At 49.2% G+C, this 71,295-nt stretch overlaps 2 protein-coding genes across 3 annotated transcripts; one reads left to right on the forward strand and one right to left on the reverse strand.

Moving 5' to 3' along the window:
- Positions 1–2,725: 2,725 nt before the first annotated feature.
- Positions 2,726–53,345, reverse strand: KCTD16 (potassium channel tetramerization domain containing 16; the record flags this gene model as incomplete). Its single annotated transcript, XM_080627014.1, has 2 exons — positions 2,726–3,177; positions 52,514–53,345. 2 exons carry the CDS (start codon positions 53,343–53,345, stop codon positions 2,726–2,728), a joined length of 1,284 nt encoding a protein of 427 aa, XP_080483140.1.
- A 7,446-nt stretch (positions 53,346–60,791) lies between these two features.
- On the forward strand, positions 60,792–67,034 carry YIPF5 (Yip1 domain family member 5). Of its 2 annotated transcripts, none has more exons than XM_080627072.1 (6): positions 60,792–60,894; positions 61,084–61,194; positions 62,688–62,860; positions 62,993–63,138; positions 64,400–64,581; positions 65,393–67,034. In XM_080627072.1, the coding sequence occupies exons 2-6, from the start codon at positions 61,094–61,096 to the stop codon at positions 65,481–65,483; spliced, it is 693 nt and encodes a 230-aa protein (XP_080483198.1). In that variant the 5' UTR covers positions 60,792–60,894; positions 61,084–61,093; the 3' UTR covers positions 65,484–67,034. The 2 variants fall into 2 exon arrangements, with proteins under 2 accessions (XP_080483198.1, XP_080483197.1); XM_080627071.1 differs by having other exon boundaries at positions 65,226–65,712.
- Positions 67,035–71,295: the final 4,261 nt, after the last annotated feature.

Below are 71,295 nucleotides of genomic sequence, written 5' to 3' on the forward strand. Positions count from 1 at the left end.
ACGTGTACTCCCATGCCCAGGCACCCGCTCTCCTCCAGCCCCATCCTGGTTGTGGCTCCTGGCAGGTTGGGCCTGCCTGTGATTACTGCAGTTTAAGACCTTTATTTCTGTAGCACTGGAGAGTAATAACCATTTCATCTAAAACTGAAGACATGAAGGCCACATAAATCAAGCCCATTCGGGCACGTTTCATTTGGTCTAATTTTTCTACAGTTATTCATCATGGCGCAATCCTGTGCGCCCTGAACGTCACTGGAACACACACACACACTCACACACAGTGCCTGCTCTTCCACTGTCACACATTTTAGAGCCCCAGCATTTGTGGTATTAAAAAGATAAGGGGATGATCTGGTGTGGTGGGAAGGACAAGGTTTTAGCTGCAGCCTGCTGCTGAGGGGTGACCCCTCCTGAACCACACACAGCTGGAAACTGAGGGAGAGCCCTGTCTGTCCCCCAGTTTTGTTTGCTCAGTGCCGGAGAGGGGAGGGCGAGATGTGGGAAATGTTGAGTAGGAAAAGAAAAATACTATAAACCAACCAACAAATAACCGAGAGCAGCCAAATACGTGGATCCTGTGCAAAGCGCTGGTTTCCATGCAAAAAGGAGCAGGTAAGCAGAGGGCTGCAGCACTTCCAGGCCTGAAATGGTTCTAGAGCCTGATCCCAAGAACTGTTGCATTTTCTCACCGAGCCCTGCACTTCCCAGGTCAGCCCGTGCTTCACAACCTCACTGTTACCAGTGCTGACTGCTCACTGCAAGAAACAGCACTCTCCTTGTGTGTAAGGCCACAGCACAGATGATGCCAAGCTGCCACATCCAAGCCCCACGCTCCAAAGGCTGGGAGATACACTGCTGGGGGGGGTTCCCCCTCCCCACAGCCAGCTCATGCCATGGATCCCTCTGGACAAGTATTGCTTCCTTTGCTGCTGGTAAAATCTGCATCTCACAATAAGCACGGCTGCAGCTGCGCGATGGGTATGAACTTCTGCCCGTGCAGACCCAACACCAGTGTCCCTGTAGCATCCCAGCCAGGCGTGCGGGCACAATGGAGGCCTGCAAGGGTGAAGACATCACCTTGCATGAAGAGAACAGAAATCATCTGTGCAGACTTCACCTCCCATAGCAGCTTCTGAAAGTTAAGAGGAGGGAAGCCCTGGAACCTGCAGGACACTAGAGAAGTTAGAGTCAAAGTGCTTTGTGTTACCAGCACTATCACTCTTCATACTTTTATGTATATATAAAATATCTCCTTCCTCCTTTAGAAAACAAACAATTTACCTCAAATACCACAGCTGCTTTGTACTCAGTTATGGACAAAGCAGGTAACTGCAGTAATTCCGTTTTCCATCACTCTCCATAGCTCGGCAGCCTGAGCTCACCCCCAGCCTGTACCTGCCCCGGGTTTCACCAACCCTGTGCTTGGACCACTCGCCAACACCCGGCACCCTCTGGCCCTTGCTCAGGCACTACCTGGCACTGACAGCCTGCTGAACCCCATCACCCCCATTCCCCCAGCTCTGCACCCCAGGGCTGTGGCTGCGGGATCTGATCCATGCAGGACCAGCCTTGCCCATGGCTCTGCAGCCATGCAGCTCATGGGACCGGCACAGACGGGGGTGTCTGCAGGGATGGGAACACGGGTACCTCCTCCTGGGGCTTGTGCTGCCTCCTGAGCGTGCATGACTCCCATCCAGCATCGAGGATCCCCTGCCAGTCACTGCACTGCACATGGCTCGTGTAATTCCTTGGAATGGCTTCTGTGCAGGAGCTGGGGCCAAGCATGCCTGGCACGCCTGCAGCACTCCACCATCCTCACCAGCACCAGCAGAATTCCTACAGCTTTCCAACTGGGATCAGCACGCATCCAACCCACTGGTACCGGAGAGCCTTGAGAAACACAACAAGAGGCGCAGGGAGGACACAGAGCGAACAAGATCATCAAAAACAAGTGGAATATTTTGCTGACAGCAACAAAGCCCCACACACTGCTCCCTGGTCTCCACTGAAATGCATTTACAGTGTCTCAGAGAAGGAGGGGAAGAGGGAGAGAGGAGAGGGCCCGTGGGATGGGTTTTCTACTGTTCAACCCTCAAAGACCTGAAGAAGAAACAGAACATCCACAGACTGCTAAAAAATGCTCTTTTCTGAGAAAGTGCAGTTATAAGGAGAGAGCCAAAAAATCTTTAAGCAATATATATTGATATATATATACATATATATATACACAGAGATATATATACACACATATATATATGCACATATATATACATACACATGCTTAAGGTAAACTGTCATGGCATAGCTTGTTTCTGTGAGCAGAGTACATCCCTCCAAACAAACTGTGCACTACAAGGAGAAGGGGGGAGGCAGCAGCCCCACACCAGGACTCTGCCTGCCCCTGGGCCACATCCACCAGCAGCAGCAGCCTCCCCTCCCCACTGAGCATCCCTTGCTGGCATGGATGTGCCCTTAAGGTATTCAGCTTGTGTAAGACTCAGAGTTTACAAAGAAAAGCGTTTGTCATTGTGCTTCCACGACTGGAAAAATCTCGTTGCCCTAGGACTAGAAATGTTAAGGTGAAAGAGGCAAATTAGGCAGTACAATAGAGATGAATTCTGTTTCATTTGTGACCTAACAAATAATTACTATTGGGAATTATTTTCGTATCACTTAGAACCTTGCTCTAAGGGTGAGCAGGTCGTGTGCTTCCCCTGCCCTGAGCCTATAGGTGGTACTTCCGCAGCAGTTCGGATTGCCAGGGATGTTTCCTCTCGGGAAACCTGTCTGGGATTTTGATTTTGAGGAAATCCTGGATGCATTTTTCCAGCTCCTCCTCAATGGAGAGCTTCTCCTTCACCGCTTTCTTCTTGCTGGAGTTGGACTCGCGGGAGCCGGAGGTGAGAGTCCGGAGCAGGTCGCTCTTCCTGCGGATCTCGGACTGCTGCAGCAGCTGCACCGGCCCCTTCTTGGCCGGCCGGTCCAGAGTCTGTATGTTGGGCTGGCGGGTGACGGGGCCGCAGATGACGGTCTCCTGTGGGGAGCTGGCCTCAGACTGGCTGTCGCAGCTTGACGTGGACAGCTCGTTGCAGGACGTGCCGCTCTCCCCCTCCTTGTCGCCTTTGCCGTTCTTGCAGCAGCAGTCGCAGTGGGATGAGGACCACCGGGAGGGCTCGCCTGCAAGAGGAACAGACCTGGGTTAGCGGCGGCTCTGGCACCCCGCTGTGCCCGAGGCAGGCTGCTCGCTCCCACCTCCCGGGGAGCTCTCCTCAATGTCCCCACAAACTGACCCAAAACCTCCACCCGGTCTCAGGTGGGAGCTGATCTCTGCTAACTTGGGAGCTCCTTCACCCGCTCCCCTGGCCTGTGTTGCTCAGCTCCCCTCAGGGTCATCTCCCCTCCTCGGCTTCCAGGAACTCAGAGAATCACAGAATAAATCCCAGCCTGGTTTGTGTTGAAGGGACCTTAAAGCTCCTCCAGCTCCAGCCCCTGCCACGGGCAGGGACCCCTTCCACTGGAGCAGCTTGCTCCAAGCCCCTGTGTCCAACCTGGCCTTGAGCACTGCCAGGGATGGGGCAGCCACAGCTTCTCTGGGCACCCTGTGCCAGCGCCTCAGCACCCTCATGTTCTGCACACATTTAGGTCACAGGCACCCCCCCAGCTGTAATTTCACAGCCATGGGGAAGAAGAGGGGGTGCAGCCCCTCATGCCATGCTGGAGGGCCAGATTCTGCTCAGGGGTGCTCTATGGGCCGGGGGACATCCCAGCTGCCACCAGGCATATCTAGAGTGTATACTTCATTACCCCAAAACAAGCGTTTCATAAGTTAATTAAGGCCTAATAGATGCTAATTTCACTTAATGAATATTCACCAAGGATGGGCCTACAGCGGGTGAGCAGGGAGGCAGAAATGCATCTATTCATGAGGTGGAACAGCGAAAACCAGGCGAGATCTGGGTGCTGGAGACAGTGGTGGGTTCAGGAGGTTCCTGGGATAACCTCAGTGCCACCGGTGGGAGATTTCATTGAGTTTGGGTCTGAGGCAGTGGAGAACCTTTATTCACCATGGGATGAATGGGAAGCCATCAGCTTCAATCCCCAGGGGACCTGCATCTCATGGGGATCCTCACAGTTCCCAGTGCAGGGCATGGGTCTCCTCATCCCGGCTCTGGGTGCTGTCAGGGGGACAGGCAGTGCCCTGTGTTTTGCAGTGAGGGGAAGCGCCTGCAGCAGCACCAACCCATGGAGCACCCACAGCTGAGCAGGATGGGTGCTGAGCCCCGGCACCAGCCACCATTCCCGCCCCAAACTGAACATCGCACTGATTTAACCACTGAATTCATTAATTAATGTCTAAATGCTTTGAGATTCTGAGATAAAAGGGCCTAATTAATTCTGGCCTGGCTTGCCTGGCTTTCTCCCTGATCTCAGCACGTTTGTCTCCCAGTGCCCTAATTATAATTATTATTATTAGAAGCTTCTGAAGAAGCAGCAAAGACTCTGATGTATAATTGACACACAAACCATCAGCCTTCCAGTTTTTCTCTTCCCCTCTCCCTCTTTCACAACAAACCCACTGCAAGCAGGGAACAGGAAATCCCTGTGCAGAGAGGCTGCTGGTGTGCAGCAAACCAGGGAGAGAATAGAGACAGAAAATAGAACTGGCACAGAACCTCCACACCGGAACCAGTGAAGTCTTTGTTGTGAGAAGAGGCGCACAGACCCTCACCCTGGCCATCACAGACAACCAGCTTGCTCCAAGCCCCTGTGTCCAACCTGGCCTTGAACACTGCCAGGGATGGGGCAGCCACAGCTTCTCTGGGCACCCTGTGCCAGTGCCTCAGCACCCTCACAGGGAAGAGCTTCTGCCTAAGAGCTCATCTCAGTCTCCCCTCTGGCAGGTTAAAGCCGTTCCCCTTGGCCTGTCCCTACAGGCCCTTGTCCAAAGCCCCTCTCCAGCCTTCTTGTCAGTCCCTTCAGGCACTGAAAGGCCACAACACAAGGGTTTCACATTAGCTCACCACAAAAAGGCTAACAGAAAACATAACACTATTCAAATTCAAATGCTCTCCATAAGGAACTCCCAACCAGGTGCTGTTTCATCATACGGCTGCATCCACTGCTGTGCCCAGCCCCAGCCTGTCCCATGGGAGCCCCCTCAGATTTAACTCCATTAGCATTTATTAATTAATTACTGCTGCACGGGGGCAAATCCTCACCCCCCACTCTCCAAGCCCCCTGGAAACACAGAGGGAGCACAAGCAAACATGTGAAACCTGGGGCAGACCCCAGGGAAAGGGCTGAACACTTCTTGGGCATCTTCTCACTGGTAAATGCTGTTGTACTGAAATGGCAGTCCTCAGAGCATGAGGATTCTGATGGCATCTGCCCTGGGGAAGTGCTCAGCTACATCACTGCAACACCTCCTTTCACCCTGACACCTATATTGTAATAGGAATTTTAATATCACACTACCTATAGTTGATTTCCTGTTACAGTGCTTCAGACCTATGAAAGTGTTGTGATATTTCAGAATGAACCAGAATTGAAATATTCAGAATGAACTCTGAAAATCACTGTTCTACAAGAAATCCCAGAAATCTGATCCTTTTTCTCCTGCTGAATTTAGGATGAGAGCCTGTGTTGATGTGTGAGAACACGCAGCAGGATGGAGCCCGCTTCCTCACACAGCTCTGACCTTACAGGCAGAAGAGCTCTTTGTTCTCAGCATTACAGGCCTTTTATTTAGGTCCTGCAGTTTTCACAGCCCTTTCCCTGAGGCCTGGGGTTGGTTTGGTCTGGGGTTACTTTTGGGTTGTTATTTTTCCCAGGGGAATAATCCTGTGTGAGCCTGGCACAGGATAACAAACAGCAGGTTTGTTGCTACAGGTACGGAGCTAGCAACAAACTGCTCATCAAGAGGTACTGAGATTTCTTACTCAAAGGGAACGGACAATGCAGGGCACAGAGGTTTGGCACCGAGTGCTCCTTGAGGCAGTGTCCAGACACTCCTTATCCCTACACGCACGGGCTGTACCAACCTTTGTCTGTGAGCATCCTAATTCGAGCCATTCTGTTTTACTGCTCTCAATTCAGTCTCATCCATTTCTGTTGTCCTTGTACTCGTCTTACTGCTTCTTTTGCTTTAGAGCCCTAAAGCTGTTAGCTTTAGGTTTCTATTTCTAGTTCCTAAGTTCCTATTCCCTTTCCTCTTCCTTGTCCCTCCACCTTTAACCTCTCAACTGTTCTCAGGCTTTGCTGATTTCTCCACACTTTATCTCTTCTGCTGGGGCTAATTGCAGCAAATGATCCCCACCTGAGCCGTACCAAACACCACAGCCAGGACTATTGGCAGGTGGGAATGGGTAGCTCCTGCTTTGAGCCAGGCAGCCTCTGGGCCAGCCTTGGCCAGCCCCCATCCCCTCCAGCCCATAGGGACCTATCCATGGAGCACCTGAGGGCCTGATGCCCTTGCCTCCATGCTTCCCTTTGTTTGCAACCTGGTGAAGCAAATATTTTCCCTTCCACACCAAAAACATTGAAGAGTTGAAGCTTTTAAAGATACTGCACATTATTCATATAGTAAATAAAAAATGGATTGCCTCTAGGTCTGAAGATAAGGTGATGGTGGCGAAGTGACAATTTGATTTAGATCACTCATTCATGCGTGCACAACGCCTCTAACAATTTTGGCATCCATGCATGAATTAAAGGTGTTGTGATTGATGAGAGACCAAGGTCTAATTGGTGTTTTAATAAATATATTCTGACTTGGTAATCGAGCCAGATTTATCAGCAGAAAATGCCCCTGTCTAAATAAAATTACCGAGGTAAAGCTTAGGAACAATGACAAATGCCATGCAAGTAATTGGCTCGGGGACGGGTGCTGGCAGCAGGACGGGCACGCGGCAGGTTTATTTGCATTTGGGATCAAGTATCTTCAGTCAAATTTCAGCAAGCAAACAAAGCCAGGGACGAACTTGACAGTAATGTTATTGCTTTGAACTCTCCCATATGTTCAAAGGCGGTAGCGAGAGAAAAGGAGGGGAACTGATGGAGCCAGGACGTAAGCTGCTCTCCTCAGATCCCAGCTTCCTTCCTAGCCCAGGCTACTCATTTAATTCTTCTATTTTAAAGGTTTTTCCATTTATATTTTCTTAATTTGCCAACCCAGTGCAAAAACCAGAATTATTTGCCCATGGCCTCTCTGTCTGCAGAGGTCTGCGCCTTGTGCAAGAGAACTTCACCCTGTCCCCAGCCAGCACATACACTTCTACCAGGAGGCTCTCTCCCAGCACTGTCATTTTACCAGAGCTCCTGTGATTTTCCCTAAAACACTCAAATCTGGAAATGAACTTAGGTAAGAGTATCAGATTTGTTTGAAAATAAAAATAAGTTCCCCAAATGGTGGAGAAAATATGAGACCTGGTGTTAACATACCAGAAGGCATATGAAATGAGCCAAAATATTTATATGTGGATCTTTCTCAAAGTAACATGTGATGAAGTTAAAATTCAGGGTGGGAAGGGAAGCACAAAGTGTGAGCAGCAGTATGGTAAGAAACAGAAAGCGTTTGGAGAAATTGCTCAACCGTGGCCATCGGCGTGGTCAGGCATTCCTGACCATCATGAAGTACCTCACAGCATGCAGGCTCCTCCTTGCACTGCATAGCAAAGCCTGTTTATCAGAGGAAAACCACTTCCATGGTCAATTTGTTCTTTTGGGCATCACTTTTCTATGCAATAAACACCCCTGACTTCACATTGAGAACAACCAGCCACTGGAATAATCTCCCCAAGGAAGTGGTGGACACCCCAACACAGGACACTGTTAAGATTTGGCTGGACAAGGTGCTAGCACATCTAGTCCAGGCTGTGTTTCGCCTAGAATGATTGGAGCAGATGATCCATAAGGTCCCTTCTCAGCTGGGACTCTCTGATTCTGCGATACTCAACAAACCCATCCCAGGAGGACCCTTCAGCTTCAGGCATCTCCCACCACAACAAGCTGTCGATAAGGGTGGCTGTCCTCACGGCAGGAGCAGCCTGGCCTGTCCCGTCAGCATCCTTCCCAGGATGGGGTGATACCTCAGCAAATGTCTCCGTCATTAACTCAGGTCATCTGTCAGCTTCTAATTATTTCTGATTTTGGTATCTTCAAATCAATCCTTTTTTGAAGCCTCTTTATGAGCCTAACCATAGCTGTCTGCTTCACCAAATCCTCCTCTGGAAGGACTGTAGACATCATTCAGGCTTATACAACCAGATTTATCTGCCTTTCCACCCTGTAGCTCTCATCCACTAAGGAAAACCTTTGGCTGTACAGAAGCAAGAGCATAGCTGAGCAAGACCCTTCCAATTCTCACCTGCATTCTTCATTGACAGTTTAACAAGCATTTAGCCCAAAGAAGAGAAGGGAAATGAATAGCCTGGTTTGTAGGCTGAAGAGGTCTGACTGTTCAGCACTCCCAGTATAAGAAGTAATTCAAGGATTAATCCAGTGCTGCTGGCCTCCTTGCTTTGTACTCCCCTTTCCAAACACTGCGATTAGAAACAATATTTGGCCATCAGGACCGTGGCATTTGTCTTCCCTTGGGAAAATGACACTGATATAAAAACGGAAGCAGAACTGTTCTCCTGCCCAGTGTTTGCTCTTTGCATCTCTCTGTCAAACATCTCCAGCTTGTTTAAGTTGGGTGCACAGAGAATTAAGAGCTGCCACTATCAGCATATTCCTCCTTCAAGTCCAGCCTTGGCCCCTCAAATGTAAGACTTTTCTGTATCTTTTTGAACTTACTATTGCTGTATTTACACCATATCTTAATACAATCATTCCTTGGACCTTCTGTTACTTTAAATTTACACCCAAGAACTTGGAAGTAGTATGACTGAATTAAGCCAGCCCTGGTTGAAGAGTGAGGGTTTTCCTCGTCTTCCCTGAGCAATCCCCTGGCATTACCATGTGGGGAGCTCAGATCTGTGCCACCTTCTCAGCAGGAAAAGACACAAACCCCCTTGGTAGGACATTGAATTGATACGAAACCCAGGGAGCAATGCAGGTGATTGGGGATTGACACCCCCCACCCCCAGCTGTTCTGCACTGATGTATTCCTGATGCTTATTAAGAAAGAAATTCCAATCACCCATTAATTGCAACACAGGTATAAACCAGATCAGCCGGAATCATCAGAAAACACGTCCCCTCCCAGTGCCCTAATTTTAGCATCACCCTCCTGAGCATTCCTGCAGGCTCCTCAGCAGCTAAAGCAGAGGAACACGGAATTAGATGAATGTCAATGAAGCATCAGTGCCTCAAGGCAAAGCCTGGGCAGCTTCCTCAGCTAGGGCAGGAGTGTTCACTGAGCTTTGGATCCACGACTCCACACAGCTCTGGTCTGGTAGGAAAAACCTCGAGATACACACATCTGTACATATTTGCATACCTATAGGTAAAAACCACAGTTTACATTCCCACTTGAGCCCTGGTTTGGACACCTCTTGTAGTTAGCCAAGCCAAAGTGTGTACTGCTCTTGCTTTGTGAAGATGCGCTCTGTAATGTGCTGACAGATGGTTATGGAAATATAGAGCCACCATGTTTGAAAATTAGAACTCATGAACTCGGAAATGCTCTGGAGATATGAAGCTATCATGTCAGCCTATGTTGTTCCAATTAATTGCCATCAATTGCTAATTGAGAGCTATTTTAAGACTTGCCATTACTCTGAGCATAATTTGTGTGCTCCACTTTGCCCCCACCACAAATGACTTTGGTGCAAAGAAATCTCAAGGAAGAGAGTGAAGAAGAGGACCAGGAGCCAGATTCCTGATTCTGTTCTGCCTTTTTGGCAGGTACAATGAAATTAGGAGCTGTAGATTTAAAAAACTAGAACTGAGACAAGGAATCACAGTCACCTTTTGGGGCTTCACCTCTAAAACCTTCCAAAAAGGCAGCTCTGATATTCCTGAGTTAATCCCTGGATTTACAGACAGTACTGAAGTCTCATTTGTTGAAACTAACATCTTCAAAGAACACTGCACCTCATGTTCAAGCTTGGATACAGGTTGGAAGGGGTTTGGAGCAACCTAGTCTAGTGGAAGGTGTCCCTGCCCATGGCAGGGGTTGGGACTGTGTGAGTTTTAAGGTCCCTTCCCACACAAACCAGTCTGGGATTCTATGAATAATGGTGAAAGTGTCAAAGGCAGAAGGCAAAGTAAAGCCCAGCCTGTATATTATAGTATGGGAAGGGGTTGTCCAAAAATGTGTCACAGGCACTGGAGAGGACTTGGAAAAACGTGGTTTTACAGGCAGGAAGAAGGCAAGCTTAAACTGCACCTGATTAACAGGTTTGCAATAGCATCACTTGTGCAGGAAGAGGAAAAGGAGAAGGAGAGGTGCTTGGCAGCAGGGACGCAGGCAGGAAGATCTGCACTCAAGCCTTGTGTTAGTATGTTCATGTTTTAAAAACAAGGGCACATCCTTAGGGAAAGGAGGAGCCAGTTGGGAGGGGTTCATGGGCACACAGCAGCTTGGGCTGTGTCTTCCCCTGGACTGGCTTTACAACAAAGGGCCCCAAATCCCAATAGTTATTATGACATAAAAATCCAATGCCCTAAATAACTGCACAGCATTCAGCAAGAGGCTGGGTGCTTCCTGCCAAAGCTGGTGGAGCAGGGAAATCCAACCGGGATAGAACTTGGAGGCAAGAGGCGTTTACAAGCAAGACCAGTGCACTGAGAGGCAGTGGGTCTGTCACTCAACAGCTACATTCAGACACGCACCAGCTTGACAAGCTATTTCATGATGTCAAGCAGAAAAATCCCCAGGCAAGGAGATAACTAATTCTTAAATGAGGAGTTTCTGCTAACGGTGCTGCTTTCAACCAACAAGTGAGATTGCATTTTAATCAACTTGCAGCTCTGCTGCCTTTTCATTGTATTTTACTATGGTTCCAGTCAGAGCAAACTCAGCTCCTCTTTTAAAAGACCCAAGTTAAACTTGTTCTTCCTGATTATTCAATCAGCTGTTCTCTTCCCTTTTATTTCCCACCTGGTCCTCATATATAAATATCTATCTCCTTGGATGCTGTCTGTGGACATTTACATTTGCCATCATCATAGGGATAAATTCACCCCCTTTCACCTCACATTTATTCTGTTCTTGCAGTCTCTGTTGCTCCAGTTTCTTCTCTCTCATCTCTTACTCTCTGTATCAAGTGATTTGCTATTCTTGGAGCATCCTCCCATTGTCTCTTTGTCTCTGCTCCAGTGCTGTTCCCAAAAGTCACCCTTCCCATGAACTCTTCTTCCAGGGCTTCTCACTCAGATCTTCCCCTGGACTCTGCTGTCCAGTTCTCCTTTTCCTTTGGGTTACCACCTTCTTGCCTCTTTTCTTTACTAGTATTTTTCCTTCACTTTACTCACTCATTGCATGGGGGTTTAGGATTCTATAAATTAGTTATCTGAGCTGTAACAATAGGCAGTGAACTGTTACAGCTCAGAACTGAAATCACTCAGTTGAATAACAGGTGACGATGGACCTAAACCCGATGTTGCTACAGGTTCGTTAACACACCCAAGCTGCTCATGCTTGCAGAGCTGAACCTCCTCCCCCGGAGAAGGGGAGCAGCCGCTGGCTCCTGCCATGCCCCAGGGAAGCTGCAGACTCTGAGCAAGATCTTACACCCATGTGGACACCATGCACAGGGTGGGAGGTGGAGGGAACCAGATCCTTAGTGCTCCTCAGTGCTCCTCAAGCCCCTGCCAATGGTACCGTGTGCCTGGCAGGGAGCTGGTACCACTGGGACAGGCTGAAGCTGCCTGTTGAGCACTGCTGAGCATCACCTGCACAGGAGACAGCAGCGGCAGCAGCACGGAGGGACCAACACACAAGAAGTTATTAGCCCAGTGGAGCCCCATTTGCCGGCGTTCCCCTGTGCACGGATGGCACTGGCAGAGCTGAGAGGAGCAGCTGCTGGCTGGGTGGTGAACAGTGACATGATGGATGTCATTATTATGGCGTGAAATGAACCATGGCTTGTGCACCTGGGCCAGGGGCAGCGGGAGGGGAGAGGAACAGCTCATACCAGAAATAGTTCTGCTGAGAGATCCAAGGGAAAAAGTTGCTTATTGAAAACAGGTACTTCGGAAATCACTTTCTTCTTCAATGCTTCAAGCTATCACTAATCTCCTAATTGCCATGAGATGGCTTTTGTCTTGCCTTTGGCTCATTTTAAACATCCTTCACTTACCACTCAGTGTTGTGTAAAACGTCCCTGCACACCCGTCGCAGGGACACCAGCGGAGCTTCCCAGTGGCCACAGCACCTTCTGACCACAGTGGCTTGGGCACCTTTCCTCCATCCTAAGGCTGCATCCCAAATGAAGCTGCAATTAAATCCGGAGTTACCAGGAATTAATGCTGCAACAGCATCACAGCCAAGTGCTGCACCTGACCGGTGGTGTTTGCAGCACAGTCCCTGCTTATTTACTGCCTAGGACAACAGTGGTATTGCACTCACACTAACAAATAACTCGTGTTCTTTGCTGTAGCAGCAATGACCCAAACCTCATTTTCCACAAACAGTGTCTTAAGAAGACCACTGCTTGGTGCTGGCAATCGAAAGCACAAGGTTTGGGTCTGAGCCCTCAGCCCAGGGCACGGATGGTACCGGTGCTCTGCATTTCTGGAAGTATCAGATATCCCTTTCCATAGGGGCAGATGCTTGTTTTTTGCGAGCTATTGAAGACACTCTCTCTGGAAGTTTTCTGTTATTATTTTTTTCCTGTCTGAACTTTATAAAACAGCCTTCTGCTCCATAGAGATAAATTTGATTTACGTGAGAGAAGCATCCCCAGCCACAGTGGGCTTTGCCTTAAATCCTGTATCTCTCTGTTCATTGTTGCTGCGGCTTAGCCTGGTTTATTTTCTATCCTTTAAGTGGTGAATTGAACTTTAAGAAATGAATGGTTTGGTTTATCAGTTTTACCTTCTAGACCAAGGTACTTCCGCATCAAACAAATGCATGCAGTGGAGACCCTCCAGACGCTGCTTTATTGCAAACATTTTTAGCACCAGCTCCAAGACCAATTCCATTACCCATGCCTCGGCAGTCCTAAGTGCTCTGGGATCATGAGCTTTGCTCTTCCATGAAGTCGAGAGCCTCAGCAGTGAGCACTGCAGTGGGGCTTGTCCTCCTGTTTAAGGCAGGTCTGTGTAGGTCACTCTGAAGCTCTCTAGCACAGCATTAGCATGAGTGAAATACCCGACTACTTTTATTTTGCAGTGTGAGCACTAGTGCAGAGGGGCACTAATAATTCCAGAAAATGCCCCAGTAACATTTGTGAACCCGTCCCATGGGAGTAAATCCAAGTGAAATCTGGAATGAGTGGCACTTCGTGATGTAAAACGAGACATAGCCCCCATGCCTGGGTGTGGAGGGATGCACTGGAACGCACCAACCAGGCAAAGCTCTGACAGGGAAGTGGAGGGGAGATGGGCACAGAGCGAGGCAGGCGGGGATGTGGCATCCTGAGGTGTCCACAGCCCCCGCCATAGTCCCCAGGGCAATGACATCCCCTGGCACCAAACCCAGAGCTACCCGGGATATTCATTGTGCAGGGAGGGGTCCTGCCACATTCTGCAGGTTTGTCCCTAACTCGTCTGGAGGATGCTTTGACTGTTTCAAGGAGGGTGCACCCTGGGTTGGGTGGGTCTGGGGAAGAGGCACTGAAGTGGGTTTGGATCCCACAGCTCTGCCCTGCAGATTTTTATCCTGCTGGATCTATCAGACTGTCGGATATTTCCTTCCATACGTTTCTAAAGCAGAATGCAAAAAGCCTTTAGAGATGTCAGTGGTTTCTATTAAACTTCTCCATAACAATGCAGGAAGTCTCAAGGATTATGAGTCCAGCACCTCTGTGGATGAAAACCGCATTCACAGGAGATCCCAGAGCATTACACATGTATCCAAAATAATAATAACAGAAGGATTTTTTATATGCTGTAATGTGGAAATCAGTCAAACACAGAAAAAATTGGACTCTCTGTCCTTTGACCTAGAAGAAATGCTGCAAATATAAGTAAGCTCTCAGCTACGGGAAGATGTGGTCCTAATCCCTCTGGAAATAGTAATGTATTTCCACTGACTGACAAGGATTTCAAAGGAGCACCCCAGCAGCATCTGTAGCATCGTGGTGCACTTCTGTGTTCTTTACCTTACAGAGTCTTTACTTCTTTGGAAATCCCTCCATCCCACAGCTACCCCAAAGCTAACAAGGCAGGTTGTGAGGGCAGGCTGGGCCCAAAGAAAGCTTCAGAGGGACGAGGTAAATACACACACAGAGTGAACTGCGGGATTGGTCAGTCAGGCTTCCCAGCCTGGCTTAGGGATTGCTGCTCAACACAGCACTGAGCAGCCTGGTGATGGATTGTGGTTCCGTGATAGCCCATGAACACAGCCCTTGCCATGGCAGACCCAGCCCAGCTGGTCCTGAATCTGAGAAAGGACCCGGGCTGGTTTCACCCACTCGCACCCATCACGAAGGAGAAACAGGATCTGAAGCAGAACTCAGGAAACCCCCCACAAAGGGAGAAGCAGCCCTAACTCCTGCAGGTGCTCAAGCCCAGGCTGCTTCTGACCAACAGCAAGATGTGAGGCTGTTTTTCTAATTAAGCCCATGGGCCTGATGTCCTGGAAAGCAGCTCTTTAGAAGAGGGAAAGCAGAGGCATGTGGGCTGCCAGAATTCAGGCTGAATTGTAGACAGGCTTCCTTGACTCCTTTCTATAATGTCCTAGCACCGCTTCCCAGCAGAATAAAAGTAACTGGTACAAATACACTTCTTTAAACACAGAATTTTTGGCTTGCTGAACAAACTTTGCATTGATTTTTTTAATTGCATTTCAAAGAAAACAATCACCATAAAATCCAGTTTGGAGGAAAAACCTCATTTTTCACTTAATGTAGGAGTGTCTGTTGAAGGCAGAATTAAGAACTCGCTGCTGGCATTGTGACTGTCTGGTGGGGACAGCTCCGAGCTGAGGCATCGCCATGCCCAGGTACGTGAGAGCTTTCTGCAATAGTAAACCTCATGTTCCTGCTCAGCTGAAGGGAGAAACGGGCAGCACAGTTATGCCAGCAGCTCTCACACGCTGCTTTCAGTTGCCGTGAGAGCTGAGCTGCTTCAGTTGCAGTTCCAGCAAGCACCTTGCATTGCCTTTCTAAATAGTTCAGATTGGAGGAAAACATAACCCCCATCTGTCAGAAAGACTCGGAATAGAACAGGCACAGGAGGGCTGGGTTTGCATCTTTCTTTTTTGCCATGTATTTACCTCTGGCAGTGTGAAATCATTTCACCTCCAGTCAGAGCCTGGAAATGTCACTCACCACCTCAAGTAGCGCACTTCTGTTTCTCTGCTATAGGTGCCACCCCATTCATCCAGCAAGTTGGCTGGAATAAATGCAGGGTTTATGCACTCTCTGGGGCTTAATATTACATTTCACACTCCTGAAGTTCAACCTATTGCCTTCAAAAAAACAAAACAAACTTGTATTCAACATGGGAGATTAATCTGTAACCAAAATGTTTAATTACTACAGTGAAATTTCATTTCATGGGTACTTGCATTTCTGCTGTGATAAGCATTAGTTAGAGATCAGTGTGTCACCCAACAGTGCCTAAGACAAAAGGATCATTCGTCTGTATCGCAGTCAAGCATAACAAATAACTAAGCAGTGTTTTGGCACAGCTCTGTAATGGTTGCTGCTTTAGTCCTTTACGTGAATAATTTACAGCTCTAGGTCTGTCTTGTTGCCACCACCAGATCACAGGACACTTGCACTGGTTATGATATCACAGTGACATCTTGGCTGCTCCTCCTCCAGCACCACCAAGCCCTGTCCCACTGCTGGTCCCCTGAGCAGGGACCCAGAGGAGCGAGCACCATCCATCGCAGCACACAGCCATCAGGACACCAGCGAGTCTCTGGTGTCCGACTCTAGGGTATCACCACATCCCAGTACTGCTCAACTCAGTTCTCGTTGGTCTCCTGCCTCTCAGTACTAACCAGCCCTGCTGAGCTCAGCGATTCGAGACTGGGCTGTGCCACTGCTCTGAAACACTCCAAACCACAAGAAGACACCCTGCCTTTAACACAGCACCGCTGTGGGGCTGATGTTTGAGATTGCTCTATAGAATGGATGGCTGGTCCTCAGCAAAGGGGAAGGAGGCTGTAGGAGCACAGGCTCAAGAGCTGCCAAGCCTCAAAACCATCCCAGAGTTTACTCTTTAAGATGTTTTGTCATTTGGAAAGCTCCACAAATCCACCAGCAGTGCAGTCAGAGTCTCACGTTCACATTAAACCTTTTCCTACCTCTCTTACTGCATACGAAGGCCATAAAACAAGCAGCAATGTAATTTCCTCATGCTTCAAGGCCCCTTTACAGAGCCAAAATGATTTATGAGGCCTCTGTGCACATGACCAACAGACCCTTAATATTTAACAGCTGTAGAAATACAGCACAAGCGCTTTCTGCATTACTGAGTCAGTCCTGGCCTACACACACATTTGGATAACTCTGCACACATCGCAACCGGGCAAATATTAATCACTGAATAATTTATCCTGTGAAGTGATTTTATTCTAAAAAAAATCATTCAGCAGATGTATTTGTCCACCCTAGTGCAAATACATATTTATGATATGGTTATTGGCCTAATATATGTTTTCTGGCATCCTCATTCCAGGATAAACATAATAACAGTTAAATCCACCCCTAGGAACAGAACAGAAAGGAGGGACTGTGAGAAGTTTCACACACAGGGCTGCGCTTGGCGAGCTGCTGCTGCCTGCACCCAGGGAGCTCTGTTAATGAGCGGTTGCAGCCTCTGAATCTGGATGGCTTCACTGGAGCTGTTGTGAAAGCACTGGAGAGCGGGCTGGAGATGGTGCAAAACCCCAGCACATGGGGCAGTGCCTGCAGGAATCCCAGCGTGGCTGCGTGACAAGAGGGGCCACCAGCACCCCAGGACCCTCCTGCTCTGCACCTCCCTTCACCTCTGCACCTGAACAGGAATTGCCCAGAGAAGCTGTGGCTGCCCCATCCCTGGCAGTGTTCAAGGCCAGGTTGGACACAGGGGCTTGGAGCAAGCTGCTCCAGTGGAAGGGGTCCCTGCCCGTGGCAGGGGTTGGAGCTGGAGGAGCTTTAAGGTCCCTTCAACACAAACCAGTGTGCACTGCTCTGAGGCAACTCAAGCATGAGCATCAGCCCACCTCCAGGAGCAGTGACTGAGAACTGCCTCAAGCTGCTGCAGCTCAGCAAGCCCCTGCCTGGCTGCCCTCAAAACACCCAGACAGGAGGAGCTGGACATTGAGCTATTGAGAAAGAAGTTTGGTTTCTAGCAAAGCGTGCGAGTTCCTCCAGCTCCCGTCACAGCATCACAGCAACGAGCCTGACAGTTTGTAGGAAACATACACTGAATTGTAAAACATCTGGGAAATTCCGTTAAGTGATTTATCATGCAACTGATGAAACTGCAATTTAACATCAAAGCCCTAAACAGCATTAAAGAAAGCCTCATGTGCTCAAATTAACAGTAAAATATTTGACAGTGAAAATTATTGTAACAGCAAACCGCGTTGTTCTCCAATTAGCCCGATGCGGTGCAGACAAGGCTCTGTGGGCGCCCTGGGACGCACACACTGGTGTTAGAGTACGAGGCCATTCAGTGCAGGCGGAGGAGTGTTACATGTGGTGCTGGGGCACACATCAGCACCTCTGTCCTGCTCCGTCCCAGCCAGCTCCTACCTCTTCACCACATCATCCTCTGAGCAGAGAAGCTGTGGCTGCCCCATCCCTGGCAGTGCTCAAGGCCAGGTTGGACACAGGGGCTTGGAGCAAGCTGCTCCAGTGGAAGGGGTCCCTGCCCGTGGCAGGGGTTGGAGCTGGAGGAGCTTTAAGCTCCCTTCCAACACAAACCAGTTTGTATTCTATGATCTCCATACAGCACCCGGCTGGCTGCAGCCCATCACCTCTGTACCTCACCTCTGCAGCACTGCAGGCAGCAGGGGGGATTTGCAGGAATTTGGGTTGCAAAGAGGAAGGAGCATCCTGCAGGAACCATTTGCTGCAGCCAACAGCAACCGTGGCAATTCCTTGCACTGGGACACGAGGGGCTGGGGTAGCGTCAGCCCTCAGCCAGTGCCTGCCTCATTGGTTGACCCTGTCTCCTCCAATACGTGCCAGTGAGATCCCATTGATCGGATTAGCAGCAAGAGAAGAAAAATCTCCTCTCTGTTTCTTTTTCTCAGGGCTGCTGGCAGCTCGGTCACGGCTGAAGAGCTCCTTTAGCTCCACACCAGTGTGTGAGGGCAGCAGGGAGGGCAGGAACCAAGCACCTGCATCCCCACTGCCGGGTGCTGGGGGGAGTTCAGCATCACACACAGCAAGGGCACACCTCCATGAGCCCAAAGAGGACAGCTCTGAGTGAGGCTCATGGAGCCTGCAAGCCAACTCCTGCAGAAAGTGCCTTAAACAATGGCCTTGGCCCTAATTCCAGGCTGGAACTGGGCTGAATGGAGCAAGCAGAGTATTTATGGTCACTCTCGTGTTTCTCTGCCTCATCCTCAGACAATGCCGAGGGCTGCTCTAGTTTAGGGAACCTGGAGCAATCCTCAGCAGCAGCCCCAAGTGCAGGGAACAGTGGCAGGAGCTGCTGGAACCATCCCACTGCTCCCTCCCTGTGCTGGGGATGCACGGGCTCTGCCACAGGGATTCACATCTGACAAGGAACGCAGAATGGAGGAAGAATCCCACTGCCTGGAAATGTTCAGTTTGGAAAAGGGATGAATGGAGGGGGGAAGGAAGAAGAAACCCATTGGTAGATGATATTTATTTATCCTCTGAAAGGAAACAAAGACTTCCCAGGGCTGAATGGCTCAATTAAGCACTTGCTGGAATGACAGATTTAGTGCTTGCTCAACAAATACATTTCAAACCAGAAGCAAAACCAGGATGAGAGAACTACCATGATGAGAGGGAAGGAGAGCCTCAGATAACCCAGGCCAGAGCTGCCACGCCGCACAGCCAGCTCAGGTGATTTGTTTTGCAGCTCTTCATCCCTTGGAGGGAGGAATCGCCCTGAGGAGATGATGCTGCTCCCCAGCCACAGCTTCGCTGGGCAGCCCCAACAGCCACGGAAGCCCAGAAGAGCACCCAGCCCTGGGGCACCCATCACAAAGGACTGCAGCCACGGCTTGCTCTATCTGGTTAAAGATTCACTGATGATAAAGCAATGACTTGATGGTTTTGGTTTTATCGGTTACCTCAGCCGGGGCTGTGATGGAGCACACGGGGCTGTGAACACATCAAACCACCATGATAAGCAATGGGCTCAAGTCCCTGTTCCTCCACTCACATGCGGGCAGAGCAAAGCCCTGCACAGGCTCTGCAGCTGCATCTGAATGAGTACTCTGGTAGTTACTTAAACCTCAAAAATGAGATGCGAGTCCTTCAGCGCAATAGGAGGTGCTGGATTCCGTGCCCCCCCAAGGGGCAGTGAGGAGTGTGCTTCTTATTTTGGGCACTCTGCTGAACAACAATCTCCAGCTCCACTGAGGAGGTTTTGATTGAAGCAGAGGATCTCCTGCATTAGTTAAGGTAAAGCTGCTGCCAGCCAAGCTCTCTGGCAGGCACTTTTGATTTCAGCAAACCAGCAGCGATGGCAGGAATTCAAGATTTGCAGGTGCCCGGAGAGAAGCTCAAATCCTCCTATTGCTAAACCTCCGTGCAATTATGGCAGACAAATAACTGTCCTGTCCTCATTGCCCAGGCTTAGAAAGGATTCGTGGTTTTTCCATTTCAGGCAGACTTTGAAAGGCACAAAGGACTGTTGTGTGTAAAACCCCCAGTGACAACCAATGGCAGTTGGGTCCTTATCCATCATTATGTTCTCCAGAATCTTCACTTTTGTGATTAACATATTGTTTCTTTGGCTCTCTTCTTGATTAACAAGAACCGCAGAGAAACAATTCTGCATCCTATCATTACTTTCTAAGGGAGCTCCACAATTACATGTTCTAATTAATATCCTTGTGCATTTCAGAGAAACTTTGGGATAAGTCTACTTTTTTGGCACTCAAATCGCATCCATACGTGGCTTGAGAGCTTTCCCCCCGCAGCCTGGGTGCGAGTGATGAAGACATCCTTCACGACAACTCTTCTGTCCTTTTTCAAGTGAAAATTTGCAATTTAACCCAGGACGAACAGGAATCCATTTCTCACACCCGGGCTTGCAAAAAGCTCCAGTTTTGCAGTGTAACAAACTCACATTTGCAGTTTCTGGGGAGGTCACCATGACTTCTACCAGGAGTTATTGTTCAAGGACATCTCCAGTCAAACCACAGACCCACCACCACCATCACCACCACACCACGGAGCGTGTTTTAAGCTGGTTTTCACTTATGCTGCATATGGGTCAGAATGGATCCCTGTGGACCTGGGGCCTGGTTGAGTCCTGGCCAAATGCTGTGTTGCATTACCCTGGCTGCAGGTGGGTTTCTCAGAACTGGGATGTGAAGCTGAGCATGGCCAGGATGTGGATGATGCCGCAGCTCCCACAGGGGCCACCTTCTTTTTCCCCACTTGGACCATTCCCCTTGCTCTCATCCTTTGCCTTCATCACTGCTTTCTGTGGCTGGCTTCTCTCATCAGCCTCATGTTTTGCCTTCCAATGGGATGCAGGGGGATGTGGCTGGAGCTTTGCCCTCAGCCAGCCCCGTGTCGCAGTAACACTGAGCACAGGATCCTCCTCTGAACCACATTACACAGCTCATCTGTATTGCAATCTGCTGTCATAAATTCTCTGCTCATTCGACACACTGATTGTACCAGGAGTCCCATGAAAGGAACAATTGCACAAAGCCTGTCGAGTACCAGAGTGCGAATCAGAAATAGGAATTTTCCCTGCAATTAGAAGCAAAATGGTGCTATGACTTGCCTTGCGAGAGGGCGAGAATTCAGGAGCAAGGCAAGGAGGAAACAATTTTAGTTTTAAAATAGTGGAACATTTTTGTAGGGAAATAGAAAATGGTTTCAATTCTGAAATGTCATTTTTTTGCCAAGTCTTCCTATGTGAAAAATTATGGTTATCTCTGCTCTGCTCTGCCTCCTTGTACCAGCAAAAATGACCTGATGCCTATTGCCAAATTCCAAGCTGAAGGTTGTCAGTGCTTGGATTTAGGATCCAATTTGTCCTCCTGGATAGCATGGATCACGGAACTTGCATTTTGGGCATCCCCAAGATTCAGAGAGAGATTTTCATCCTACGCGAGAAATAAGCCAAGCAACCATTGAAGCTGCAAGCGATGTTCCATACGGGCATCCATTTCACCCTCAGCCTGCAGGCGCTGTCCCCTAACCCTGTGCCTTTGCCTTGGAAAACGAGGTGAGGAGCTGAGGGAAGCACTGCTGCCCTCCTCTTCCTCGCAGCACCAGGGTGCCCGTGCACCCTCCGAGCCCTGCTCCCAGCCCAGGGCACCCGTGCCAGTGCTGTTCACAACCAGTCACAACGCCACAAGCAGTTGCTGATTGCTTTGATCTGTGCTCTGCTGAGACCCACGGAGCGTAATCATATTCTTGCTTTAAAAAGAGCGCAGAAGAAAGGCAGGCTTTATTTTGATGTTTTAGTGTTTGCTTCCCTGCAATATGTGCTTAAAGGGAACTGGGGTAATTTATCTTTCCAATGCCTGCGTTCTGCATTGGGAGAAAAAAAAGCAATAGCTGCTGTACATTTGCATTTTGAGCTCGAGCAACTTGACAAGGATTCAGTTAAATGAATCGGCACAGTTTGCAACGAAAGCAGCTGAAGTAAATAAAACCTCCAGGGATGCTGACAAAAAGAGGCATTAAAACCAGGACCTGCTCTTCCACAATGAAAGAAATCCAGTGGTTGGGGTATGATCGGATGTTCACTGAGGCTCCCATCAGCTCCAGCAGGCTGGGAGGACCACAGCCCCCTGCGGCTGAGGCCACAGTTAGTTCTGGGACCAAACTAACGCTGGGATCCACTGGTGGGGATTTGGAGAGAAGGAGCAGCGCTGCCGACAGTTCAGGGGAGAGGCTGAAGAGCCGGAGGAGTGCAGGGAGCCCCGCAGCATCCCACACCAGCAGAGGGGAGGCGCGGGCTGCAGGACCCACTGATGGGTGTCTTGGACCAGCACTGCTCCCACTGAGCCCCCGTTTTGTTCAGAGTTTCATCAGAGAGCATGAAAAACACCTTCATTTCCCATTCACTCAGGAAAGAGGGAAAAATATTGGCCAGCTGCACTTTTTATGGGCAAGTTATGAGCTCTGATCTTTGAGAGCTGAGAAATATGGTACCGCCTTTGCATAACAACGACGTTCTGTGTTTCAAGAGGCTGCTCCCTCGGCTGCCTCCTCACTCCAGGCCATGCTGCTTTCTGTTTTCTCCCGGTCTCCACCTCCGCAGCTCCGCTGCCTCCTGCCACACTCCGGCAATTTCCCCAGTCTGAGGCTTTTCCCCTTCGTTTTAACCCTGTCTTTGTGTGAAGGTCACGGGGCTCGCAGGGAGCTGGTTCAGAAGCACAGTGGATGTGGCTGGTGCTAATCCCTGGCTCCCAGGGAAGAGGATGCTGCATGCTCTCACAAACCCTTCCCGAGTCCGTATTATCTTGAAGTGCAGAGCGTTGGAGAGGCTGAAAGCAGAGGTGGGGCTGATCCGGCTGCCCCTGTGGGAGCTGAGCGGTTTCATTAGTGAGGCTGAGCTGAGAGAGAAAGCTTTCATCCTTTGATGCAGCAAAGAGGATGCAGCAGAGCAAATGGTTTAAAAGGTGCCTGCTGCCCTGGGCGGGCTTTCACCGGGTACTGTTCCCTTTGTTACTCAGGTCCTTTTGGTCCGGTGAATCTGGTCACTCCAATGGTTTGCTTATTTTGTTTGAAAGAGCAGGAGGAAAATCCACTCCTGCTACAGGCTTGTGGCCAGTTGGATCAGACCCAGCAGCAGCTCCCAGTCTCTCAATGGCTCTTTCCATCACAGCTGCCCAAAGCTCCCATCCTGGCCAGCACAGCTGCAAGTGGCAGCCACAGTCAGGTAAAGGCTCACGGGGAAAAGTTGTCACCAGTGGGTTTATTCCAGGACAAAACAGCAACAGGCGTCATCGTAGACGTGTCCATTTACCACCTGTGTATCTGGGTCACGAACGGTGTTACTGCAGCTGAGTATCCACAGAACCCACTGAAGCAGCGCTCGCTGTCCCAGCTGGCTCTCACAGGCTCAGGCTCTTACGTTCATTCCACAAAGTGTACGTGCTCACACAAACTCAGCTGCTTTTGAGCTGCTGGCAGTGAAGCCTGAGCACTCTGAGCACAGGGCTGTCATCTCCATGGCATTCCCAAGCACCCGCTTCTTCCTCAGATCTCATCTCTGTCTCCCCTCTGGCAGGTTAAAGCCATTCCCTCTTGTCCTGTCCCTACAGGCCCTTGTCAAAAGCCCCTCTCCATTTACATAAAGATTCCATTGCAAACCCCTTAGAAACAGAACAACATAAAACGTAGAGCTCATCTCAGGACAGTGGTCGGTACAGGTTACCACGTGCACAGTTCATCCAGGCAGGAGCTGTGTGTCAGCATCACCCACTGTTCACACTCCTGGTCACCCAGTGCCAGCATCCTCTGGTCACAATAAACCTTCAAGGGCTGCTGGATACTGCGCAGCTCCACTCGCAGTGCAGCACTCGTGCACCATCCACATTAGCAAGAATCTCAGCAAAGTGCTGCCATTTTTTGAACAGGAAGACAGAACATCCCAGCATTTTGTTTTACTAAGAAAAGCTTCACACAGGAGGAAAAAAACCCAAACCTATTTTTGCTTGGCAGTTGTTTCCCCAGAGCCAGATGAGGTGACACAAGAAGCTATAAATACTTTTTCTCAGAGAGCACCTGTATGGACATTTTCATCTGAAACATAAGGAAGGAAAGGCCTTGGACATAGTGTTTGCAGTGAAATATCTCAAGAGTACTTTGAGCTAGAAACGAATACACAAGCTCCCCTCCAGCAACAGATTGCTTTCTAATTCACAGAATGCAAATGCAGATGCTGTTCTTGGCGCTTAACCAAACTATTGCACAACACGTTTGTTTCTAGAGTAGCAGCATTTAATACAGCACCAATCAAGGGAAAATAATACCTGGCATGCCCTGTATTTGCCTGTATTACCTGAGTTTTGGTGAGGATGCAGGGGAAGCATCTCCTTCCCCAGGCAGAAGCCCCCACGTCGGGCAGCTGGCTATAACCCCCTTTTTTCACAAGGTAAATAAAGCCTCCTACAGCTCCTTACACTCCAAAGCAGTTAAGTGTAGAGGGTTTTACACGCAAGGATCACCTTAATTAGGCTGCAAGTAACATTTTCCCCCTCAAAACAAGCCCTTTTCTCCCCACCAGGTTTCAGCCAACAGCCTCCATCAGTAGAAACATTCCCTCTAAAATGATTCGGGAATGGGAGGGATTACCGACTTGCTATCAGCTCACACAAATTACATCTTATCAAAGAGGCACTCAAGTACATAATACAATTACTCAAAGAACAATTCACCGGTGCCAGACAGCCTTTTACATGTGCCACTGAAGGTACAGTGTAAGATTAAGTACTGTCAATGAGCACCGATCCGATGCACTTCCCTCCTCTGGCTTGCTCCTTGCTTCCTCTTACTTGTTGTAGTCCAAGTCACTCACTCACATACAACTGGAATGACTGACAGGCTAAGGAGCTCCAGAGAGAAGGGTGCCCACACAGGAGCTGGCACAGCCTCACTGCCTCCCCAGTGCAGGAGATGGGGCAGTGTGGTCCATACACTGGGTTTCATGGTCTTTCCCACCTTTGAGCAACTCAGCTGCTCAGTGTACTCCTTGTACAGTTCTACCTATTTATCTGGATTTATACACATACAACAACCTTATTTACCTAGACAGGATGCTGTGTAGCATGTAAGCAAATATTTGATGAGCATTATCCAAACTTTAAATGTTATTACTAATAAAAATGTCAGCTGGAAAATCAATTAAGTCCCATGGAACCAGATTCTCAGCAGAGATGAATCAGTTTGCTTCTGCGGAAGTCAATGGAGTTAAACTAATTTACACAGCTGCTAATGCCATCCAGATTTCCGAACAACAATAAATAGTCTGTTCCTCCCTCCATTTAAACAAAAATGTGACGCTTGTTTTAAAAGAAAAAAGCCTTGCTGTGAGAGTTGCTGAGCTTTTCACCCCTAAGAGATCTGCCTTTTCCTTTAAGCCAGAGAGCCCGAACTGTCACCTGGGTTCTTTGCTGTATATAATATCAACTTCACTTGACACAACCTTGATGAAATCAATGTCAGAGGCAAAAACACATCCTGCTTTGGTCTCAGATGGATTCTGCTTTGTTCTCAGAAACTCCCACCTATGTCTTTGAGCCTCTTCTGTAGTGACTGCATTGGGTTTGCCAGCACAGCCGAGGACAACAGCTGGGGTTCTGCAAGGAGAGAGCCTCACAAAGACTATTTCATGTCACTAATTAAATCTAACAAAACTTCCCACATTTTATGGCCCTGTGAGGTACCACACAAGTATTTCATGCCTAGTTTACTAGCTTGAATTACGGACACCGACAACATGATTTAAGAGGACAAATGCTAAATGCTGCCCCACTCGTGGTGAAGCAGCACACGTTCTGACAGAAGACATTGAATTAAGAGCAGCAATTGAATTAAGATCCCTGCTCTGTGCCCTGCCTGCAGCCCTCTTTATGTTCTGGGTTCTCGCAGTTGGTCCCAGGCTCCCGGCTGGTCAGAGTCCCCAGTTCAACTGGAAGCCTTGGATGGAACAGAATCCAGCACGGCCGAGCATCACCCCCATGGGGCACAAACCAACCCCATCCAGCGCTGCGCCGAGCTCTACACCTCTATGAGCCGGGTTCTCTGCTTCCTGAAAACATATTTCCTTTCTGCACTCAATATTTTATATAAATATCAATGTGCTGTACCATAAATATTTAATTACAGGTAGCTAATGAAAACACTGCAGTTAATAAAACCTTCCAGGTAGCATGCAAATAGCAAGGAACATTTCCACAGATAAGTGAGAAGAGAAGACAGTGTATGCTCTGGGTAAAACATGCAATGCCTGCCTAACTGAATTCATTCAGGTTAATTAAATCCTTCTCAAACAGTTATTTGTTTCCTATTTGTTTCAGAACACAAAGCATGTCCCTCCACTGCTGTGTGCTCAGGTGTTACACACAGATTTTGGTAACTGTTTTGTCTCGTATGTCAGACTTTGTTCAGTCTTTCTAAACTCTTGCAAAATACAGGAGTGAGAATTTGTTTCCACACAGACCTTTCAGAAGCTGAGATATGATCTTGGTTTAAAGGAGAATGCAAATGCAAACCTTTGAGTGTCGCTGCCTGGGGCAGGGGGTGGAACTGGATGAGCTTTAAGGTCCCTTCCAACCCAAACCAGTCTGGGGTTCTATGAATCTTCAGTGGGCTACAGTACAACCTAATAAGGGCTCCTAAGATGAGGTGCTACACATTACTTTGGTCTTTAAACTACTATCATAATATGAAGCAATTATCAACACATGCTCAGAGCCAGAATAATTAGCACATTATTACTAATAAAACAGAGTCATCACATAGAAGATACAAGATGATTTTATCACACGGCCATGGAGCTGAAAAGGCCCAGAAAACACATGGAAAATCAGCTAAGACCAAGGAAAGATGAGGCTGACCAGCACCAAGGTGATGTAACTGCAGTGAAACCAAGCAGATGTCACCGTCCTTCCTCGAGGCAGCAGGAAAGTCACTGTCTGTAATTGGACCCTGCGTTAGGGAAGAAGTGGCCTGTGATCTCCACCATCCCCTCCCCGGCAGGACCTGCTGCTCTCGGAGCCTGTCATGAGCAAACGCGCATGGAAAACGAATCCATGAAATTAATAACTACCGGCAAATTCCCTGAATGTGCAATTATTTCACCCTGAAATGCTCCTGAGAAACCAAAGACAAGATGGAGAACAAAGCAGCTCGCAAAACTCGTGTAACGCAATAATTATTCAGGCTGTAATTGGCACTCTGAAAAAGCCCCGTACGCAGGGCTGGCTGGGCAGAGCGATACCTCCAGTGCTGCAGAGACCCACAGACACATGAGCCTGCTACAGCCGCACACACCCAGGGCCACTTATCCCTGCTCTTCTGCATTTGCTCCTCCACACAGGCTTGTGCCCACATCCCATTTGTTTTGCTCATTAGGGAGCAGCAAAGCGGAGCCAGCGGGAGCGGGGCTGATATCAGCTCTCGGCACCGCAGCACCGGGCAGAAAGGATTGCTGCTATCTCGGGATACGCTTCACTGAGGCTTCTTCAGCAAGGAAACTCCAACAAACAAGAAGATAAATCACTCCTGAGAGCAGTGCTCAGCATCAGCATCGCCCCCCCTTACACTGCCTTCTCCTGCTGCCCTACCAAGTGAAGGCTTGCAGAGATCGTATGGTTTTGAAGCAGTTCATGGGCTCATCACCACATCGCCATGAGGCACCCATGAGCTGGTTCTCACAACCTCCCATTTCCACTTCCATAGCTCCTGGCTCTCAGGGCTCAAGCATTTGGTCCATTTGTAGAGGGACCATCTTAGGTTTGCTCCAAAGAGAACTTGGAATAAAAGCAGCCCAGGATTCTGGAGGCAATGCTGACGGGAAGTCATGAACCCTGGCAGCAGGGAGCACGCTGCTGGCAGCAGCTGATTGCCCAATAGAAGCTAAATGCAGCTTTTAAAGTCCTTCTCATTTTACCTGTGTAAATCCATAAACACTTATGTGGACACAAGCAAACCCCTCTCTGCACTAAACGGGTGGGTGGATGAAAGCAAGGAAGGAATGCAGACCACAGGTACCATATCCAGCTCTGCCTAAAAGGTTGCTTTTATCCGAGTTTGTCAGCTTGTAGAACCACTTATGCATCTCCTCTTCCTTGGCATCCTGACAGTCAGTCTGCCGCTGAGCACACTGCCCCTGCTCATTGCATGCTCACACCAGCCCCTCTCACACCTTCAGTTTTGCAGTCAAGGGAGATGAAGTGGAGCCAGTAGACACAGACCAGGCAAGAGGTGGTTTTGACTACTGCCATGGCATGAAATTAGCAGTTCCAACCCTAACCATTATATGATCCTATGAAACACATTGGGAGAGTTACAAATCCATTGCATTTTACTCAGAAATCCAGACTGGAACTGCAGGGTGGACATCACCAGCTCATGGGGTATCCATGGCCTCCAAATGACAGGGCTGCAAACAAGGAGCAATTGCATTAGGCCATGGAAACCCCTGCTGCCACCCAGGTTCTGTCCTTCTTCTTTCCCTAAAACCAGCTTTCTTTTTCCCCTGTAAGGACCCATAGAAACAGAAACACTGAAAGGCTGGTGGGAATTGGGAGATATACAACTGCAGCCATGCTGGGAAGGTCTTCACGTGCAGAGCTGCAGCGCTCAAAGCACCTCGTCTGGGAGTCAGATAAATCACAGGCTGAAAGATGATCTCAGGGAAGGGACTTTATGGAGGAAAGGCAGCCAAGGAAGATGGGACCATCAGGCTCCTGGTGCAGTGGATGTAATGAGTTCAGGAACAGCAGCGTAATAACATAACCCTCACCCTCACCGAGCAGGGGAGCCGAGAATCCCATTACGTGCATATACCTACATTATCCTGGGATGAATTACACTCGACAAGGTGCATCTCTACATCTCTTCAGCTCCTTTCAGCCCTCACACACACATCCCAGCATTACCATAACCTATAATGCTTCCCACGGGCAATACATTACACGTATCATTCACACTTATCGTGTACATAGCACTGATTTCCACAAGCAGGGACAAGACTGAAATCACCCCATTTCAACAGAAAATGAATTTAGGAAAATCTCTTCTCATTTTAGGGCTGGCTCATCACTGCTATGTGAACAGAGAGTTCCTCTGTGTACTTATGGCAGCCACAGACAACAGTGCAATGACTGCCCATGGTAACGAGGTCATCTGCCCAACAGGGCTTCTCCACAGGGCTGGTGAGACCCTGTCAGGCGCCAGGCAGGCATGCGAGCATCACAGTTTGTGCACCACAGGGTTCACAACACCCCGTTCGGGTCCGAGCTGGCTGCCAGTAGCACAGGTCGGGATATGGAGTCATTCCCCTTGAAGGCATTAATGTAATTTGTCCAGAATCTGCTTCCAGATCTTGAAATGCAATCACTGTCGAGGGACAGTGCAGCCTCACCTAAAGCCAAGGGCTTTCCCCAGGGCCCAGAGCAAGCTCCTACCCTCAGAATTGCTGTTTGCTTGGACACAGAGTCAGGGCTGAAACTCTTCACTCTCTTGTTTCCCAGATTATCTCCTGTTACACCTGCATTTGCACAGCCCTCTTCACTGGCAACATCAGTTATCCCAGATCATTGCTTCTGAACTGTATGAACATGTTAAGTGCTAAAATAGCTTACTTTACCACCACCACCGTGTTTCAGAGGAATTTATTCATATTACAGGTATTCAGATTATTTAACTATCCAATTTTAAATCCTTAATCAATAACCCAGGTCTCAAAAGGGATCAGGGGGAGCGAGCAGAGGGCAGCAAACCCTTCCCACCTGCTTGTACCAGGGCAGGATGCTCCATCTGAAACTACCGAAGCCACAGATTCATGGGACCAAGGGAAAGGCAGTGCCCTGTGGTGACACTGGAGGTGGCTGCAGGTACCAAAGTGGTATTTCTGGCCGTGAATGTGCACCACTGCTGCGGCAGCAGACTGTGTTTTATGACAGTAATGGCTGGTGCTGACCCTGCCTCCGTCTGGGGTCCTGACTTAAGGTCCTTAAAATCACAAGCAAAGGAGGGAGCAGAATGGCTGGATGGCATGTGTGCAAAAAGTGAGCCTGAAACACAGGGGGTATTATTACAAGTCTCTTGGCATCCTCAATGTCTTTTTAAGCATAAGGTCTCCTGTGCTGCTTGTGGCCTTTCTAGAATAACAGCTAACAGGCATTGATTTTCTTTCTTAGCTCCACTTGTCCTGAACACTTGCTTTGGTTAGAAATGTAAATAAAAACAGGGAGGAAAGGGAGCCAGCTCGGGGATAGCAAACAGAGGACATACATTGACCTTGGCTGTACCAACCTGAGCTCTGGTCTGGAGCAAGGTAACAGAACACTCATGGCCTCTCCCTAGGGACAGCAGCTGGGGACCATGGACTATGACCCAAACCAGTTCAGTGTGGCAGGGATTTAGGAGAGCACAACCCCAGGACAGCCCACGGGAGCGCACCATGCTGAGGCCCTGCTGCCCTCTCCTGCCCTGTACCTGCAGGGGATGGTGCCCGGGGAAGCAACAGGGCTGAAAGATGAGCACGGAAAGCAGGAGCAGGCAGGACGTGTGCGCACCGGCTCTCAGCCATGTCCTGTTTGCGGGCAGAGGGAACAACGCTGGTGACGATGACTACAACGGGAGATCTCTTCCTACAAGCCCCAGTTCCACACTTTCCCACAGGCAAGGTGGGCCAGAGGTAAATTAAAAGCTGTTGACTGATGCTGCAGATGGTGTTTGAGATGTGCGGCTGCAGCACCTTGGCAGGGGGAAGCACGAATGCTGTAATTGGAAGGTTCGAGGGAGCTGTTGGCACCAGCAACTGCTGCTTGAAATTAATCCTGGTTTTCTACTTTGTTACCCTATTGTTATTCCCTTTTTAATGTCGGAAGGAGCAGGAGACCCCTCGGCACTGCTCAACCACAAGGCAGAACACAGTTGAAATGCAGCACACTCCTGCTTGGCTCAGCCTGGCAGCAAATTTCTTCACCTCAAGTCCTGAGCCACCTCTTTGGCTTTCAGCATTTTCCAACGTAATTCCACTTCTCCACTGGCACCAGACTGGCCACCTGCAAACCCAGGTCAAGAGGATGCTGTCATCATCTTGATTGTACAAGTAACTCAGCCTCATAGTTTGGGATCATCCTCAGCTTGGATAAGTCCATGTCCCTATGTCCTGGCTATATCCACACCTTGCCAGTTCTTCATCCTAATGATTAAAAATGCATTCTGTGTCCTATTTCCATGTAAACCAAATCCTCATCCCTGCAACTGCAAACTTCTCTGGCTGCTTTACCTTCCTGCCACCAGAAGGTCCTGGGAAAGGTCATATCCCCAAGTGTCACTTCATCCACATCATCCTGTAAACCCTTTCTCAGCCTCCCTTTCCTCACAGCCATGAGCTGCTGCTGCTTCTTTACCTGCCCTGAACCAGGGTTCATGATGTCCATGGGAAGAATGATCTCTCTCTCTGTTGGGGAACAGCCTCTCATCCTGACACCCAGCAGCAGCACAGCCCAGTTTAGCCCTGCAAATACCCCCCTGCCAACCTCCAGCAGTTCTGCCCCGGGCACCATCAGCCAAGCTATCTCTGACCCTGGTTGTCACCATTCATAGGAAGCAATGGGGAGAATCACAGGCTCTGTGTGTGTGCAGGATGGGGGGTTGTCTTCACCTTTATCCCATGCAAACAAAAGGAAAACTAAGCTTTGGCACCTCCAGCACCCAGAGACCAGCCTCCAAAGGGAAACAAACACAAACCCTTGACGTTTTCCTTGCAGCAGGGAAGGCTGACACAGAATGAAAAGAGATGCCACAAAACGCAGGAGACCATGAGCTGCCCTGGATGGCTGAGGAGGCCAGGAAAGGAGACAGAAGGAAAGCTGCGAATGTCAAAAGGGAACCAGGGCTGATGCCTGTTCCTTGTAAATATAAAGCCCAAACCCCAGAAGCTCTTCCAGCACCGCCTGGGTTTGGAGCCCATGCTGTAAACAGGCCCATAAACACGCCAGATGCCTTTTTCTCTGCTGTCCCTGCTCATTAGGAAGCTGCAGCCCCCTGGGAACAGCACTGCCAGAAGTAAATGATGAGAGAACATATTGCCTGGTGCCGGCGCTCACCTTCCTCCAAGATGGAAACAACCGTGGACGTTTTGATTGTTCGGGTGAGAAAACTGCTGATGATGTGTTGATGAACACAAAGTTCATTTTCCAAAACATTCCCTACAAAATGTTTCTTCAGGAATTCTCCTTAGAGCCCTGAAAACAGCTTTAAAGAGCAACTGCTCAATACTGGCAGCTGCCCTGGGATCCCCATGCAAAGGGATTTGAGCAGCATTTTTCAGGGCAGGTCAGGGGACGATTTCTGTTTGGAAAAATGCCTTTTCTACCTCATTAAGGAGGAAGGGGAAATGGGGCGGGCTGAGCTGGTCACTGCTCCTGTGTGGTTGTGTCTTCCCTCCCCCAGAAACCTCAACTAAAGCCTGAGGACAGCAGTTTCCCAAGCAGAGAGTGCAAATTCAATAGCAAAATGGAAATATCCCTCACTGCACCCCAGGGGAGAGCAAGGAGGAGTCATCAGGGAGGGGAAACAGACACACGCAGAGGGACCAAAAGATCCCAGGGAACAAAACCAAGTGAAGGACAGACCAGGGGGTACAATGTGCAGGGTCCCAGGAGAGGAGCCTCTGCTTGGCTGCATGGACCTTTCGTGGCAGCAGAGCTCACCATTGTGAGCTGCAGGTTTCCTTGCCATGGTCAATAAAAAAAACAAATGTTAATAATCAATAATAAATAAATACGAAAGAATCAAAGGCATTAAAAAGATTTGGAAAAGTTGCTGCACGGAGCAGCTGGAGGTCTGTGCCAAAAGCCCCCACCACTGCCCGGCTGGGAAGCCAAGCATGGATCCGTGCTCACCGCGTTCCCCTCCACCACCAGCAAGTGCAACTGGAGCGAATGCACTGACAAATGCTTAAGCAGCACCTAAAAAGGAGCGTGAGAAATTGAATTTTGAGCCCATAAAGCAGTGCTTGAGCGTGGCTGTGCCCGAGCCCTCCCGGCTCACAAGAGGTTTGCCCATCCCCGAGCTGCAGCCGGTGGTGACACTCGGGGAGGTGCTGAGCTGTTCCAGTGCCCGCACCCCAAAAGGGGACTGTTTCTAGGAATTCCTATGAAATCCTGATATCAAAAGACATTTCCAGCACTGATGCAGGATATGGGGGTCTGAGCAGGGATTCTCTCTATACCTAAAGGGGCTACAAGAAACCTGGAGAGAGGCTTTGGACAAGGGCCTGTAGGGACAGGCCAAGGGGAACGGCTTTAACCTGCCCGAGGGGAGACTGAGATGAGCTCTTAGGCAGAAGCTCTTCCCTGTGAGGGTGCTGAGGCGCTGGCACAGGGTGCCCAGAGAAGCTGTGGCTGCCCCATCTCTGGCAGTGTTCAAGGCCAGGTTGGACACAGGGGCTTGGAGCAAGCTGCTCCAGTGGAAGGGGTCCCTGCCCGTGGCAGGGGCTGGAGCTGGAGGAGCTTTAAGGTCCCTTCCAATCAGCCTGCGATTCTATGATCCTATGAAGAACACAGTTAAGCTTTGCACACCCAGTGTACAGCAGATATTCTCCACATGGATCTAAGCACCCACAGCATTGGGTACTTCGCATTTCTCTCATTTTCTGATTAAGAAAGCATCAACTTTGCAACAAAACCCATGGACAAATGGCTCAAGAATAACACAGTTTTCCAATAGAATTTGTACCCTACACTGCAGCTAACATGTATTATGTTGAGGGATTGCCACTTCCCTGATTTTCCAGGCTTCTTAAGCCCATAATACAGAGCACATGTCAGGGATTTCATCGCCTGCAGTCAGTGGCAAGAGTTATTCTTCCTCGTCAGCTAAGAAGGTAAGACACACAGTTATGCTCTTCTGCAGTGTATGTCACTGGAAAATACAGATCTCTGCTATAAATTAAGGCCCATGGAGCAATACATCAGTTCAAAACCCAGCAGCATGGGGAAAATGGCTTGATCCATCATGTTGTATGCAGAGGTTGTGGTGTTGGTCTCCTCAACCCTGTGGCGGAGAAGGGAGGGATCCATCTCTGCACCCCCACATCTCCCACTGGAGGAGATGCACCAGCTTCCCACAAGGGCCAGACCCAGCAGAAACAGGTACCTGGTTCCTCATCAGAGCCGCAAAAGCAGGAGGGGACAGACCTGGCTTGCATTTGCCTTGTTATCAGCACCAATGCCATGGGTGCAGGCAGCCATGGAACATCACCTGACAGCTACAATTCATCATCTTGCTTTTCATTCACCCCAACACAGAAATGCTTGCAATAAAGTCTGGGGCAGAGATACATAACCCAGGAGCATGAGGAGCTGACAGGCTTCCCGTTCTTTTCCTCCAACAGTGACACATACCAGCTGCAGAACGTTTTGTCCTTGAATCACTCGGGCATGACATTTATTTTCATGTATCACAAACTGTATATGGAGGATGGGAAAAAGCCAGATTCATTTTGTACTTTGGATTCAACTGTACTTAGCAGATTATCTGTCCAACGTCCCTATGCTGGTTTGGTTTTGGTTTTTTAAATAATCATACTGAAAATACGGAAACCCCCCACTTTTTCCTTCAAAATTAAAATTCACTGATGAAACACGCTCAGCAGTAAAATAGTTCAGTTTTGCTCATCATCATCAAGAAGCATTTGAGTGACAGTCAAGTTAAAAAGCCCTGATTAGCACATGAAATAACATAAAAGAGCCAAACAAAAGCACAGCTTTCAGATTCCTCAAATACAAATGCCCCAAATAAATGCAACCTGGGTGTTGGCAAAGCTTGTTTGCAGGATATCCAGCTCATGGGAGAAAAGAATCCTCCTATTCTTCCGGAGAAACCTCAGATAGCAGCGCCTTTTGCTCCTCTCCAGTCATCCTGAAGGAACCTCATAAGCTCAACAGAGCAAAAGGAAGAAAGCACCTCATTTAGTCTTGCAGGTATTTAAAGCCTGTTGATCCTAATGAGCTATCATACTTCAAACCAAAGCAGATGAGATGCATTCAGCTGAGCTGCATCCCCGAACACCAAGAGCTTTTAGAGCTGACCTTAGAGCACACCCATGAGAACTCCATCAGATAATTAGCACCAATTTGGCCAGGGCAGACCTTTGACCCCACACTGCATAATCTGGGGGAAAATCAAACCCAGCTGTAGCTCCTTCCTTGTTAAAGGTGTTTTAATGGGCTGTTCCGCTGCCTCACATGCTCCCACTTGGATTTCCTGGGTACTGATGAGTCCAGATCTGCATAAGCTCAAGGGCTCTGCCTTTGCTTCTCCCACATGTATTTTTATGTTGATGGCATCCTAACCGGACAAAAAGAGGATTTGATGCCATCAGGGATACTTCACTATAGATGCCAGCTGGGCTTTTGCATTCCACCAGTCCAGATCCACATCAGGAGCTTTTGTCCCTCCAAAGATGAGTCTGGCCCCATGGTGCAATAGGAGCTCCAGGACACAGCACTGAGCCCCATCCCACTCTCTTGCTCTCCAAAAGGCCAGGCCAGCCCCCTGCAGAGCTGCCTCCTGTTTGCTGCCAGGGTGGCACTGATTCTACGGAGACATTTAACCTGGTCCCATTTTAATTTCCGCATGTGGAACCAGTAATTGTTTGGATTTTCACAGTGAATCCACGTTTCAGTGATTTGCATTTAAATGTGTTGTCAGAGAACTTCCAGAAATCTTTAATAAGCCAGATTTGCATTTTAATGTGCACTTAAAGAATTTCAATAAATCTTTTCATGTGAAGAGTGTTATCTGAGTGATGTTCACATGTGAGGGGGACGAGAGCTGCCGAATCACTAACCATAACTCTAACAAGACTACTGTGGTGACACAGCCCAGCCCTGCTGGACTTGGTGTAGGGAAGAAAAGGTCTTCCACAAGATGTGCTTTACAGGGGGGCTGGAGAGGCAGTAGCGGGACCTGGGCTGGTGCAGGGAAGGCTGAAGAGCAAATCACGGCAGGCTCAGCCTTCACCGTGACCAAGAGCACTTTGGAGAAGCCTGAGCCCACCAAGGGCTCCTCAGAAGTCTCCTCCCCATGGCCACAGCCCTCTTGCCCAGGCAAGGCTTCCACCGCAAAAGGACAGAGACCAGGACATGGACCACGTCCTGCACCCTTCGGAGAAGATCGGGAGCTGGCTGTGGGCTCGGGGGGCGGCTGGGGCTGTGCAGATGTTTTGGCATCCCTGGCTGACATTCCTCCCTAAATCCATAGAATACCAGCACATGTCTCCGTTATGGTAATCACTACGAGCAGCGTGGTTTAAGCGCTAGGGAAAGCATCTGTGCTTCTGCTGATCAGCTTTATCCCATGCTCATTCCTAAGCAGAGCGAAACTCTAAGCCGACGTGAAAACAAGTTTATTTTTCCATCTGTAATAGCAGCAAAGAAATGGCTCCTTCAGCTTGGGCTTTCTTATGACAGATTTGTACATCCCTGCAGATTATCTTAACAGAAAATTAGGTTTCTACGTTGCTCAGGTTTGTTATGCTCTCACTTAAGCTCCAAATAAATTCAATATGCAGAATCACTCAGCTGGTCATGTAGTTAAATCATGCACTGAAGTTTCACTTTTATTGAGTTAGCTTGGGTGTTTTCAGATTACCAGAGCAGGCACAGGACCTTGTCTCTACAGAAAAAATTCCCAGGTCAGGTTTAGCTTTAAAATAAACCAGTCTAAAAATCCATTTCTAAGCACTCAAAGCAGTGGAGAAGCCACTGCTCCATTGCTCTCATGTCCTCACATGTCCCCACATACCCCTCACCAACGCTCTGCCCTCTGCTACATCCCCAGAGCCCACCCCTGCAGATAAATGGGCTTCACTTCAAACCCATTTGTAGCTGTACCAACAGAAGAAGTCGGGTTAGGGACTGTTTCCCATAAGTAGCTGACAGGGTCATTCACCAGCTACAAGTGGAGGAACTCAGAGTCTATCGTAAGACTAAAATCAGCTCTTTCAGGCCCCAGGAATTACCTGCAGCTAAGGCAGTGCCAGTGGAATGCAGGAGCCGTGTCCTGCTGCTAAACCAACACAAGGCTGAGGCATTTATCAAGACCAAATGACTTCAGGAAACAAGGACCAGGCTGCGCTCAGCTCACAGAACTTCACTGTACCAGTGGCTCAGGCTGTTTCATCACCTCCCGGGCCCTGCTCCTGCCATCATCTGCGGGCTGCATCCCAGCACTGCGAGAGCGAGCTGAGGAGCTGGAGGAGGAACAGAAGAGCTCGGATCCAGCCTCCTCTGCCCTCCTTTCCCCACTGAGCCTGGCGAAACCACAGAGCATCCCCATGCTGCGCTCAGCACAGGTACCAGTGATGGGAACACTGGCGCGCTGCTCCCCGTGCGGAGCTCGCAGCTCACCCTCCGCAGCCCTGCCGGATCTTGCAGTGCAATCAGGACCTTATAAACTGCCATTAGCAAAGCGGAGGCACTCGCAAGGAGCCAGCACAGTAATTAGTGCAAAGCCAACCGGATACTTCGGAGTTTAAATTATACAGCAGATAATTGGGGCGTAAGTAAGAATATTTGTTTGTTTACTCGTGATGGGGTCACCGACTGCTTCCAGAACAGAGCTGGCATTGATTGGAAACCAAAAGGCTTCTGCTGCTTCAGCCAATTATTTTCTCACCACAGATCAGAGCCTCAATGAGAATGATCAAATAAGGCAGTTTTTGATCAGCTGAAATATTGGGTGAGATTTTTATCACATTCTTTATTGCAACAAACATAAACAGAGTGTTGCAATGCACCAGCACTGCCAGCTCCAGTGGGTTTTCTGAGCATCTCCTGACAGTTGATGTTCAGCATCCAGCTAATGATGTTCAGCATCTAGAGACAGGGTGCTCAGGGCACTTTACAGGGGGGTCGGTAAAGTAAGTACAAGTGTTACCTGAGGTTTCCAGACCACCAGTAAGCTTGTGCCTGGGGTGAGGCTATTGGTGGGGGCATTTTAACCCTGTCAGAGGCAATGCAGCTGGCCAAGTCACTGGTTTTACAAGCCCAGGTTCCTGCTCCACTCCTGCCTGCCCAGGCAGATCAGGCAGGAGGGTAAAGCTGGCATCCCAGGGAGGACACAGCTTGCTATGGCCAGTAAATCCCGCACTGGTACCAGGTGGAATTGATCCTTCTACATTGCTTTAAAGAGCTGCTGGTCCATGTCACAAATCCTATTTGGGATGCTGGTGATGCATTCCTAGGGAAAGCACTCTGGGTGGGCTTTTAATGCCCAGTAATAAGCTGTTAAGCAGAAAGCACAGTGACAAGAGAGGTTTTGTATCATCCTACATTGAAACAGTGGTTCTAAGCACAAGGAAACCTCTCCTTGTTGTAGAAGCTAGCTCTGTATTTCTGATCGATTTGGGAGGGTCCAATAAATACGCAGGTTATTTGGCACACTGGAATCGAGCTGTGCATACACACCAAATAAAACTGCAGCTATGAAGCCTGGAAAGAACGCAAAGGTCTCACTGAAGTCACCTGAACAGCGCTGGTGAAGGGGCACAGCAGCCCTGCTCCCACAGCCACCAAGGCCTTCATGGGTTTTACTCAGGACCTGTGGGTAGCACACATCAGCTCGAAGGGCTGATGAGCAAGGGCTTGTCAGATGGATCTGGTCTCCTCCGGGGACAGACGTGACGTGTCCCTGTCCTGCAGAAGGGGGTTGTTTTATATAAGGGTATATCCAGGTGGACATGTTCAGAACAGCTCAGTAAAACTGTGACTCCTGTACACGCAAACAGCTTTTGGCAAGCCATGTCTCCATGAATCTATCAAACCTGACTTGTCTTCCCAAAGTGGCTGTGTTGCTGAGCACTGAGCTGGTGCAGAAGATGATGGGGTGTATTGTGACAGGCAAAAACATGGATGAGCACTTCACCACACACACAAGCATCCCCTGGTTTGCATTTTCAGATAGGAGCACAAAAAAAGGCTTTAGGTTGAACACGGTGCTGTTGAGGTCCACGGCTCCAGCCTGCCTCCCCTGAGCCCTGGCAGCAGCACAGTGCAGGGGGGCACAGCAGAGGCCAAGCTACCCCCTTTCAGCACAACCCTCCTACCGCAGGCCCATGGAGAGGACACGCTGGGAACAGCCTCTCCTGAGAGGCTCCTGAAACGTCCCTCCTTTGGCTCAGGCACGTTTCTGTGTCTGACTTGAGCATCGCAGTAAGACACTGACAACCACGCGCTGGCCATGGACAGCAGTGAGAAACACAAACAGTCTAATACCTAATAACCTTATGCAAAGCCGTTTGAAAGGAAATGTGATTTTCCCTCACGGAACATTCTTTAAGGTTTAAGTTAATCTGTTCTCTTCAGTTACTTCATCCCTTGGGAATAAGCACATTAAAACACCGACGAGCTGTACAAGCAAGAAAAGGCATTACAATGCCATTATCAATACAAACCAACTTAAAATGCTTCCAATATTTAGAGAAGAGCCCCAGCATGACTGCAAACAAAATCTCTGATCACTTTTTCAAACAATATTTAATCTGTCCTATAGCTATGGCTCTGGAAAACTGCATCTGCAAACAAAAACACAGCGTGTAACTGAAGTTGTCACTACAGCTGAGCAAACACATCCTGCCTAATAGCTTACTTGTTGTGCCGTACACTTTACATACCATTACATACTTGCTCAGAAAGAAAAATGGAGAAACGTGGCAGGGTGAGGTGCAGGAAATTAGGGTACAGGGAAATTTCCCTTTCCCCAGGGCGATGCTTTATGTCATCAAATGGTCCAGGGGACACTTGGAACATGACACTGGAGTTCAGGTTTGGTTTTATGGCTGTATTAACACAAGCAGCTGTACTGACACTGGTTCCAAGGCCAGGTCTGATTTCAACCCATCTGGAGTGTGCCACAAGGGGATCAGCGCAATGTGCCTGTCCTTTCCCCTGCAGGTAACCTGAGAGACAAAACCACACTGTCTAAAGCAAGGCGGCAGCTGCGAGGATGCGATGGAGCTGCTCTCATACACGGTGCTGCAGTGCTTCCCCATGAAATATTCATCACTCATCCCCACTCACCCTGTTCCCATCAGCGCTCGAGCAGCCGAGCAGAGGAGAGGCCGAGCGGCAGCCCCAGTGCTGTGCACAGCCTGCCTGGGACTGCAAGGAAAACCAAACCAGCTCAAACCCCTCTGGCTATGGCACGGCCTTCTTGGTCAATGTCATCCTATCCACGATAATTATGGAAAACACTAATTATCAGAAACACGTGGAGCACTTTTCTGTGCTCCAGGGGATCCCAAAAGCCCTTTCTGCATCAGCACGGCTGCCCCAGCAAGAGGGGACATACCAGCCCCATGGGCATCTCGCTCCAGCAGCGCTCTGGTCTGTAGCTTGCCCCCATGTCCCTGCGGCCCCCAGCCAGCCCTGCTGCACCCTCCAGCCCACCAAAGCCCTTCACATCCTGCACCAGCTGCCCAGGAAGCAGAACTAATTGGAACCGAGCGCCCCATGGGGGGAGCTGGGGTCCCTGGGTGCCGGGTCCCTGTTGTAGGAAGGTGCCTCCATCCCAGACCCACTGCGGTTTAAGGACAGGAACAGTGTCTTCTAAACCACCGTGGGCTTGATGAGCAGCGGGGAGATGGGTACATTTGCATGCGAGAGGAATGAGTAATGGCAGCAGGCACGAGGGAGGAATAAATGAACCTGATTATACCTACACCTGCAACCGGAGGCTTTGCCCTTCTGCCATACGTTTGCAGCGTGTTTCATGGAAACCCTCCCTGCAGCGGCATGGCCGGATGAACACGTGGAATGCATCCAGGACAGGTAACAGACCAAGATTTATCTTTGCTGGTCCAGTCACTCGATCACAATCAGACCTCAGAAATAAGTTCCCTTATTTGAAGCAAGCTGGGCAGACACTCACTCAGTGACCTAACCCTTGGGAGTTAGGTCTAACCTAACCCTTTCCCCAGTCTAAAGATCCCAGATAGCTGCAGTGTGTTTCAGAGCAGGGGGCACTGGGACTCTCTGCTCCCTGGGCTGGGCTCTCAGTTAAACCCCAGCACCAGAGGCAGGAACGAGCTGCCCTGTGACCAGCTGCCTGCAGCAAACAGCCCAGAGAGGAGGAGCAGCAGCAGCAGCCACGTCAGCCTCACCCCCGGGAAGATGTCCCACCGCAGCCCCCACAGGCACGCAGCCAGAGCAGGATGGAGGCTGGCACACAGGAGACAGCCTGGAACATACGGCCACAACCACCCCGAGTGTGGGACATGGGGTGGGAGAAACAGCACAGAGAATGTGTGCAGGGGCTCTGTGACGCTGGGATCTTTACAGGAAAATCAGTGCCATGCAGTGGGTGTGAGGCGCTCACATGGACATTAATGATTTGCAGCAGCAGAGATCTTCTTTTTCTATTAAATTAACCAAGAAATTTCAGCCTGGAGAAGAGAAGGCTCCATAAGGAGAGACCTTAAAGCAGCTCCAGTGCCTAAAGGGCCATACAAAAAAGCTGGAGAGGGGCTTTGGACAAGGGCTTGTAGGAACAGGCCAAGGGGAATGGCTTGAACCTGCCAGAGGGGAGACTGAGATGAGCTCTTAGGCAGAAGCTCTTCCCTGTGAGGGTGCTGAGGCGCTGGCCCAGGGTGCCCAGAGAAGCTGTGGCTGCCCCATCCCTGGCAGTGCTCAAGGCCAGGTTGGACACAGGGGCTTGGAGCAAGCTGCTCTAGTGGAAGGGGTCCCTGCCTGTGGCAGGGGCTGGAGCTGGAGGAGCTTTAAGGTCCCTCCAACCCAAACCAGGCTGTATTCTATGATTCTATGTCACAGCCACACACATAAATGCACACACGCACGCAAAGGGAAAGAAAAAGGACAAGTAGTGCAATAACAACAATAGTCAAAAAGTAATTTGTTCTTAACCTGTTTCAAATAAAAATAACAAGTGTGCAAGTTCACTCTTGGACCATCTGCAGCTCGAGCTGAAATCCTGACACCATCTGTTCAATTGGAACTTTAATACTGTACCAGGATGCCAAAGCACGACCACGCGAGCAGGGACGCAGCCGCCTCCTGCACCACACAACTTGCTGCTCTGCTGTAATGATCTGGGGAAGGAAAAGCAGCCAACCCGGAGCAAACTGCACCGAGGTGTTTGCTGCTCCCTGTGGGGTGCGGGACACAGGCCCAGGGCGTTTGTGCTCCCGGGGCTGCCGGCACAGCCCTAATGTAAAGAGGCCGTTTGGGCAGAGCATCCAAGGAGTGACAAACAAACAGAAGGAATCCTGTGGGCTCCTTGGGGATGTTTTGCTCTCAAGCACAGCACACGTTCGCCATCCTGCAGAGCTGGCAGTCCCAGCAGAGCCCTGCCAGAGGAGGGATCTACCACTGCTGGGATGAGGTCCAGGTCCCTTGGCACGAGCCTTTGCTGGGTCATGGAGGTGGCTGGGACTCGCTGGTCCTTCTGCACCTCTGCCAGGCCCATGGGGTCACCCCCTGGCTGCCTCTGTGACGGATGGAAGAGGAGATGCTGCGATCCCAGCAACACCCAGGGTGGTTGGGATTGTGAATTCAGGGATGAGTTTGGACTCAATGGCAAAAAAACATCTTGTGAAGTGTCTAAAAAAACCTACCTTGCTAAATTAGCCTTGCAAGATTCATACCCTCTCTTAACTAATTATAGCTGGAGAGGCTGTTGAAAGCCTCTGCTTACTTTTTATTGGTCCTAGTGGAAAAAAATCCATTTTGAAATGGAAATTAATATAATATCAGCCCAGCTTTCTTTAGTCATTTCTGTTTGGGTTTTTTTTTGCTTAGCAATACTGTAGAGTGACAACCCATACATCATGTCCTGTGCTGATTAGGATCAATTTCCTCAAGAAAGAAAAACAGAAATGCATTTCCTTGCCACTGTAGGATATAAAGCGAACGTAACTGAGGGAGGGGAGGAAGACAAAACACTGTCAAGCACTTAAATCTTAAAGACAGAGCACACATCCTTTTTTTCCTGATCAATGGAACTACGTAGGCATGTTCGCGAAATGTAATTAAGTTTGTTCCCAAGAAATCTATGTGCAATATTTCCCTGCAATTATTTATTTACTACCTGCCAGGTAGCTTTTAGCTTTCATCCAGGAGAAGATTGGTTTGTGCTGCAGGAGGTGCGCAGCAGAGTCTGCCTCCATGAGGGCCTGTGGGGAGGTTGGCTCTCCCTTCGCTGTTGGGAGGCTGGCTGTCTTCTTGCAAAGGAAAGCTATTGATGCATTTAGACACAGCTCCAGTACGATGCTGCTTGTACCAGAGCCACCAGCCAAAGCTGGAACAGGAATGTGAAGTGAGGAAGAGCTGGTTCTGCTCAGCAGCGGTGAGTGCTGCGGGAGCCGCGGTTGCGCCCAGATGTGGCGTGATCCCGGGTCTGCTGCTGCTGGATTGGGAATACACAAACTCAACACTCTGCTCTGGAGCCAGGCTGAGAGAGCTGGGCTGGGGCAGCCTGGAGAAGAGAAGGCTCCTGAAGGGGAGACCTTAGAGCAGCTCCAGTGCCTAAAGGGGCTGCAGGAAACCTGGAGAGGGGCTTTGGACAAGGGCCTGCAGGGACAGGCCAAGGGGAATGGCTTTAACCTGCCCGAGGGGAGACTGAGATGAGCTCTTAGGCAGAAGCTCTTCCCTGTGAGGGTGCTGAGGCGCTGGCACAGGGTGCCCAGAGAAGCTGTGGCTGCCCCATCATGATATCATGAAATGGTATCATTTGACTTCTGCCTTCACTCTCAAGACTCTAAAGCAGCAGATTCTTTAATCAAATCTTTACTGGTGAAAGCATTTTTATCATCATCTTTAATATTGTCTGTCTACTAGAAGTAAGGCAGGCCAGCTTTCTATCTGCACTCTGAATTGAAGGAAGGGAATGATTTAATCCTCACGTAATACAAGTGCATTGACTTGAGAGAATAGAGGATTTGTTCTCTTGAATGCTCACAAATGAATGGAATCAAGAATAGCTAGAAACTCCTCTGCTCCCAGCTGGGAAACACACACTTTCGCATCCCGATAATTGTGGCTTCACCAGGGAAAGTACAGACAGCCTCGGGCTGCCTGTGGCTTATGGGAAACAGCATCCAAGGGAATGACAGAATTCATTCAAGCCATGGGTACAAACCCTCTCTAACCTACAAGTCCTGTGCTTTAGGAGGTGATGGCAGGATTGAGAAAGCTCTTGAGGACCAGCTCCCTGCCCCAACCTTGAGATCACCTGAAAACTAGAGAATAAACTGAAGCCAACGTACTTTTGAAACAAGCAGCAACCCATCAAACCCCTCATTATTGATCTTTTGGGGTTTAGATCTCATTTTCTTTGGATATCCCAGCCTTCCTGCTCCTGCCCAGTCTACGTTCATCTGCCATATGATAACACAGTAAGGCACCGACACTGCAAGAGAAAATCCTGTCAAGTTTTGCCTGAAAGCATCCACTATCGAGACAGGTGTGATCAGTACGTCAGTGATGCAGGTGTGATCAGTACCTTATCAATACAGGTGTGATCAGTACATTAGTGATAGAGGTGTGATCAGTACATTAGTGATAGAGGTGTGATCAGTAATTATCGATACAGGTGTGATCAGTACATTATTGATGCAGGTGTGATCAGTAATTATCGATACAGGTGTGATCAGTACATTATTAATATGGGTGTGATCAGTACATTATTGATGCAGGTGTGATCAGTAATTATCGATACAGGTGTGATCAGTAATCCCGCTGTCCTATGGGCATGCAAGCAGTAAATTTGCAAGAAGTTATTTTCATTTCCCGGTCCCAGGATCAGCCTCTGCAATCCTCCTGGTCCTTTAGGGAACAAAATGTTGGACTTCCCAGCACCACCAGAGAAAACTGTGAGCTGAGGCAAAGTGGTAAAATTCCTTGTGTCGGAGCACAGTCCCATTTCCCTAGCTCTCCAATGACATGCCTTTGCCTTTTGCTCACTCAAGCTTTGCTCTCAGTTTTTGGCTTTGAGAATATTTAAAGTGCAAAATTCAGTCAAAATCAGCATGATCCACTGGGTTCTATTTCAGCCTGATTTAATTCTGGTGTAAAAATACACTGTGATTCAGTTTGATGGAAATTCAAGCTGAAGTCTTCAAATACATCTCCTCCAAAATATGCAGGGAGAGAATTTTTCCTTTAAATTCGGCTTTCAGGCCCTGGCCACAGCCTAGCACCCAGCAGCAGCACAGGGGCTCCATTCCCATCTGCAGCTCCGGCTCGGAGCAAGGATGAGCATCCCCTGGGCTGCTGCTTCCTCAGAATAACTCTGTTCCTCTAAAAACACACACCAAAGCGTGGGGTCATTTTCCTTTTTGAAATGAGAGGTTTGGGGATGTTGCAGTCTTTTTCCAACAAGCCCCAGAGCCCCATGGCACGGCGACAGAGGTTTCCACAGGCAGACTTAGAGCAGTTTGTCTGGAGGCTTTCAGGATGGATTGCGAACCGGGGCCCTCTCCACTCTATTTTCTGCAGAGGAATTTTTTAGCTGCCTTAGCAGCTAATCAATGAGCTCCTATAAATCACTGATCACTTGGTGAGTAGATTCAGACGCAGCACTGGAAAAATCTTAAGTGATTTATGAGCCAGCTTCCCACGTCCAGGGGGTTGCTGGAGCTGCGCAGTGCTCAGCCCAGCACCGGCCCATGGCTCTACACAGCTGACAGTCAATACAAAGTGGTCAATAGGAGCGCACTCTAAGTGAACACCGTATATTTACGGGTATTTCAGCAAAGCTTATACCCAGCCATTGAAATGTAAAAACTATTCTGACCTCCAGACTCCTCGCTTTCCTTTAAACATCATTAGAAAACTTACCTAAAAGGCTAATTTGGGAAAACTAAGGAAAACAATCTATGCAGCACTCTATGCCCAGTGTACTGCTGCTCATTCTCTATGTTATTGACCCAGATCCTACCAGCAGGGACAAAACCAAGGGACATTCACTCCTGAAGGAAAGTCCAACGTTCCTGGGACAGCCTCAGTGAGGCCATTAGCACAGAAATGAACACCAGCCTCCGACATGAAACAGCAAAGGGAGACCTCCCTTCATGCACAGAGCCTTTATACCATGTGTCAGCCACCAGAGCTGCCTCTGCATGGACTTGAGAGGCATCAGCCCTTCCCAAACCAACAACACATCCTCAGGGCTGGAGCTTGAGCTTCACTGTTCCTTAAGCACCTGGGTCAACATCAGGAGGCAGAATAACAGCAGTGATGTTTTATGTATTCCAGTACTAACTAGAGCTTGTCTCCCGAAAGTAGCACAGGGAAACCACTCAGGCAGGGTTCCTTGGCCAGTTCATTCACCACTACTGAAGCAATCCCACCAAGCTGAGCTACTCCCTTCAGTCTGTTTTCCTCCTTTACAAAAAACTATACATATTTGGATAAGTTTCATAACCGGTTCCTCTTTCTCTTTGCAAAGATGTAATTCAGATTTTGCTTCTGGTCTCCATCATTTACCGTGTGTTGCCTTGAACTTGAAAAGCCGGGAAAAAAAAAGGAGAAGAAACTGAGAAAATGTTGTGGTTACAAATTTAAACCAATGCAGGATGGCTGGACAGAAAAACCCAACCTGCTGCAAGTGTCCGTCTGCGTGCGCAATATGTTGCTGCTATGCATTGAATGGCAAGTATCTGTGCCGTGTTCTCGGAGTTACGCTCCTTTGCCCTTTCTGGGTTTGTTTTCATGAGAACCACAACTACATTTCGGCAAGTTTTAGAGCAGGCCAGACCTGCCCAGGCTGGAGAGAGCTGCAGGAACAGGCTGGTGGGAGCCCCTTCATGTGGCCACTACTGCTGTCAGGGCAGCAGACTGGGCATTCCCGCTTCTGCACCTCCCGACTGGAGCTGCATGCACCTCACCAGCACACACGTACATCACAGCAAACCCCTTCTCTGATCAGCCTGCCAAAATGGTGCTCTGGGACCTCATGCACATGGAAAACATCCAGCTCAAGGCCGCAGTTCGAAATACATTGAGTTTTTACTCCCCCCCTAAGTGCCAGCCCTCCCTGGTTAACCCTTTAATCCCCACAGCCTCTCCTGGGTCACGAGCAGCAGCAGGGCTGGTGTCCCCGGTGGGGTTCTGCCTCCAGTGCGTGCCGGTCTGTCCCGCAGCAGCAGGAGTGGTGGCCAGGCACAGAGAGGACGTGACCGCAGCCCATGCCCACGGCCAGGCCCTCACGTCCCTGAACCCTGCACAAGTATTTCCAGTGCCCGCCGATGCCTGTAGTGCACGAAGCACCCGCAGCGCTCAGCACGGCTTGGAGAGAGAGGGAAGATGCAAGCACTGGATGAAACCCCACTCAGCACCCTCCTCGGGCAGTGCTGGCTTTGCCTCCTGAACTCAGAGCCTCCCTTGACTGCAGAGACCTCCAGGGATGCGGGGCAGAAGATTAAGGGCTTTCCTTGGCAGGAATCTGCCTGGCTGCTGCGCGGGTGTTGCACCAGAGGGAGGATCTGCATTGCCAAGTGGTATTTGGGAGCAGCCAGGCAACAGATCTGTGCAATTATGCTAAATATCTATCCCAAATATTCAAGTCAATGAAGATCATACCCAAAGGGCTATGAAACAATCACGTGTGTGTGAACACCACAGAGAGACAGAGGCCAGTACCCAAATGCCATCCTTGCCAGCTCCTGAGCATCACCGTTCATACCCTGGTAAACTCCGAGTCCTACATCCAGCCAACTTTTTAACCAAGTTTTTCTTCAGTTACCAATTGAGCTGGAGATTCTTAGACTTATCTAACTGTCAGATCTGACACTGCTGGCTTCCAATACATAACAGCATTTTTCATCTGTGGAATAGCCCTAATCAAAAACCCTGCAGCCTTTTCAGCCTGCCATGGCAAACTGGTTAGAATTCAACTGCCGCTCAAGTCTGAGCAGCAAAGCTGGGAGCCAGGTCCTTCTGACATGAATGTGCTGACAGACTTGGCTGGTTGCAGCCTCACCGCCTGCAGACGATCATCCCTGTGAGAGGGAGTTTTGTTTGGCAAGATGGACCAGAATCACTGATGATGACAATAATTACCTGGAAGCGGAAACATCTCCTGTCTGCAGGGAAGACAGCTTGCATTATTCGTTGGATTAGACATTATTTTGTTAACTTTTGGGTCATTTTGGTCTCCACTGATTTAAAAACAGACAGAACCAACTACTGGAACATATGACAGTACTAGTTCAAAGAGAGGGGAAAACAGGCAATGTTCCTCTTCCCCACGTAACCCATTTGACAGCACAGCTGTAGGTGTCACTGTGCAAGAGCACTCGGTTTTGTTAGTCAAATTTCTACCACACAATTAATTTATGAGTCAGTGGTAGGTACATCAGAATGGGATCTTTCAGCTCTGTTCACACATGCAAAGTGACAGGCTGCAGCTGGCTGCATTAATCCCAAGTGGATCATCTTGTCTAAAGAACACCAGGATTACCCCAGGTACACATGTCTGATGGACAGCCATCAGAGCGCATTCACAGAGGGTTTCACATCTCCTTCCTGCTGCACATCCCCACCCAAGAGGATTCATCTGTTTATGCCAGGATAATCAGAAACCTACTTCAAGAGCCTCTGCACATCAGCCTCCTGCCAGCAAGAGGAAAGCTCTCCCAGCCAGCACCTCCTTGAAAGGGTATGGTGAGGCAGCCCAGATTTATAACTGTCCCTAGCGCAAGCAGAGGCAGCAGCACATGCCCTTAAGGAGCCACAGCCTGATCATTCACCTGGGGCTTTCAGAGCTACAGAGTCAGGACCATCTCATAGGAACCTCTGCAGGTGCTTGAGCTGCTCCCCATGTGCAGACATGCAAGTGGCCGGCACAGGGCAAGGTTTAAGCGAATCAGACTGGATGTCCTGATTTCCTCATGCCTGCTCAGGCTTCAAAGCACGGCCTTAGGAAGGGCAGGAACAGTTTATCTGAAATCCCTGTGTTCTTTTCTGCTACTGAACTGGAAGGAGAATTTGCCAACCCCCTCTCCTCCTATGGGAAAACATGTAGGAGATATTTCTGTTTCCAGGTAATTATTGTCATCATAAGTGACTGATCTCAGAGAGAGCAGGGACATGGCCTCAGGGGCTTGGTGGCAGTAGCACTATGCAGACAGGGGCTGCTGTGCTGTTTTCCCCATGCCATCCCACAGCCATGTCACGCGGTTCCTCACTGCTCCACAGGCACAAGCACACAGCCTGCCCTGTCCCTGATCTCCTCTCTGAAGCTAAAGCCTTCTCCATTCCCAACCTGCTTGTTTGCTCTTCTGGCAATCACAGCATCCACGTGCAGGGCTGTCACCGTGGCCTGGCAAGGCAGCAAGTCTGGAGAGAGGCAAGAGGAGCTGGTTTGTAGGTTATGGGAGGCGGTGAAAAGGAGTGTGCTGCTGCGACGTCAGGAATGGGGCCAGGCTGCAGAAGGCTGAGCCAGCCCATATGCTTTAACACCCCCCGCCCCCAGCACCACATTTACCAGATGTTCAAGTGCACACTTTTGATTCATCCCATTGCAAAGGTTGGAAACATGTAAAGATGAAGATCCAAGCACAGGCTGTCACCCTCTCCAAAAATGAGAGTGTTTGGAGATGAGGTTTTACGTAAAGATCATCAAACCAGCGGAGGGTGCAGTACCCACAAAATGGTTCAAGTCTGAAACGCAGCCTTTGCCAGCATGGAGTTTGCGTAAATGTCTTTGACATAGGAGAAAGTGGAGGGAAAAACAGATGCCTGAGCAGAACCTCACCTCCTTTCCTCAACTCCCATCCACCTGTGAGCAGGGCCAGGCTGTGCCTCCTGCCCACCCACCAGGCAGGAGCTGTGCCCCAAAGCACTGTTTGATTTCAGCTGTACCACACCAGCACCGCCTGGCTCCAAACCCTGTTTGAAACTGGAGTGGAGCCGAGCGGCGCTCCGAGGATTGCAGTGTCATCCACAGCCCTTCCCAGCAGCCACGCAAAACGGCTCCGGGTTCCCTGGGCTCCCTGCATGCCCTGTGCTTCGGGAAAGCCTCCTCCTCAGAGAGCAGGAAGCTCCATTAGCCTTAATAGCACCTCAACTTGAACAAGGGGAGAAGGCGTCATACAACATCCATCGTGCCGTTCTGTTAACAGCCCACACTGTACCCATGGGAGTCACTGCAGGTTCCAGCCCCTCTGGACCATCTGATCTGCTTTTAGAGGGATCTGCACATGAAGAATGTTCTTTGTCTTCATGCCAGCCACAGGCATGTACCTTCTGAGGAGCTTTTGGAGCGTACAATGTATTGGGTGTTTCAGAAATATATTCTTCCCTCTATTATTCCTCCTTCCTCTCTCTCTTCCTTCTCCTCCTCCTTCCTTTCTCATCTCTGAAGACTCCCTCTGGCCATGCATCTCACAGGAGTCATGGTGTGGCTCTGCACAGGCCACCTCTGCATCTGCCTAACCACTTGTATAAGACACCTCCCATGCTTAGGCCCATTAACCTGCTCACAACAGCTTGATGAATTAATGCTTCTGTAGACACAGTTGGCAGCTTCTAATTAAGTAACTATGGCTAAGCAGCTGCAGAGAAGTTGTAATGCCACCAGAAAACCAGATGTCAATTTTACTGGTCCTCAAAAGTTTCAAATGAAATAATTTGGGAAATTTGGAACGAAATGATATTGGGAAACTTGGGAAGGGGGTTCTTTCCCTCCCGGAACATTCTGTGCCAGCTCTCAGGCTGCAGCCAGACCCCGGGCACATGGCTGCACCCCATCAGCAGCTTCAGAGCCAGCAGCCATGGCACAGAGCGCAACAGAGCAAGTAGCATCGAGCTAAAAGAGAGTGGTTTGGCATCACGGTCGCTGCTTTCGCTTTTACCTGGGGAAGGACCCTTTGGAAAACCCATCTCTGAAACTGCAGCAGTGTCAGAAGTCCACAGAACTGGCATGAGCCAAATGCAAAGCTTGTTGCACTGGGTAAGAGTTTCCAGGAACCTGAATTGGATCGGGCTTCCCCTGCACTGGTGAGAGAAGATTTTGTGACACCTACTCTAGACTTCAGCTCTCCAACGCTCCCAAGGCACCTCTGGGTACCCAGCCCTGGCTGGAGCGATGTGGGAGCAATTCCTGAAGGTAGGAATTTGAGTAACACGACAATGCAGCCTGTGTTTGCTGACTCATGCAAACCCCACTTCCATCCCCCTTCAGCAAGCACACCCTGGTGCCCACAAGGAACTCATCTTTTTTTCTGATTTTATATATAAAAGCTAACAAATTTATCCTCATCCATTCCTTTAACTACAGTAATTCTCCTCCTAAAACTTGTACAAGACACTGTGATTTCAACCAGAAGAAGCCTAATAACAGAACTCATCCATCCCTGTTGGAATATAAGCGGATCCATGACCTTAGAACCATTTTGCTAAGAAATCCAGCTAGAAAACTAATTTTAAGTAAATCTACGCACGTCAGAAATACAGATGGCTTCAGGATGCTAACTTAAGCACCATTACATAAGCAGATCAGGGCTGCCTGTTGAGCCCAGACACCAGAGTAGATGGTGCTGACTCCAGTATCACACACAAACTGTTCACTTCCCAACACATCTTTCCTTCCAAACTTTTGCCATCTCTCCTTGGTACCAGTCTGGTTCTGGTGAGCGCCGCACACAGTGCCCATGGCAGATCATCACCTTTCCCAGCCCCGCTGCCAATGCAGCCGCTGCCTGAAGCCCATTTCTACCAACAGGCTGGGGAATGCCCCATCCTTCTCCCTCCTGAAATGAAAATGGAGGAAGAGCCGCACGAGCCTCTCAAATATGTAAGCACAGCAGTTGTGGAATGACATTCTGGAATGGAATTATAGAATCAAAATTACCCTGGAGTTACCATTGGTAACGCTGCCTCTACCTGAACAGCAACTTAGGAAGTTAATGAGCCTGCCAGAGCTATCAGATGAAATCACCACAACAGTATGCGATCCGCTGTGACTGCGGGAAGCAAGGCAGGTACTTCCCATTCTGAGGCCAGTTTGGTTCTCACAGGCATGTTGCATAACACGGCACAGCAACCTCATCCTTCTGCCCCGAGCCCTCATTTCAGAGCACACCGGCTGGCTCCGAGGAGGCTCCCTGTGGAAAAGCAGCCAGGGACGGGATTTTGTTTTCCCTTCCCTGCAGGCAAGTGTGTCAGCTTTGCTGACAGATGGCTTGGCTGCCTGCGCCTGACTATTACCAAGCAGCCATTACCTTTGTAAATGGAATCCCATCTGAAGACTTTCTGTAATTAAATCTGCAGTGTGTTTGCAAGGCTTAGACTTCATCCCGCGCGGCCTCGAGAGCGTGCGGGGCAGTCAGAGGCGTGATTTACACCGCCGGAGACAGCAGCACCCTCCAGCCACAGGGCTGGGTGCTTCTGGCAGTCTGTGCTGCCACCTAGCCAGGACCAAGCCTCCACTTGCACTGCGAAAGCTTAAACTGAAGCATATCCCCAGATCTAAATAAGCCTTAGAGCACGGCAGGCAGGAGGCAATTTGCACTCTGGGCTTTGAGAATTGCACCAGCTTAAGGCAGGTCGTATTTCCCGCAGAAATATTCTACTTACGGTAGAAGACATATTCGGTGTAGCTGGACCAGACCTTGTCATCTGTGTACTGGTTGACAAAGGAAGCTGTCACCGAGGAATTACAGGCCACCATGTGGAATCCACACTCAGATAACATGTCGAAAGCCCTTTCCAGGTGCTTGAACTTGAGATAGAACCTGGAGGTGTACCTCTCTGGAGCCCGGTCTGGGTCTCTGCTTTCATTCAAACTTTCTCCAAAGACCTCTTTGACCAGAGCAATCCTTCCACAAACCAAAATCCTCGGGACCCTCCTGAATTTGGCATCTGCTTGGCTCTCCCTGCCCACCGTGCAGGACCCCCGGTACCCGATGGTAATGAATCCCCATTTGCGATCAGGCGGTAAGAGCGATGAGGGTGGGCATATTCTTGTGTCACTGCCTTGGGAGACCTCTTCATAGTCACTGTGGCAAAAATCATCAGGGCTTTGCTGCTTGTCATCGGGAGTCAGGAGTTTGACCAAGTCTGGGAGCTGGAAGTACTCAGCCTCCCTCTTGAGCCTTCCCTTCTCTGGGAAGTGGTCAGGCAGAACCACTTGCTTGTCCCTGAGATAGTCCAGAATGTAGCGGAAAAGGAAACCGTCTCTGTCAATGAAGAATCTTCCCTTGGAGTCCTTGGCCAGATCGTTGGCCGTGTCTCTCTTTGGGGTGAACATCTTCCAGAGCAGGGAGTGAGGGGTGCCAACCAAGGTGGAATGGCGAGTGAAGTAAACCTGGCCACCCACATTTAGCTCCACTACCTCTGGGAAGGAGTGCAGCCCCGACCCCTGCTCTCGAGAAGGAAGGTAAGTCCTGCAGTTGCCACTCAGAGCCATTGTACTTCAAAACAGAAATCAGCAGCAGGAAGCAGCAGGACTATCAATCACATTAAAGAGTAGAATAAAGCTTCCAACACTGAGGAGAAACAGGGGGCAAAGGCAAAGAAAAACAGCCAAAAGGTTTGTTTAAAAAAACCCCCAAACTGTCCATGAGTGACAGGGAGGCAGAAGTGGCTCCTACCCTAAGCCACAGAGGCTGGAGAGCAATCACTTCACGAAATGCAATCACATCATTACATCTTCCAACAAAGCCATCAAAATCAAGGTCAAGCCAAGCCTGTGGTCCTTCATGGGTCTGTCAAAAGGGAAAACAAAACAGGACACAAATTACTCTTTTAAGCATCACAGAAGCTGCACCAGAGAAAAGCAGCTCAGTTTAGAATGCCAAGCCAGGTCTCCCGCTAAATAGGTCTGGCTTCTTGCAAGTTCTACACTCCTTTTTCACAAGCACTAATCAAGGGAAGGACCGCATACGACTCCACCGCTTAAAGGAAAATACATACTTCATCTTTAAGGAAACATCTCATTTAGACATGCACATGAGGGAACAAGAACAGCGAGCCTTACCTTGGTTACAGTCAATGCACAGCTCTTGGAAAGGAAAGCAAAATCTCAAGACACTCAGAACGCACAGACAGGCATACAGAGTCCAGCGAGTACGAAATCCGATCCCAGCAAGGGACAGCAAAGGCAGGAAAAGTGCTCTTAGCAACATCCGTGGAGGTCTCAAGAGTTAACCCGAGACACAAGTTAACCGTGGCAGGTGAGGACAGAGACCAAAGCACACAGCACGATGGAGACAGCAAGAAAAAACCCCACAACAACCCCCGAATGAATGAGACTGGGCTCGGGGAGCACGGGGCGGGAGGAGGGGGTGCGCTCCGGCAGCCTCAGATGACTTGCAGAAACCCCGCAGCCGGCGCTAAGGGCTGCTGGGCTCCGGCGGCTCCGCGGCGGGCGGCACAGCCATCGCCCCGCCGGGGCCACCGGAGCCGGGACCGCTCCGCCGCGGGCCGCTCCCGCTGCCGGCGCTGCGGGGCTCTGCTCGGCTCCGCGCTGCTCCGCTCAGCGGCGAGGGGCCGGGAGCGCGGCGGGCGATGCCGATTGCATCATCTTAAAGGAGTCGGGCCGGGACCGGGCGAGAGCCGGGGGCAGCCCGCGGACAGCGCCAGCACCGAGACTGCGCCGGGCCGCGGCCGCCCCGCTCGACTTCGGGTGAAGTTCGTCCCGCTCCGCTCCGTCCCCTCCGGCCGGCAGCGCCCGTCTCCCGCCCGCCCGCCGCCCGGACGTGCCTTTCCCGGCTCCGCGCAGCCACCGCCGCGGTCTCAGCCGGCGACGCGGCCAGGCGGGGCGGGGGATCCCGGCGGGAGAGGGCTCCCAGCGCGCCCGCCCGTGGCTGTGGGGCAGGACCGTGGCTTCCCCCCGCTGCTGGCGCTCCGCATGTCCCCGGGGAGGGCCCGAGCCCCCCGAGAGCCGATGCGCGGCGGGAGCGGTCCCGCACCTCCGTGCGCTCTAACGGGAGGTGGTGGTGGGGGGGAGCTGTCGGAGCTCCGCGCGCCCCCGGCCCTGCGCGCGCCGGCAGCGCCACCTGGCGGCTTTGGGCGATCGCGCAGAACCGTCCCGGCGGCTCCGAGCGGGAGCGGAGCGGAACGGAACCGGGGAGCGCGGGCGGCGGCGCGGGGACCCGTCCGGTAACGGCACAGCCCCGGGCCGGGAGCACAGAGCGGCCGCAGGAAGGAAGCCGTGAGGCGCGGTGAGGGGCTCCCCGCATCGCTCCCACCTCGGCCCCCGCAGCCGGTCACAACCGCACCGCACGGTGCAGCTCTGCGTCCACACGCACTGGTTCCGGCAGAACCAGGTTACTCGCGGTGATGAAGATGGAGCTGCTCGAGCAGTTCAGAGAAGGCCACGGAGATGCTGCGAGGGCTGGAGCAGCTCTGCTCTGGAGCCAGGCTGAGAGAGCTGGGCTGGGTCAGCCTGGAGAAGAGAAGGCTCCTGAAGGGGAGACCTTAGAGCAGCTCCAGTGCCTAAAGGGGCTGCAGGAAACCTGGAGAGGGGCTTTGGACAAGGGCCTGTAGGGACAGGCCAAGGGGAATGGCTTTAACCTGCCAGAGGGGAGACTGAGCTGAGCTCTTAGGCAGAAGCGCTTCCCTGTGAGGGTGCTGAGGCGCTGGCACAGGGTGCCCAGAGAAGCTGTGGCTGCCCCATCCCTGGCAGTGTTCGAGGGCAGGTTGGACACAGGGGCTTGGAGCAAGCTGCTCCAGTGGAAGGGGTCCCTGCCCGTGGCAGGGGCTGGAGCTGGAGGAGCTTTAAGGTCCCTTCCAATGCAAACCAGGCTGGGATTCTGTGATTCTATAACAAATTAAAGCATTTCACTCAAACCCTAACCAAGAGCTGGAGGGGTAGCTTCAGAGTGAAATCTGCATGTGAGGAAGCCCCTGTGTGCAGCCTGGCTTTGCTGACTGCTGAAGTTGCAGATATTTCTGTGAGATTCTTCTGAAAACATGGCCATAATTCAGAAGAGTAACAGTGAACACAACCTGCTGGTGCCAGAAGTACAACTTTTAATGCTAAGGCAGGAAAACAGTAGTTTTTATTCTCACAGACTTCAGATTCAAATGTGAGAGCTGAACAGTCAATCACACCCTCGGGTTCAACCTCAGGGGTACGGTCAATGAGGGGCTTTAACACCTATAATGAGTGGTGAAATACTGGCTTCCTTTGAGAGCTCAGCTCCCTGGTGCTGCCCCTGTTCAAAGCAAGGAGCATCACAGCAGCTTTTCAAATCCTGGAGGTATTAATGCTGGTTGACATCCTGTGATAATATTTATATCAGTTTTCATAAAGGCAGAGATGCCACAACTGGCAGGGCTTGAAGGACCTGCCCAGTAAAACTGATCCTTGTTCAAATACGCCCCTTGTGAGCCCACGGAATGGTCACGATCCAAACCATGAGGCAAAGAACAACCTGGCAGAAGGCTTGAGGGCTGAGTGGAGACAACCTGGTACCTCTAATGTGCAGATGGGAGGTGATATAAAACCTGTGACTCCTGACAAGCTTGTGTGCAGCATCCTGACACCGTGTGAGGAGCTGATGCTGCCAGATTGAAGCTCCGAGGCTGTTTAAATATTATAACCCTTTGAAAAGAACAAAACCTGTGGAATTTTGATCACAACAGCATTAGAAATGCACCTGCACTTTTCAAATAATAAATGAAAGGAATTCAACATCTGCTTTTATTTCTTTACACAGGAAGTTCCCATCATTTTACTGTAATATAATTTCCTTTGATGAAATTACTTCAGCAGTAAAAGCATCCTATAATGCTTTCCAGCTCAGTACAAGCCATTGGCCCAATCCATCAGTGTGAAGCCGCAGGAGAGGGAAACCAAAACACTCTGTGCCCCACAGCTAAGGCACATCAGGACTGTGCAGCCGCGGATCCCACGCAGCTCCAATGCGGAGCTTTGCGGCTCCGCTGGGAAAGGGAAGCAGCTCCCGTGGAGGGGAAGGTGAACAGATGCTGCACAACCTCCAGCACAGTGAGGGGAAAATTCAGCCTCAGCTCAGGTGCATGTTCCAAAGTCAGAACAGAGCTATCCTTAAACCCGGTGCACCAGCGATGTGACATCGTTCCCAGGGCTGAGGTCACTCCTGATGTCAAAGTGCTAAAATAGCATCGGTGCTTTCAGGAATCATGGCACAACTGACTTCATCGCATTCCGTGGGTGCTAAAAAAAGGTGTCTCAAAAGAGACAGTGGTGAATGTTTGAAAGCAAGGGGAGTACCCAGCGAGGTGTGTAGTAGCAACCCTGTGTGTGCACCTCCCTTCCATCCTGCGTATGAATAGACAAGCTATAAATACGATCGAGTCGCCCACGTGTCATGAGCAATAGGAAGCTGTTTATCAGCATTTAGCAACTCCATGCAGACGCTGAGGAGCTCCAAGCAGCACCAATTGGAAGTACCAGAAACTGAAGGAGTAATTCTGGAAAGAAAAAAACCAGAAAGCTAAGTTGGATTTTGGACAGAAGATTTCAGCTAAAAAACCACATGGGAACTTTCATCAGTCTGCGTGGATTTTACACACAATAATTCACACAGCTCTAGGCTTCTGCTTTGGTTCAGAAATGGTTTGAAGGTGCCACCCAAGGATCCTCCAGCCACATCTGCTGTAAAAGCCAGCTCTCCTCAGTAGTCTCCAAGCTAAACATGGAGCCAACACAACATTTTGCCAGGGCAAAACTCCATTCAGCCAGAGAAGAGCACACGTCCTGAGCAGGGTGGCATGGCAAAGGGGAGAAGAAATGCCTGACCCCTGTGGATGTGCTGAGACTGATTCAGGGTAATCATCAGAGCAACATAAAGGGACAGAGCAGCAGAGTCATGTCCTGCAGGCAGGTGCCAGTGTTCCAGACAACACTTCCACTCCAGCCTCCATCCACCACAAAGAGCAGTAACAGAGCCCTGGCAGGAATAAACACCAGGCTCTTGCAGAGCTACGAGCCTTCCTGGGATGGAGCAGTCTTCCTGTCACTCAGGTACCCCTGGAAACCGAGTTCCCAGGAAGGGAGCCAAGCAAGGAAAAGTACGATACTGAGCTAAAATAGCACATTGTCCACTGATCCAGCAGTGTGAACTGCACACAGTGCAAACCCCGTCTGCTGCAGTGCAGCAGCATGTGTGAGTCAGAAGCCCTAACGCATCCCCGCTTTGAAGAAAAGGCATAAAGAAACACTGAATGTGAGAATCTCCCTTGGAAAAGGATCTGCTGGCGAAAGAGCAAGTGCCACAAAGCAGGGCTTATTAACAGGCACATAGTAAAGCATTATCCAGATTTGCCCTTGATCTTTAATTCATAACTCAAGTGGATAATGCATTTCCATCGCAAGAAGGCAAAGGGGCAGCAGAGCTCTCCCAGCTGCTGTGCGCGTGAGCACAGGCACAGCACAAGGAGGCAATTCCAACAGGACTCACGCGACAATGTGTTTTCCATCACGCAATGTACAGAGTGTGGGCACAGCTTCTGCCAAGGAAGCTGTCCCCTCCTTCTGCCACACACCAAATCCAGAGCAAATGCAGAGGGCAGTGTTCTGGGCTTTCAAACACTCACAGCAAGGGAAAAACCCATGTTCCACCGATTTAGATCACAATCGCTGGACGTCCGGTAATGTTCTGACCCAGAATTGAGATATCCAATGCTGACAAATCCTTTAGAATTTCACAGGCACTGTTCAACAAAGCCTCCCATGTTCAAACAGTCCTGGGGGGCTCTGGCACTGCAACAGAGCCAGCACATGCAGGGGGACAGAGACCTGACGCGCTCACAGCAGCATCCCAGGACTAAACTCAAACAAAGAATGGTTGTTTTCAGCCACCCGTCTGTAAGGGTACTCCCTTTCCCTCTTACACTTCCTGCCAGAGCAAAGCCGGCTTCAGTAGACTTCCTCCTCCTTCCTTTCTCCCTTCTCCTCCACTTCCAGAGTTGTTTCAATAACACTTTTTTTGCTCACAGTCTGGTTCAAATTATTCTCTTATTAACACTGGTGTAATTTTAATGTTACAGGTAAAGCAAAGTTTGTACCTCCCTGGGTAGCACTATCATGACCTCAGCACTGTCTAACCCATGTTACGAGTATCTTTACTCTTCCCATCTTGGAGACATTTTGGCCTTTTGCAAAGCCAGATCCCCTGTGCAGGTAAGCGCTTAACTGTGACACCGCAGAACGGGAGGACTGGTGCCTGTGGAGGTTGTACCTCGTCAGGCAGGGCTGGGTGATCCAGGCTGCCCACTGACACCCCTCCTGGGTCCCCCGGGAGGGCAGCAGTGGTGTGGCTGCAGTGTCACAGCTTCCCTTGAACCCACAGGCAGGTATCAGGCTGCACCCTGCAACAGGCAGGTATGAATTTGTCCTGTAAAGCTGAAGCAGATGAGACCCTACAGCAATGCTGAGATGCCCAGGGCAGAGAGGACTCAGCCTAAGCTGCCAGTAAATTCTGATCATCCACACAAATCCCCCCAGATTTCCAGCTGAAGAGCATTTCACCAGCAGATCACAGTTGCAGGGCCCACTGCCTGGAGCCGGGTCTCATTTTGCTGTCCAGTGAACTGCAGCGAAGTCACAGGGCTCAGCAAAGGGCCACCAAGTCATCAGCATCACTGCGCACTCTATGGGGCTGCACCACAGGACATGTTCTGGAGGAGAGGCTTGGAACAGGCCCACACTGACATACAGTGAGCTCACCAGAAGATTAAATACATGACAGTTCGTACCAGAATAACTGTCCTGTGTCCTGGGCCAGAATGAATTGAAACGGAGCAGCAGCCACCACAATGCACTTGTTCTGAAGTGTCAGAAACTGCCTCAGCCGGGGTGCTCCTGGCTCAGAGCCCAGCAATGCACGCTCCTGGCTTCCTGCGCCCATCACAGCACCTCAAGTTCTCAATAAAGGCAAATTCTAACTCAGTCTGAGCACAGCCTCTGCCCTGGCCCTACATGAGAATACAGGAGCAAAATGGGGAAACCGGGGGCATAAACAGAGTGAGCGACAAGGGACTGTGAAGGAAAGGAGCTGCTTCACGTCAGCGTCCTCACAGTCCCAGTCATTCTTCTCCATTCCACAGTTTTCCCAGCAACTACAGCTTATTTGTGAAGGACAGGCAACGCCTGGTCTCTAATGATGCCATGCAGATCCATGGCAATAGCACATTTTCTGCCTTCTGGCCTCAGGAATACGTTATTTAATGAGGACATGTGTAAGGATAAGGAGGTCTAACATAAAGTAATTGCTCGCTTTCCCCTCAACCTGCTCCGTTTCCTTCAGTTTCACATCAAGGCTCCCACCCGGGCAGTGAACAGCGCACATGCTGCTGCCTCTGCATCCAGCCAGCCCATGGGAAGGCCACTGCCATGGGAACCAACCATGGGAGCTGTGGCCTCGGGATAAAGCCAGAGCACCTGACCATAGATCAGTGTCACTCTTCCTATGCAACACTGGGGTGTCTCAGCACACGAGGCAAAGCAGGGAATAGAGGCACAGGCTGATGCTGCTTTAATGCCCAGCTCGATACGGACACAAGTTTATTCTCTACATGTATTTTACAGCCAGTGTTTCGCTTTTCTTCACATTTTAGGCAGCACAACGGGAGGCAGCGGACACGAACATCAGAACCTCAGCGGTAACAGGATTAACAATGCAGGTACAACGCCAGCTCCAGTGCGGGGGCTGCCCGCAGCCCTTAGCGGACTGACCGGGCACTCACACAGGCCGGGACCGCCGCGCCGCGCCCCGCCCCGCCCACCTGCGGGGGGTGCCTGCAGACCGGTACCGGCATCAGACCCCACCACCGCCATCCCGCGCCCAGCAGCCATTTTACCCCCGCGCCCGTCCCCGTGACAGCGCGGCGGCGCCACGCAGGCAGGGGCGGGGTCTGCGCATGGCAGGTGAGGGCGCACTGCCCTGCTGACCCCGGAAGCGCTCGTGCTGCGGGTGACACGTCGCAGGGGCCGCGGCGGCGGGAGCGGAGCCGGGCCCGCGCTGCCGGTGAGTCTGCGGCCCGGGGATTGGGGCGGCTGCCCCGGCCGGGGGGAGGCGCGGGGCGGCGGCTGGGGCCGGGCTGAGGGGGGCGGCGGGGAGGGAGGCCCCGCAGCCGGGTGGGGAGCGCTCGGTGTCCCGGGGCGCTCCCCTCGGGCCGGGTCGGGCAGCGCCGCGAGCCCCGCTGCTCTGTTGCAGATCCTCTGCGATGTCCGGGTTTGACAGCTTCAACACCGAGTTCTTCCAGACGAGTTACAGCATCGATGAGCAGAGCCAGCCCTACGAGTACGGCGGGAGGCCCTACAGCAAGTAAGGCCCGCTCGCCTTTGAGCTCGTTTGCCGCGTCCTGTGCAGAGCCTGAGCTGAGCTGGGGTGGAGTGGGGGATTTGGTCAGGAAAGGGTTAGAATCCGGCCACCTACTGTGGCTTGTCAGTGGGTTCCTGCTGCGCTGCTCTAGAGCAGCATAACTTGTACTCTATAAATGGAGGAATGAAGCAGTAGTGTGTTGAGTACTCTGTCTTCAGTGTTTTAAAGGAGAGATTGGAAAATGGAAAGAAAGGGTATGTGGGCTGTCTTGGTTGTAAGCGTAATCTTTGGGAAGAGAAATGTCAGTGTTCTGTAAGTCCATCTGCAGGCAGTGAAACCAGCTGCAGTGTTCCATAAAGGAGCTGCCAATGTCAGTGGTGGTTCCTGGCTGTCAGCAGGGAAGCATGGCGGATATTCCTCAGCCAAGGGAGCTCCAAGGAGGCTGCTGGGAATGTCCAGCCCCAGGCTGAGGGTCTGGGTCAGGTACATGACCCGTGGGATCCCTGCAATAGATGGAGCAGGGCGATGCCCATTCGTGTCCTGAAAGGGATCTCAGTGCTGTGCTGAGCTCTGCTGGAGCAGGGAGAGGAAGGAGAGCGAGTTCTGGATTTTCCTTCTGCATGTTTATGTTTTCATAGTTAAATGTTTTGGAGAAATTTGCCAGAATCTCTGTAGTCAGACTTGGAAATGATTAATGGCGAGGATAACTTAGGAGTTTGTTTAGGAACAGAGGATAGCTTTGATTCAGCTTAAACATACCAACGTATATATTTTTATACATGCAATATTTATAATAGAAAGTATTCCAAAGGCAGGATAACTTGATTTGTTAGTACTTAATCAAGACTATGTGAAATAGAAACTGAAAATCCTCATTTTATCCTCCCCTGCATCATGTCCTGTAGGTCATCACATGGTTAATGTCCATACAATTCTTCTTGTATGCCTGACACATGTGGTGCTCAAGGGAAGGGGAAAACAGCTTCTTTCTCTATTGATTTATTTTTACTATGTTCCTTTTTTAAATATGGGAGGGGAACAAAAGTGTCAATGTGAAAAGCTTCCTTCTCTGACAGTGAGCTTGTAAATAGTCTTTCTAAATAACAAATCCATGCTCTCATCAGATGTCAGGAGTATTTAATGGCCAATATATAAATAAGTTTGAAATGTAAAATTTTACTACTCTGTTACAACCTGTAACAATCTGTAGGGATGCAGTCAATGGATAATGCTCGTTTCTCCAGGCCTCTGACTTGAAGCCAGAAAGCAATACTAGTGCGTATAGCAAAAATGATCTCATTTAGCTTAACAGGGTGGATTTGAATGGTGGATGTGACTGTGTGCCCAAAAGGCCTGGATCCAAGTAGGGGATCATCTAGTGTCACTTTGTAAAATGAAGGAAAGGTTGGTTGCTGTGAAAAGAAGCTTTGCTTTTGCAGGGAGGTGTTTCAAATGCAGTTCTGTGCCTGTCCATGATCCGATGTTGTTCCTTGCAGGCAGTATGGAGGCTACGAGTACTCTCAGCAAAGTGGATTTGTCCCTCCCGACATGATGCAGCAGCAGCAGCCTTACACAGGGCAGATCTACCAGCCAACACAGACGTACAGCTCGACTTCAGCACAGTCTTTTTATGGAAGTAATTTTGAGGATGAGCCTCCTCTATTAGAAGGTATAACTTATGCTTTATGGCTGAAATCCAGAACTCTTCCCAGTTTGGGGGTAAGCTGAGTGAAGCAACTGGGGGTGACAGGAAGGGCAAAACTGAAATGAACATGCATAATTCTTTTCATGTAACTTATAGAATTGGGGATCAATTTTGATCACATCTGGCAGAAGACACTAACAGTGCTGCACCCATTGAAAGTAGCAGATGGCAGCATCATGAATGAGACTGATTTGGCTGGACCAGTGGTCTTCTGTCTAGCGTTTGGAGCCACGTTATTACTGGTGAGATACTGATTGCCAAAGATTCCTGTTTGTGTGTTAATGTTCTTGGAAACACTGGGGAAAAAAGCCAAATTACCTGGTACGTCAGGGATGACTTTCAGTCTCAAGAGTCAGTCTGGTGAAACACTTGTAAAGTAAACCTGCTTTCAGTTGTTTATGCCTGTTACTAGGTCAGCAGCTTTTTTTAGTTGAGCTTAATTGAAATAAGATTGTACTTTAATGACTCAGAAATGTCAATTATGAAATGACAGAGCAGCAGCAAACGTCTTCCTTGTCATTGAAGTAGTTATAGCTATAGTTATAAGAAGCTCTTTTCTCTGAATATCTTGAGGCACCACTTTTTAAGTTTTTGCCAAAAATTTCACATTTCTACGACACTTGAACACAGCGGTTTGGTACCAAGGGGACTTCAAGTGTACTCTATTAAGTAACTTTTTTTATGGAAACTAGGCCAGTAAAGTTAATGAATATGTTTCTAATAGATACATTGAATGTTCTTTTCCTAAGAGATTATTACTTTCCCTATGTTTTCCATAGAGCTTGAGGAAGAAGAGAGGTGGGTTATATGTAAACTTGATCTGGAAGTCAGTGGGTAACAGAGCTTGAAGCCACACATGGTGGCAGCTTCAGTGGCTGCCTGGTCCTGTGTCCCTGCAGGGTACATGCTGTTGTGTCAGTGCAGTTTGGTGTTAGAAAGGAAGCATCCATCTCATCATTGGAAAAACGGGTGAAGACAGGATAGCTGTGTTTAAATGATGCATGTGTGCTTTCTGCATACCTGTTAGTAAGCAGAGTTTCCATTCTGACTGTTTAGAATCTCCCTGTGTTAGTTCGGCCAGTGGAGTCTGTCACAGTTTAAGACTTCAGCTCTTTTTTTGTTAAGAAGTCCCCAAATTGCAATTTTTTGGTCTTTATAGCCTGGTTCTGTAGAGATTATTATGTGCAGCCCACATGAGAAGTTAGTTGATTGAATCCTGAAGAATTCATAGGCTTTTGCAGCTCAGATCAAAGCATAACAATTCAGTCAAACTCTGTTCATCAAGATACGTGAAGTGAGTCTAAATGTACCTCTTGATGGCTAGAACATATGGGTGTCCTGGAATTCAGGTGGTGGGAAATCCAAATCTTGGATTTGGATATAGGGGTGGGGCACAAGGGAGAAAGTGCAGATGCTCTGTGAACACCCTGCCCTCATCCCTGTGTTGGTGGGAGGTGTTACTCGTTCTGATGACTAACCTGCATTGCTCTGCTTGACTTTCAGGCTGGTAAAATTCAGTTTGGCTACGTGTATGGCATCAGTGTAATCGGATGTGTAGGGATGTTTTGTCTCCTGAACTTAATGAGTGTGACGGGCGTCTCATTTGGCTGCGTTGCCAGTGTCCTCGGATATTGTCTTCTTCCCATGATCCTACTTTCCAGTTGTGCAATTGTGTTTTCCTTGCAGTAAGTACATAAACTTTATAATTTGGTAATAGGTTCCTCTCTCGTGAGCTGGGGAAGGAAGTTATTAAAAGGAATTTTCATAGGCAGTGATGAAGCTGCATAGCATTTGAATATGACAGGAACCTTTAGTAAGTGTAAAACCATAAATATTGAGAGTCTACAGGTGGATAAAAGGTAGGTGAATACTGGCTTTGTCTAGAAGTCAGTTAACAGCTTTTAAATACATAGACTCAAATAACAATATCGAGTTTGCTTTCACAATTCTGTATTCAAATCTGTCAAATCTGTAAAGTCTTAAAGTAATCATCATTTAAGGTGCAAATTTGAATTTGACAGACGGAAAATCGGTGTGATTCTTCATAGCCGTGTGAAATTAGACACTGAAAAGAAAGAACTTGCTCCAGTTACTTTACTCACCGCTTCTACATTTCATATGCACAGAGTTAATTTGGGGCATTTTTTATGCTGTCATAATTGAATAATATCATTCTGAAGTATTTAGTGAAGCTATTTCATTTAATGTCAACTATGAAAGCTGAAATTTGTCTTAGGATCTGTAAGAGGTGTTGCGAGGAGCCCAGTTACAGCTCCTCTGAGCAGGTATACACAAGGCCCGTATGAGTTCTTTTTATTTCTCTCTGCAGGGGAATGCTGGGGATTATTTTCACTGCTGCAATCATTGGCTGGTGCAGCTTTTCTGCTTCCAAAATCTTTATCTCTGCCTTAGCAATGGAAGGACAACAGCTCCTCGTAGCATACCCCTGTGCGCTGCTGTATGGGGTCTTTGCTCTCATTTCCGTGTTTTGAACAGACTGTCCAAACTGCTGGACTCCCGTGGGCCAAAATGGAAACATCGACTTGGGATATGCACGGACCAGAAGCAGCTGCAAACAACTGTGTAGTGTTGCTGTCACGACACTTAGACCTGGTTTGAATCATCTGGAACAATGAAAACAAATGTCTCGCGTTCACTTTTTTAGGACTCTGAATACTGTTTTCAATTGACCTGAGGTGTCTATAGCTTTAATAAGTGTCCATGCTTCTCAAGTTACTGTAATTTCTTTCCCATTCCTATATCTTTAGACAAGTAACTTTTGGTTATTTGAGGGCTGTGGGGTTCATTTGGAGGGGGGGAGGGGTTGTTTGTCTGTTTTGATTTGATTTGTTTCTAGGGGACTGGGGGAGGAACGATGGTTGCGGTTATAAATGGATAGATCTTCATCCAAAAGCGTTACCAGAACTGCAGGTGTTGTAGATCTGGGGTACTCTGAATAAATCTGCAGTGATAAAGAGCCTGTTTCCTGTCCCCTCTTACCAAGAGCAAAATGCACAAATGAACAGAAGCAGTTAGACTCTTTTCTATATTTTAGCAAATATTCTCTGAAGCTCCTTGGTCTCATTTATTTGTTCATTTGATGTGGTAGTATTTCAGGATTTAAAATACTTACATTATGAATTAGAAAACATGCTGAAAAGTTAAAGGGATCTATAATTCTGTCACACTTGAAATAAGAATACATTTGGATGTCTGAGTAGCTATATGTTACCTTGGTTTTCTGAAGATGACTTCAACTAGAGTTTGTTTTCCTGATGGGGCACATACTAGTAGATGAAGAGTAATCTCTTTTGCAGTACTTCCAAGAAAAACACCATTTTGAAAATGTAATGCTTGTCAGTATTGTAGTTACTGTAAAATAATTTAAGGCATATTGATTAAATTTTCCTTGAATTTTGAAAAAGGTGGTTTGATTTTTCTAATCTTTATTAATGGAGTTCAGTTACTAAAATAGAAACTTCGATACTGAACCAAATATCTATTTAAAACTCTTCAGTTAGTGGCTTTGGTCTTTGCTTCAGTCACAAATGAGAATTATAACCTGGTTTGGGATGTTAGTCACGAGAATTCTTGTAAATGTGGGAAGTGGGAGAGCAAAAACAGTCGTTCTTCACATGAGCGCTTCATCTCATTGACTGTACTGCAGGTGTTAGTCTGATGTTCCTCTGTCACATCCATGGAATGATCTGTTCACAGACTCCAGGAGCTGAATGGCTGGCCAGCAGTGTTACTTTAACACCTTCTGGTAAGGCTCGAGGTGTGGGTGCTGCTTCAAAGGAGGGCTTTCACGTGTAGTGGTATGGGAGTGAATGATTTCAATGGTTCAGCACATGTTTTTGTTCACTCTTCCCTTCATCCTGCACCTTCTCCTGAAAACACCTTCCTGGTGCCACTGGAGGTTACTGCCGAAGTCCAGAGCCAGCTTTTGCCTGTGTCACTGGGAATTGTGGGGAGTGTCCTGGGTCTAAAGCCTTTTAGAACCAAACACTGATGCACAGAACATTTCTGCCTTGCACTGTGTACTGAAACTGGTTGTTACAGTGAATTGTACAACTCACACACAAGAAACTTCAATTTCCTTCCAGAATGAATTGAAGAGCCCAGATAATTTTCTACTTTGGTATGTTATTAAAAATTATAATCCTAAATAAGTGGTGAGTTGGTTTCATTGAGCAGAATGTGCTTTATCACTTAGCAAAATGGCAAAATGTGCTGCTCTGTACTTGGTAGTTGTACTTGGTAGGATTTCTCTGCATTAGTGGAACACCTCTTCCCTGGTGCACAAAGTTCTTACTCTTTTTAATGAAGAACATTACCTGCTGATGGAGCACAGTGTCCTGAATTTGTGCAAATACATTACAGTCGTTACCTTTTCCAATGAGGCCTAATTAAATATAGAATTGTTCTTGTAGGTGTAAAAGCTCACATACTTTCTCGAGCACACTGGGTTCTAATACTCATATTCTAGTGAAACAGGCTCATTAAGCTTACCTTGCATAAACCAGTGTGGTTTGTTTCTTAAAGCCTGCACTGATGCTGTAGATGGCTTCCACGGTGAATAGTTACAGGTTAAACCACTGTAAAGAACCTTTTCTCTCGCCACAGCACGAGCAAACAGTGTGCAGGAAAACTAAAATTGGCTTTGTCTCAGTATGGCTCTGGCAATGCAGCTGCTGAGGCTGCCTGAAGAGGTCTTTATCTACCCAGGTACATGCTCACAAAGCCCTTGTTCCTGCAGTAGAGGATGCTGCTCATCCTACTCAAGCAGTGAGGTTTGAGCAGTGAGTTTCAGGAGTGGTTTGTGTTCAGCTCACGCTGTGGAGAGTTTAGCAGTGAATTCCTGACTGGTCTCCTGGGGCAGGGGAGAAGTGGATGGGAGTAGAAGGGGTCAAACACTTTAATTCATAGAGGACTTGATAAATCACAGTGTTATGTCTAGACTGGTAGTTTTAAATATCCCATTTCTGGTACATTAATTAATATGATGCCATTGACTCTGTTTATTGCCTTTTCAAAATCAGTTCCATTGATTTTTCTGTAATGGTGTTTTGTCCTAGATCTTGCTTCAATTTTAGTCCCATTTCAGACAATTTAATCTTGCCATTGCATGGAATGACAGGACTGTGCTGTAATTCTTCACTCCCATGTTTGCCTTTCATACTTCATAGGACATTTTTACTTTCTAAATCTGACCTCTCTGCCACAGTCTGTTAACAGAAGCGTTCTTATCCAGTTCTCAGGTGAAATACTAACATTATTAGATTCCATCTTGCATTCTCTTGACATTTCTTGTTACTCAGCCTAAGGCATTCAAATACGAATGCTGGTGTTGCTTATTTAACACCACTTTTGTTATAACCCCCGATCTTGAAATGACTTCCTATTCTACAGCAGGTAAAAGGTACCTTTTCCAGTTGGTCCATCTTCTGTCCTGGTTTGCGAGTGTTTTGACTGACTTTGTTTTTCAGGTCACTAGTTTGGCTCTGAGGTAGCTGCTGACTGCAGTTCAGTTTGGTTCTGTAGCAACATTTCTGTGGGTACCAACAAATGGCACAGCCTTTACTGGAAAGCATGTTTCTTCTGTGCTCTTATGCCTTCACTCTGTGTCTTCACCGAGATGCTCTGGAGTGTCTGCTCTTATTGTTGCACACTGCATCCTAACAAGAAATGAAGGAACGGAGTAACTGGGGCTTGCTGTTTCCTGCTTCTCCACTGGGTGGGCCTGTAGCATATCCCATGTGTACCACGTACCCGATATGCTCCCATCACTGCTGTGCTACATCGCTTCCATGTGCTGGAAAGCAGGACCCGGGGCTGGCATGGCTCAGCATCAGGAAGCCTTTCCCCTCCTTGCCTGTCTCCCACAGCATCAGTAGCAATCCTGTTCCCAGGTAGTCAAACCTCTCCCATTGTCAGGTTTCTGTTCCCTGTAGTGGGAAAGGGTTTGTTGCAGACATGGCCTGTACCATCGCAGAGATGCTGTGTGTGCTGGGTAGCCCTCCTGGCAACAGGAAACCTTTCCATAAAGCTGTGCTATTTCTAACCAGCTGCTTTGATCACATTGCAGGAAGCGTCTTGGTTTCTGTCTGTGCTTGAGGAAGATTTTCTCATTCCAGTGTTTTGTCCCAACTAAAAATTACTGGTTCAGACAAGGTGAGGGGATCTTCAGGCTGCAGGGTCTGCACTTAACTACCACCACCAGCAGATGTCACGTTACTTACTGCTCTGCTTTCTTACAGATTCATTCAGCCTAATTCTGCCAAATGGCCATTTGGTTTATTTTAAAGCCCTGAGCTGCAAGGTACAGAATTACCTTTAATTGTTTTATATGGGATTTGAGAGACTTCAGCATTCCCTTGAGGATACAAAGAGAGGTGTTTATCTTTTGGATTTGAGAGTTCCAGGAAAGTCAGATGGGGCTCTCGGCACGGCAGATACACCATGAAACCACAGGCTTGAGCCTGGCTTGTCGCCATCCTGTAGCATTCGGCAGATGATCAGTCTAGTGGCCACACTCATGGAATTCTATCCAGGTTAGGTTAGATAGGAAGTGAGGGCTCAAAAGTCATGTGGATGCCCCATTTTATCACCTCTTGTGAGCACTTAACTTGGTTCCCTGGGAAGCTCCTTTCTCCAGGTCCCCCATTGTGGGGCGAGGGTGGGCACATGCAGGTAGGCAGTGATGGAGCCCCACTCTCCACCATGGAGAGCAGGCAGGGCCTAGGCTGGGGCTGCAGGAGGAGCCCTCCAGTGCTCTCTGGTTTTCTAATGCTACCCATTGGATTACCCCCTGTGCCTTGTTCCTTTGGCTGCCTCCATGGGCACCTCCTGTGCCTGCTCCTGCATCCTCCTCTGCTCTTGGCTGTGGAGAGGACCCAGAGGAGTCATCACTGGATGTAAAGGTGAGATTATCTCATTTCTGCCAAATAAGTCTGACCTGTCCTCTAGAACTCCAGTGGGAGGGAAATGGCACAATCGCTCTTGAACACCTTGTCTGTGCTCTGCTAACTTTATGATTAGAAAATGGTTCACAATGTCAGGCTTATTTCTTCCTTTTCTTTCCTCCCTCTAATGCACTTTGTTATTACAAGTCACAATAGACATGAAAGACAGTTCATTCTCTTCCTTTTGGCAGCAGCCCCTTACATAATGCTGAACTCCTCCTGATTTCCCCTGTCATTCTTCTCTTTCCTTGAACAAGCCCTGTGTGACTATCTGTTGCCAGCCCCAAACTCTCTCTACACAAATGCTGCTGAGCCCTTGGTTACCTGTTTTTGCTTACAGGCATTGACATTTCTTCTTTAAAATAGCATCGTGCGCGGGGCTGAATTCCATCTGAACAACTCACATCATTTCTCCAGCTTTGCAGATCAATTTGAACTCTAATCCCATCTCCAAAGCCTTCCGCTTCCCATTTTTAACTTCCACCCCCAAGCTGATCAGAGCAGTCAGTGCTGCAGCCTGAGGGTGGGCTGTGTTGTCTACATTCAGTAGCGATACAGTCCCAGTTGTGCGCTCACATATAAACCTTCACAGTTACTGTTTCTGAGCTGTGTTTCTTGTCTCAGGATCACCTCTGCTGCTTCCCTGTCTTTGGTAAGGACCGGTTAGGTGTGGAAGGTGGTAGCTAGGTTTGCCGAACCTGCTTTCTCCGGTACAATCCCATATTGGCTGTCTGTTGTCACCTCATTTTCTTCTGTGTATTTACGGATTCTTTTCACTGTTTTCCAGCCTCCTTGTAGGCATGAACTTGAGTCCTTGGGTTCCTTGGTTCCTTCTCTTATGAAGTGCTTTATTTGTCCCTCCATCACTGCAGCACTCACAGCCCCATCCCCGTGGCTGCTGCGTGTTTCCTTGAGATGCTCTCAGGTGGCTGAACCTTGTCCCCAAGCACCCTCCGATACATTTCACAAGCCTCCATGGACACACAATGTACAGAAATAGCATTAACCTCATCGGGGTTCAGCCTTCAGCCGCAGCTGGTGCTCTGGTGAGGGGGCACCCAAGGAGGGCGCGTTAACCTGCCTGTCACACAGCGCTTGCTGCCCTCCCCTGCTCATGTTCTTGGCTTTTCCTTTTTGTTCTAGTATATTCACAGACACTTCTGTCAGTCTTGTTTGCAGCTCTGTTCGCTGATCTCTTGTTACTTCCCTTCTACCTCAGCATGGGCTGCCTATTTTTTACGTGTCTTTGCTAGAAGAACATGCATCAAGCTTTGATGGCTTCATTTACCACCATCAACCATTGAGATGTTATTTAGAGAAGAAGCTGAAATAATCAGACAAGAGTACTATAAATATAGCACTCCATCTTTTAACCTTCCCAATGCCTTTCAGACACAATTTCACCACTGAATATTTTGGGTCTACTTCAGTCTT

The sequence above is a fragment of the Psittacula echo genome (assembly GCF_963264785.1).
Source record: "Psittacula echo genome assembly, chromosome: 11".
In the NCBI taxonomy this organism is placed as follows: domain Eukaryota; kingdom Metazoa; phylum Chordata; class Aves; order Psittaciformes; family Psittacidae; genus Psittacula; species Psittacula echo.

Coding starts and splice junctions, on each gene's coding strand:
- YIPF5 (XM_080627071.1), top strand. CDS start 61,094: ATGTCCGGGTTTGACAGCTTCAACACCGAGTTCTTCCAGACGAGTTAC. Junction 61,195..62,687: donor GGCGGGAGGCCCTACAGCAA/GTAAGGCCCGCT, acceptor TGTTCCTTGCAG/GCAGTATGGAGGCTACGAGT. Junction 64,582..65,225: donor GCAATTGTGTTTTCCTTGCA/GTAAGTACATAA, acceptor TTCTCTCTGCAG/GGGAATGCTGGGGATTATTT.